This window comes from Helianthus annuus, chromosome 16 (genome assembly GCF_002127325.2).
Source record: "Helianthus annuus cultivar XRQ/B chromosome 16, HanXRQr2.0-SUNRISE, whole genome shotgun sequence".
NCBI classification, from domain to species: Eukaryota; Viridiplantae; Streptophyta; class Magnoliopsida; order Asterales; family Asteraceae; genus Helianthus; species Helianthus annuus.
Window position 1 is genome coordinate 152,932,157 of NC_035448.2, and position 72,089 is coordinate 153,004,245.

Consider the following 72,089-nt stretch of genomic DNA (forward strand, 5'->3'; position numbering starts at 1 on the left):
CTTGCTAACTTGCTATTGCGAATTTGATCAAAAACTATCCAAACTTAATTTGATCGACCCTCTGTACTTGTTTTTTTTCTTGCTTTGAACGAGAATGGTCGTTTCTTGCTAGATTGAATCGTGATGATTTAATGTGCTACTTGTTATTTTGAACCAACCGGTTCGGAACTTGCTATTTGAACCAAGAATCGGTTTGACTTGCTATGAACCTATACAGGTTCGATTTCTTGCTATACGTTTATGGTTTGATTTTGACTTGCTTTATTCTAAAACATTCTAGTATGATCCCCTTTCGAAGTATAAAACTTGATTTCTTTGTGACTCAAACGAAATCAGAATCTTAAAACGAGAACCTGGTTGTGATAATTCCTACTAACCGATGATTGCAAAGAAACAACACTCCTTGTTCCTGCAGATTTGATTTCGAACTTGTGGCCTTCTTCAAATCGATTAACCGTGCTCTGTTTCAATCGGCTTCTTCTTCCAGATTTGAAACACTGTGGTCTGATATCACTGTTGGTAATCGAAAATGTGAATCACAGGTTTTGAATATGAAGAATTGAGAATCAAAAGAACAATAAACTTGCTTTTATTAAATGAAAGTGATTGAATACAATTGACATACATGAACCCTATATATACCAAATGAATAGGTGCGATGAATGGTTGCGTCTCCTCAAGAATCGATGTGTCTGATGATGAAGTGTCGCGTCTTCTTGATGATTGCCGCCCTTTCTGAAGAGTCACGCCCGTAGGGGATGTCGATCCCTTCAGATGTAGGTTTCAATCTTTCACTTTGTCACATCCGGTCCTCGCACTTACTAACTAATCTAAATATAACATAAACTAACTATCTACTAATTACAGAACAACCCTCGTACTTTAGGATGTGAGGGATTAGAACTTCATTTTTTGGGGACAGTCCTTTTTGGTAAACTAGTACCTTGCTAGTTAATTTGCTTGGTTTTTATTACAAGTTTTTTTATTGGCAGTAAAAAAAATGTTTTTATAATCCGATGAGATATCCAAAAATGAACATCTTGCCTTGGAGGTAACAAGCAGTCATCAGCCTTCAAAGCAAAATCTGGATGTCAGAGGCAGGAACAATAAATAATAATAACCTCAAGAATGTCTACATTGTTTTCATCATGAGATACTTAACCTCATAAATTTTAACAGCTTTCTAAAAGAATGTTGGAGAAAGATTGATGAATATTGATCAACTAGAAAACACCCAATTTTATAGCGTAAATACACAGTAATGCGTCGCAACACTTCGTCTTTTCAACATCTTTGCACTGAAATGTGTACCATGTAGTTCATTGCTAAAGTTCAGCCAAATGCCTTATATCATATGGATAAGCGTCTGTCCGAGAGGAAGCATTATATGATCTTCTTGCAACCAGGATATTACAAATTTCTGTTTGGTGGATACCGTCAAAGAAAATAGACAAATTCCGAAGAGGGCAAGGAGCCGAGCTTGGAACGCATTGCCAATCTTTCCTTATACGGCAACAAGGAGCACTTAGCAAGGGTACATCTGAAAGTTTCCAAACGAATCATATAATAGTAAATGAACCTTGGTAGTATCATGCATTACTGCTAAATAATCATAAATGTTGATAACTGTATCATTCCTACACTTGATGCCTTGATTGTGTCACTAAGTACAATCAAAGATTTTTATCTTTAAAAAAAAAAAGAATTTTAGGCAGTCTAGCAAAACCATAAGCATTTCTACAAGATTTTTGAACTTATTTTGGTTTCTAAGGAGTCCGTTACATGATCCGACTTAACTGGATTTCGCTAGTCAAATGCGCTAACTTGAATATCTGGGAGTGCATGTCAACTTCTTTGAGAACTTTGCTCAGATTAATTTAGAGTTTGCTACGTACGTTAAGTAGCGAACTCCCTAAGAACCAAAACACTTACAAAATTCTTCCAATGGAGCATTCACAATGGAATCCTCATCCATATAATTTAACTAAAATACACGTTGATCCATAAAATCTGTTCACTTATTTTAAAAATCCCCCCCCCCCCAATCCGACCATATATATTCGTAAATGATACCCTTTTCCAATCATAACCGTATTAATGTATAGGATAGGGAATGAATAGTGAAGCCCCAAAATATGGGGGCTTTCGATCTATAGTTTTCCCTGTAATTTGGGGTGTGGGGATGGAGACTTCAATGTAGGAGTGAAAGTAAACAAAATCTCATAGTTTCCTTAAAATTTAGATATGGGAAAGGGGATAAGGATTCCATTGTGAGTGCTCTTAAACCGCTTGAAATTAAAATATTCTACAGCCAAGCAATGTCACATGGCCTAAACATCATTTCTTGTTCATTGTTTACCTCCTAGTGGTGATAAAATGCTTGCAAGGTTGATGAACGTGAATCTTGCATCTGAGTTCTTTTTGTTGAGCTCATCAACAAGAGACGTAAGCCGATCATTGAATAACCGTACGGCGTCATTGATTGACGCTACACATGGTTTCCCATTGGTGCCAAACTTGTACATCAAAGCTGGGGTGCACCCCATTTCAGCCAGACCAAACACAACAATCTTTCTACCTCCCAAACGGTATAAAGTCTGTCATTTATCTACGTTTTAGAAACTTACGGTTTTATATGGTCAATAAAAGGAAATTGACAGAATGTGTAACTTTTGACAAACGAAATGAGAATGAGTGAACCCATATCAATGAAATTCAGGTAATATTACAATTAGGGAGTGTGAACGAACTAGACCAAGCCGCTTAAGCTCGAATTCAGCTCGTTTTACTTATGACAACTCAGCTAGTTTCGAGTATTTTTCTAAAGCTTGGCTCATTATCTATTAATTAATTTAAAAAAATTTATAAGTTTGTATATATATAGTTATATTTTTGTATATAACATAATATATAAATATAAATTATAAAGCTATTTTTAATATAAATTTAACACCAAACTTTATATATAGTAATAATAAAGTATTATAAATATATTTTTAGTATGTTAAATAACAGTTATATGAATAATGGTGTACTTTAGGCTCGCGAGCCTACTTAAGTTCGATAAGTGAAGCTCAAGCTATTAGACAAGCTGAATTTTAGGCCTAGTTACATTTAAACTTAGCACGATTTGAGATTTTAGGCGAGTCGATTTCGAGTAATTCACGCGTTGCTTGGCTCGTTTACAACCCTAGTAATACAAACATAAAGAGAACACAAGTAACAAGATATGTACCCTTAGTTGTTTAGAGAATTGTCGCATAAGGACTTTTGCGTATTGATCCTTGGTATACTTGTTGCTTGTATTGTAAATATCATGCAGGAAGAAGTTGTTAAGGTAATCGTTGCTTCCAATATTTACAATGTAAACACATTTTTTTAGAAGTGATCTATTCTTTTTCGATTGAGTAAGTTTAGAAACTATTGATTTGTGGTGACGTAATTGCCTATTCATAAATATCCGATCACCCTGCAGCAAAATAAAATACAACAAAAGATACCAGCATTTTTATGTTAATCAAGGTGTTCAAATAAAATTTTTACCAAATGCCTTCCAGATTCTTTTCTAATGCCAGCACAACCACTACCATAGTTTACACCTCTTTTGAAGTCCTTATTACGTGCAGTAGCATATGAGGGAATGAACTTGTTGAAACCTAGGAGTTGACCTGAAAAGTGGTTTATCACAATTAGTATTATTATTGCAATAGTTTTTATAATTACTTTTTTCACTATATTTTTAGAACGACTAACTCACACACCCATTACTTAATCTACTTCTAAATCTGCACATTTGCTTACCATCAGAATAGAACATTAGAACTCTAAACCATAGAGACACTACTAGAAAAGGTACAATTTCCTACAGAAATTTCCTACACAATTTTTTCGTCACAGATTACAACACTTTTATGACGAATTTCCTACAAAAAAAAAAAAAAAATTCAAGATTTTATTACAAATTTTTGATGCATCGACGAGATTGAACACCTTTACTATACACCTTGCACCATTAGAGAGAGAGCGTGTGTATACATCGGAATACAATGTGTTTTTACTAGGAAACATGAAAAACAATCTGGTCACTTATCAGATATATTCAATCTTTAATATTACCGCGCTGCAAATTTGTAATTAACTGGAAGTTAGTAATGCTTAAAGTTAGTTGCAGAACTAGCCCAAAATTCCAGGGGCATCTCAATTTTTTTTTTTTTTTTTTTTTTGGAATCAGGGATATCCTTTATATAAAACTGGAATCTTTATTTTTTTACACTACGAAAACGGTACGGAGACGGGGTTAAAGGATAACCTATGCTACCTCTTCTAATACACTAGCTCTGCCCCTAGTTAAAGTGTTAGAAAGAGTAAATTTTGAGATTTTTCATTACGCCGTGCACACCGGTTGGTTAACAACGAGTAGGTCGGCGTGGGGCTTGAGGTGGTAAGTTTTCTACCGGCGTGGAGGCGACATGGCACATTTTGAGTGGGCATGGGTTATAGTTGTTGTGTGCCAACGGTAAAGTTTTTTTTAGAAAAAAATCACTTTTTAAAAATAATTAACATTAAAGAAACCCATTTCTTCCATTTTTTTTACAAATTCTCTCATCAACACATCTAATTTACTCTCACCTTTCTTTACAATTTCACTTCAAAATTTTCCAAGAAACTGGAGACGATTTCATGGACGGAAGAAGAATACATCGCATTGTGTGAATCGTGGGTCAAGACGTTAACCCACTACACACCTCATAATCGCTCGAGTGGTCTGTTTTGTTGGAGTATTTTCTAACAATTTCATATTCATAGGGGTGACACCACCCGAACCGTGGATGCAATTTCTTCTCGTTTTAAGACTATCCGTTTGGATGGTGAAAGATTCGATACGGTGCACAACGCGGTGGAAAATGAAGGTGATGACCTTGCGGAAGACAACATCATACAAGTCGCTCTCATCAACTACAGGCATGCCTACAACCGTGACTTCAAACACGTTTTGGCGTGGGAGATAATTAGAATTTTTTTAAGAGTAAATTGCCACAATCGTCCCTGAGTTTTAGGTCTGTTTGCTAGTTTCATCCAAAAAGACTTTTTTTGTACCAAATAGCCCTTCACCTTTGGCATTTTTTGTCATTTTCATCCAAACCACTAACTTAGTTTACTTTTTCTGTTAAGCTGAAGGATATTTGGATGAAACTGCCAAATATAAAACCTCAGGGACGATTTTGGCAATTTACTTAAATTCTTTTTAATTTCTTTTATTTAATTAATTAATTTTGTCACATATATAAAACAGAATATACATGCGGTTCTTATAAAAAAATTAATAGTTTTTTATCACATAATTTTTATAAATTTTCATCGAACCACTAACTCAGTTACTTTTTTCTATTAAGGTGAAGGATTTTTTAAATTTTTTAAATTTTATAAAGTAAGACAAAAAATCATTTCCAATTTTTTTTTTGTATACATCAGTTTTATAAAAATAAAATCTACTTCAAGTTATGAATTTTATAAAACTAAAATGCTAGTGACCTTATTGAAAAATGTCAAATAAATAAATTTTATCATCTATACCAAGTTTGTAACTCATCTTCTACTCTTTTAAATTCACTCCTAACAAAAAACAGAAGCCACTCCCCCCAATCAAACAATGTATTGTTACCAAACCATAGAATTACCCACCAAATAGTAAGTATAATGCCATGAACAAAAAGTTTCTTTACTCAAATAACTCGGAATAAATATTAGTTAGTTACCCTCACAATCTTAATTAGATAAATATTTTATTTCTGCCAACATATTTCTTAGGTATTCAACACATTTAAAAATATATAATGTTTTACAATTTTTTTCTATTCCTACACTTGATTAAATATTAAACGTTGTATCAATTGTTATGTGTTGCACACCATTGATATTTATTTTATATATCGTTTTCTCTTTATAAAACTGATCTATATAAAAAAACTGGATATTAATTTATGTCTTAATTTATAAAATTCAAAACATTCTTCACCTTAACAGAAAAAATAAACAGAATTAGTGGTTTGGATGAAAATTTATAAAAATTATGTGATAAAAACTATTACCTTTTTTTTTTATAAAAAGTGCATGTATATTCAGTTTTATATAAGTGTGACAAAACTAATTAAATAAAGGAAATTAAAAAGAGTTTGAGTAAATTGCCAAAATCGTCCCTCAGGTTTTATATTTGCTAGTTTCATCCAAATATCCTTCAACTTAACATAAATAAGTTAGTGGTTTAGATGAAAATGACAAAGATGAATGTTTGTTTGCCACAAAAAAGTCATTTTGGATGAAACTGGCAAACATCCTTAACGTTAGGGACGATTTTGGCAATTTACTCTCTATTTAATTATATTTAAGTTTAACGTTTTATTTTAATTATGTAATCTCTTTTAGTTTATTTCGTGTGTTTTTTAGTTTATTTTTTAGTGACGTAATGTTTTTATTTTTTTTTTAAGTTATGTAATGTTTTATTGTTAATGTTATTTGTTTAATTAGTATTGATGTATTTTTAAATTAAATAGATTTTATATATGTTTGAATGATAAAAAATAGGTGCCACATGTCGAATAACGTCACTCTTTCACGTCCAGTCCCATTTCTCTCGTTTTTGCACCACGTCACTTTTCTGACGCGTGCTAACGTGTCGTTCATATGTCGCATAACATAATATTTTGAAGCCCCACATTCTGTATAGTCTAAAAAAGCTTATATGTCTAAAGGCGTGATAAGCCACCATGGATCGCCATCCGTCCTAGTGGATATAGTAAAAGCATCCCTTTTTTTCAAATGGGTAGTATCGTTCACAAGTCGAATAACACAATATTTTGAAGCCCCATATTCCATATAGTCTAAAAAAGCTTATATGTCTAAAGGCTTGATAAGCACCATATCGCCATATGTCCCAATGGGTTAGTAAAAACATCTTTTTTTTTTCCAGATGGGTAGAGTAAACACATCCAATTTATTTTATTTTTTTAGATAAAAATATTCGGGTAGAAATTCATAAAACGGGTACCATTCACAAGTCGCATAACACAATATTTTGAAGCCACACATTCCGTATAGTCCAAAAAAGCTTATATGTCTAAGGTTGTAGGGTGTGGTATAAAGCCTCTAGGAGTTTTCTCACACCACATCAGCGCCACGTAGACGTCACCTCATATGAGGGGTTTTAAAGCCCTCTCCTTTAACACCCTTGCAATGATTTAAAGCCCTTTTTAAATAATATAAAAAAATAAAAAGAAAAAGGAAATCAAAAAAGAAGGAATGGGTCCCACATTCTCCCGCTATTTCGTCCTTTAGCACGCTGGCGAGATGGGCATAGCGCCCCCTGTATGGCAGGCATGGGGTGGGGGAGGGGCTATGGGACGCCAAAAATGTTGATGTGACGGGGTGTCGTTATGCCACACCCTATGGCCTAAAGGCGTGATAAGCACCATGGATCACCATATGTCCCAATGGGTATAGTAATAGCATCTTTTTTTCAAATGGGTAGAGTAAACGCATCCAATTTATTTTATTTTTTTAGATAAAAATATTCGGGCAGAAATTCACAAAACGGGATGAATCGCTATAAGACCATACGTAGTCGTTCCTTTTGGGGCGTTTTGAAGCCCGACAACGCCCAGAAAACGCCTGGAAACAGCCCTCATGGGCGTTTCTTTTTTATTTTTTTTTTTTGTGTTTGGCGTGGAATATACAACGCCTTGCTCCAATTTGCTGGTCCAATCACCCATCATCTTCATATTCTTTGTCCAGTAAGATTTTTTGATGGTTTTTGTTTTATTTCATTAAATAATTGTGTAATGATTGACGGGCATTATTAGGCATTATCACAAATACGCCCCTTTGTTGACTATGACGACACGTGGCGGACAACTTTTAAGGGTGGGGCATTATTCACCCCAACGACTATGCATGGTCTAAAAATATTTATGACACAACCGTGTAACAATATTCTTAGACCATGTGTAGTCGTTCCTTTTGGGGCGTTTTGAAGCCCGACAACGCCCAAAAAACGCCCGGAAATGGCCCCATGGGCTGTTTTTTGATTTTTTGTGTTTGGCGTGGAATATACAACGCCTTGCTCCAATTTGCTTGTCCAATCACCCATCATCTTCATATTCTTTGTCCAATAAGATTTTTTTGATGGTTTTTGTTTTATTTAATTAAATAATTTTGTAAAGATTGACGGGGCATTATTGGGCGTTACACCACTACGTCCCTTTGTGAATAACGCCCCATTGCTGACTATAACGACACGTGGCGGACGACGCCTAAGGGTGGGGCATTATTCACCCCAACGACTACGCATGGTCTTAGGCGTCATTATATGCACGGATTTTAAAGCACTTAAATTTTTTAACTATAGCAATACGATAATTTTCTTAAACGGTGTTTCTTTTAATAGAAAAACAATGACTCATAAATAGGCGTGTAAATGAACTGGACGACCACGAACATAGGCATATTTAACTTTAATCAAACACGAACATGAACACGAACATATGATCAAACACATTTTTTTGTTCGTGTTCGTTCATTAAAAATCAGGCAATTTCGTGTTCGCTTATGTTCATTCGTTTAAAGCCTAAATGAACAGTTCATGAACATAAACGAACATAAACATGAAAAATTTACCCAAACATATTTGAATAAACATAAACAAAAATAAATGAACACAAATGAACGTAAGTGATCAAATATAAACAAACACAATTTAACATTAGTGAACACAAACATATAAGTTTTATATATTATAGTTCATCCGAAAACATATCTAACTTAAAGTTCATATATACTAAAATTAAGTAGTTTTTTATATAAATATCAAGTAAATGATCAGTTACGATCTAAGAAAAATTTTAAAATTTCATTTTTATTACTAGAAAACTCAATTACTAATTAGTTATATTTATATAAGTAGTTAGAAAAACTAACATTTATATAAATATAACTATATTTATGTATTTACTAGATTAAACGAACATTCACGAATATAAATGAACAAACATAAACGAACGTTCACGAACATAAATAAACGAACACAAGGTGTGTTCAAGTTTGTTCATTTAATTAAAAGAACAAAATTTTTTTGTTCGTGTTCGTTCGTTTATTAAAAAAACGAATATAAACAAACTTCCTGCCAAACAAGTTCACGAACAGTTCATGAATGTTCGGTTCATTTACGTGCCTACTCATAAAAAAGTTAATTTATTAAAAAAAGGTCAAACAATAGGCGTTTATTGCACCTTTTCGATTCAGGCCATATTCACCGCCGCGTGTGCTTTATGCAGCTCCACCATCGAGACAACTGATCACTTGCGGCCTAGACCTGGCAAACGGGTCGGGTTGGGTCAGGTCGGATCATGGGTCAAAAAGGGTTCAGGATAGAACGGGTTAGTTAAAAAAAAGAGTTGTTTTGGTTCGGGTTAAAACGGGTTAAGGTCGAAACGGGTTTCGGGTTGGGTTGGGTTAGGTTGGGATAAACAACAGTTTTTAAAGAAAAAAAAAGCTTGTAGATCCATCTTCACTTCTTCGTATATATATATATAGACACACAAACACTTCATATGCATGTATACACGCAGAAACATATACATTTATACATAATGTGTGCTGATTTATAATAAGAAAAATATAAAATAAATTAATTACTCAAATAAGTAAACTGTATACCTATAATTAAAAGTAAACTGTATAGTGTGCGAGTGTATAGTCATCCAGCTAAGTAAATTAAGTATTTTGATAAATTATAGGCTAAATTGCATTTTTCGTCCTTTATGTTTCAGAGTTTTTGCAGGCGCTGTCCTTTAAGTTTAAAAATTACACTCTATGTCCTTTATGTTTGCAACCTATAACAGGCGGTGTCCTTTCTGGGTTTATGAGAAAGGACACCGCCTGTTATAGGTTGCAAACATAAAGGACATCGCCTGTTATAGGTTACAAACATAAAGGACACCGCCTGTTATAGGTTGCAAACATAAAGGACATAAAGTGTAATTTTTAAACTTAAAGGACAGCGCCTGCAAAAACCCTGAAACATAAAGGACGAAAAGTGCAATTTAGCCTAAATTATAAATAGAAAATCACAGGTTACTCGGTTACCTAAGCATTATATGAGTTTTTTCCCAAATGGGTGGAGGTAGGAAAATTATTTACTAAAATAGGTGATTTGAAAAATAATTACCAAAATGGGTGAAAGGAAATAATCTTTATTTTGTAAATAAAAATTAGGTTAAAACATACGATGCTTAGCAACGTTCAGTATTCTTGTTTCAGTGCAATTTCATTAGGGAGACTCCATCTAGTTCTTGTTCGATCCCTTCAGTTTTGCAATCAAGGATTTCATTAGGTTCTTTTTTTGTTTTTTTTTCTCTACCAATAATCTTAATTTTTTTAAGGATTCACGCATCCACATCCATCCATATCCATGTCCATGTTTTGTTTCTTGATTTTTTTAATGTTGTTTGCTTTTAGTTTTTTCTTCCACGATTCCCAGGTTTTATATTTTGAGTTATGTTACTTTGCCTTTTAGTTTCATCTCCATAGCAAAGTTAGTTTCTGTTGTTTTCTTTTTGCTTTTTTTTTAATCACTTTCATCATTTGCTTTTTGTTTCTTTTAAAACCTCATAGCTCATATTAACCAATTGTTATATATTTTTAATAAGAATGCAACAAGTTAATGCAGTAACCGAATTGATTCAAAACGAGAATTTTAACAAAATGTCTCAATTTGCGGTCGTGAACAATGATGATGTGAATGATGTGTTAGAAGAAGTTGGAGATGATATTGTTCACTTGCTTTTAAACATTCAGATGGTCAAATTTAAAAGGATTAATTTACTTGCATAAAAATAAAAGGATTACGAAGAAACGAATAATTACTGGATTGAAGAAAAATATGAAGAAAGGAAATTATAGTGAGTGGATTGCTAAAAAATGATAATTGGTTAACTAAATGATAAATAAAAAGAAAAGAGTTATAAATATATTATTCCATATATAAATTAGTAAGTTTTTGATGCATTAGCACTTGTAACTTGTGCTTGAGGAGTTTTTCAAAAAAAAAAACTTAATTATCCACTTTCAACCTAAAAGTTTTATCTTTTACATTTTAATCCCCCTTTTTTTTACTTTTAACTCTAAGTTTTTCATCTTTTATAATTTAACACAACACTTTGTTATATACAACTTTGGTCCCCCATACTTTTTATCTTTTGCAAATTTTTCGTTTTACGTTTCGTTCTAAATTTTGCGAGTTAACATGTCGTAGCGTGCATGTGAGGTTCAACGTTTTTGCTCTATTTTTTTCATATTTGACAGACCCGTCGCAACGCGTCCATTTTTCCCCTTTTGTAAAGTTCGTCGCAACGGGCGGGTCGTAGATAAACTAAGATATTATTTTCTACATTTTACGTTTCTGCTTAATTTCTTCGCATTAAGACACTGTAATGGGTGTGCATGGTTCAACGATTTTAGTCTACTTTTCGTTCTGTGTAATTTTTACCATTTTATCTATTTTATTTTTACGATGTTGAGAGTCGATGTCGTTGTGGCATTGGTACTACTTGGCACGGTTTTACGAACGTTTTTAACCTATTAAATTTTTTACTAATATTTTCTTTCGGTTTACTCCTATTCTTCCTTTACTTAAAAACTAATTTTTGTGTGCATATTTTATGTACCGGTATGTATAAATATGATTTGTTCTATATTCCGACGTAAACTTTTTTATAGACTAGTCAGGTAAAATATAATACGTTTTCGTTTAAAGAAACTATTTTTACGTGCATATTTTTACGTACGTTTTGGTATAAATTCAAGTTGTTCTACGTTTTGAGGTAAACTTTTTTGGGAAATGATATGTTTTCGTGTTTATTTTATGTATGTTTCGTAAAGTTTGTTTGGAACCGAGTGGAGTCAAATTATGGTTTTTTTTCTCCCTTTTTTTCGAAAGCTCTAATTAATCCCTTTCGATTACATGTGCATATTTTCCTTCATACCTGTTACGTTTTCTGTGTATGAGTTGGGTCACATATAATACGTTATGATTGTTCGATATGAGTTCCATTTACTTTACGTTTGATCCAAGCACAATGCTTATACAGGTTACACTGAGTTTAACTGGATACGTCGAAATATGTGTTTTCATATAGTTAATGCATCATATAACGTTTGGACTAATCCATTCAATATTTACGATGTACCCGCGCCGCAACGCGGGCGGGTCTTAACCCTAGTTAGTTAAAATAAGTAAATAAGGAAAACACCTATTTTTGTAATTACTTTTCAAATCACCTATTTTGGTAAATAATTTTTCCACCTCCGCCCATTTGGGAAAAAACTCAGCATTATATTATATTATATTATATTATATTATATTATATTATATTATATTATATTATATTATATTATATTATATTATATTATATTATATTATATTATATTATATTATATTATATTATATTATATTATATTATATTATATTATATTATATTATATTATATTATATTATATTATATTATATTATATTATATTATATTATATTATATTATATTATATTATATTATATTATATTATATTATATTATATTATATTATATTATATTATCTTATCTTATCTTATCTTATCTTATCTTATCTATTATTATATATATATAATAACATTTAGGGTAGCTTCTTGGCTACAGTAACCAAAGAAGCCCCCTTATTCAAGGTAATTACATAATTGCCATTCAACCATTTAAATCTTCCAATTGGGCCATGAGGCTTTCTATTATTGGATCATGTCATTATTGTAATATTCTTGTATGTTACTAGCTTGTAAGAGTGATGTATGCTTATGAGGGGTCTCACATTCGTTGGTGATTAATGTAAATTATCTTGACATAGTGTTATGTGGAGATATACTAACTTGAAGTAGTGTTGTGATTGGAAACCATCACGATAAATGTCCTGTTTTTCGAATTTGGCCATTACGATATACATGGTCGGGTTCACGTTTTCAAATTTTTTACATCCGTCAGAATTTGGCATACGTGGGCATCAGGTACAAAAAGAGGTAACTTAAAAGATAAATAGGTAATTGACGGTCGCTATAGCAGTGGTGGCGATGGTGAATCTTCCGACTGAAACCGCGACGGGGCCAGAGGCCGCAAATGAGATGGAGCCGCCGAGGTTATGGGCTTATGGCAGTCGAGAAGGAGTTGTGGTCAATTGGTTATGGGGGTGTGAAATCCGACCACCACACCACCACCATTGTTAACATCTTAGATGTTAGGTGGCGGTGAAAGAGAGAGAGCGCGAGAAACAAAGTGGTGGTTCATGGTGATCGTAACAAGCCATGGAAGCAGAGGTGGCGAACCGGAGGATGTCGTAACAAGCCGTGGTAGCAAAGGTGGCGAGAGAGAGAGAGAGAGAGAGAGAGAGTAGATAGAGATGATGGCGGTTTGGCGACGGTTGTTGCAGGTGGGGGTGATGACCGATGTTCCGGCCGATACATTATGTATTGAAGTTATTATCTTTAAAATAATTTCATGTGCATAAATAAATTCTCTAATTTAAACAATGATATAATTATAAAATTACTTATTGAAAATAAATACCACTGGATTTAAACTAATATATGACGATTATGACTCAGAAAACGTCGTATTTGTGTCAATATTATCGTAAGCGTTACCGATATTTTGTTTATGATTTTCGACTAATGTAAAACATGTGTTAACATCCTTATGGGCACAACTTTATTTATTGGGTCTTCTCTTTCGATTGCTATATCGTGTGCCTTTAGCGTATCAATATCGTGTGTCGGTACTCTATCTATACTGTGGTGAACCAAAGAGATAGCGACCGAACTCCCACGCAACGCGTGGGTATTTTACTAGTATTATAACATTTAGGGTAGATTATTTTACTAGTATTATAACATTTAGGATAGATTCTTATATACAGTAATAAATAAAGCCTTTATTTTAACCATATTTACAACTATGCCATTTATTCAATTTCCATCTTAAGTTTAACCACACAACAGAGGACAATTGGATGGTTTTTGTATTTGTCTTTTTCTTTATTTATTATTTTTTTGGTCTTATACTACAGTTCTATACAGCTAAAAGTTTAGTTTTTTTTTCCTTTTGGGTTTTTTATGTTAAATCTTTTCCTATAAATTTGAGGTTTTCTACATTTTAAGTCAGCTCACGGTATGAGTTCATGTTTGTCTTTGTATATGTTTTACGTTACGTGACAGTATAAATTTGCATTTGTTTTTTACCATTTTTTTTGTTTTGATCGTTGTTTGCTTACTAAGTATGGTTTTACAACCCCCGCACCCGCAACGCGGGGGTTAAACGCTAGTTCTTTTATGTTTCAATTACCTGCTTTCTCTCTCTACTCCTTTCGTTTTTCTCTCTCTACTCAAGCTCATCAAAAATAGTGAAGAACCAAAAAAAAAAAAAAAAAACTCAACGTCACACTCAGACACAAAAATGGTGAAGAACAAAAAAAAAACCTTTAGTAGTGTAAAATTTTCGGTTTTTCATTCGAATTTTAAAAAATATAGGTCCGCTCTCACCAATTATTTTGCCTAAAAATTCCTTGGCCCTCCTAGTTTATTGTCCAGAAAAATTATTTATATTTTGGTATTAAGTTAAAAAAACGTGAAAAACGAGGCTATTTTAGCTTAATTGAAAAATGCTTTTATATAAATGAAAATAGTTTTTATATATATATGAAACTTATGGGATCAATTTTGGCTTAATTAAAAGATGTTTTAAACTCAACCGAAAAGGGAGATGATTATCTCGCGAATAGCTTGGTGATTTACATAGAAAAAGACATAATTGATAAATTCAAAAATCTTAAGGTCGTCGGGCTAAGTTGTAATTCTTCCTCCAGGTAGTTAACATTTATCTCGCATTATTATAAATATTTTGGTCTTTTGTTTGCTAAACAATATTTAGTTTTTTATGTGTAAGAAACAAGGTTGGAGAACTTGCTAGTCGCTAGTCGGCCGGTGAGGTGGGGACTAGCGACTACTCAGGATTACTCGTGATTAATCGGATCAGGTTTTTTATATGTAGTTTTAAGTTTTATGTATGTATACACAATTTTAGAGGTAAATATTTTAAGTAGCTAGGTTTTAACTCTTACGCAACTCATTTTTTTAAGCGTACAAGATTAATTGTTGGAATTCACATGGTTTGGTCAGAAAACTGACCGGAATTTAGAGGTTTTGGCCGGAATATACAGGTTTTTTGCTTGAATTCCCTATTTTTGGCTGGCTGACTAGGTCCGACTATGCCCAGCTAGCGATTAATGGACTGATCAACGAAAAATTACTCAGTTACTGACCAACTAGTCTCTGCCTTGTCGCGATTTTTACAACACTGATAAGAAATGGTCATTTGAATGAATTTGAATGAATGAAGATTATGTAGTTTAACTAATAAGATTACCCGCGTGACGCTGCGGGGTTTTGGTCGATATCTATTTTAGTTCCGTATAAAAACCGAAAGAAATATGCTTAAAAGAATATAAAACAAGTATTACATCAACCGAAAACCATAAAAATAAATTTAAATTGGACAGCGAAATAAACTAATTTAATTTAATTGTCAATGAAACTGTAAACTCTATTTTAAATATAACTTTAATAAAAAAGAAATCTTAAACTAAAACACTAAATATAAAGAAAACTAAAAAAAATAATAATAAAGTAAAAAAAAATCAAGAAAGAAAAAATAAAGCAAATAGGATGAAAACTCTATTCACACAACTTGCTAATTGTAATTTACGTCAAAACGTAGACCAACTTGAATTTATACTAATACGTGCATAAAAATAAGCACATAAGAAAACATTTACGACGCGTTGCAGCGGTGTCGGAACGTAAAGTGACTCGAATTTATACCGTCTAGTGAAAACGTATTATATTTCACCAAATTCGTTTCCGAACAAAATTTACGTCAAAACGTAGAACAATTGAAAACATACATAAAAATAAGCAAGAAAATGTATTATATTTGACCCGACTCGTTTTAAGAAGAAAAACAATTGCATCAAAACGTAAACCAACCGAAAAACGTATATATTAATAAGTATAAAAGCATATTATGTTTGACATAACTCATTTCTGAGAAAAATTTACGTGTAAACGTAAATTAATTTGAATTTATACAACATATACATAAAATAAACACATAAAACTCGATTACAAAGTTCTTAAAAAGTTAACGGGTTATAAGTGTTACCACTGAAAATTGAAAGGTTTAAATATACAAAAACAAAAAAAAAGACAAAAAAAAATCAAAAAACAAAACAAAAAGACAAAACAAACATACAAAAAAATAATAATAAAAATCCGCCAAGAAAGCAAATTACTATACAACACCTTTGTAAATGTAAGGATATATAGAATATAGAATTTGGAGTTCTTATTTTTTGACGTGGCCCGAATGGAATAGTCGACTCGAAATATATAACTCGAAACATAGCGATAGGAAAAAATTTTGGGTCCCCTGACTTTCCGTCAACTTTTGGTCAAGCTCCGCCACTATCGTCTACTACACTGCGTGGCGTAGGCCTACTTTGGTGCCTAACTAGGAAATTTGGTTTGTAAACTTGAGTTCGTTACATGTTTTCAAATTTGTTGGTGTGTGATCTCACTTATCATTGCGGAAAGGTTGTTTGATGTGTACTTGCGGGTTAAATACCTCAAGAGGGTGTAAGGGTGATTAAGTATCTAGTCGATAATTTAAAAACACAAATCATTGTTTTAACTCATATTTTAATTGAAAATGGTCGTGTTTTGTAAATTTCGTTATGATGTAAATTAATACCCTATCTTTCAAGTTTGGACGACATATGCATATATAGTTCCAACCATTAGTTGTTAGTTTTTTACCAATTCTATTCTATAATCTATACTATAACAATTCTTGAATGATGTTAGGAATAGTGTAATGATTGGACAATAAAAGCATTATAATTACAGTTATACCATTTAAAACAAGAGTTAAGTTTACATACAAACACCGTTATTGTACAAAACGTACAAAAGACATGAAAAAAAAAACACGGTGACTTTTTCGTAATTATTTTCTTGTAGGGTAATTATCAAAATTACTTTACAAATGATTTTGTAGGGTAATTATGATCTTGTAGGGTAATTTTGAAAATGTTTTTGTAGGGTAATTTTAAAACTTGCAGAGTAATTTTAATACACTTGTAAAGTAATTATGATACTCTACAAAATTACCCTAGAAGATCAAAATTATCTTACAAGATTAAAATTAGCATACAAGATCATTTGTAAAGTAATTATATTACTCTACAAAATTACTTTACAAGATCAAAATTACCCTAAAAGAACATTTTACAAAATTACGCTACAAGAACATTTTACAAAATTACCCTGCAAGATCATTTGTAGGGTAATTTTGATAATTACTCGATGAGTAAATAATTACGAAAATGCCACTGTGTTTTTACCTTTTCACCCTATTCGTACGTTTTGTATGATAAAGATATTTATATTTGATCTTTTTGTCTTAAAACAATTGTATGCTACTATGCTCAGCTAAGTGGTAGTTCTCGCATTACTATTGGACAATAAAATCATTATAATTACGATTCTTCTATTGTATGCTCAGCTAAGTGGTAGTTTTGACATTAAAAAATGAAAGAGTTAATTGTCATTTTCGTCCTTGTGGTTTGTCGAATTATACCAGTCCAGGCCAAATTTCAAATTTGTGTCATTTCTTTTTGAAACATGCTAGTTTCGTCCAAATTGTGTCATTAAATCGAATAATTGGACAAACTACAGGGAAGAAAATGGTAGTTAACTCATATTTTTTTTGACGAAACTGCCATGTTTCAAGAATGTTAAGGACGAAAATGACACAAATTTGAAATATGACCTGGACCGGTAGTATAATCGATCAAAACACAAGGACGAAAATGACACTTTAACTCAAAATGAAACTTTAATTAAGTTAACATTAAAAAAGGAAATGACTTATGTGTCTCAAGCTTTGCCCTTAAATGTTTATTTAATTATTTTCTAAATTTTATTTTACTTTATTTGAAATATTTTCAAATACGTATGTTTAATACAAAAATTCCATTTTAAAAAGAATTTATTACTTTTTATACATGACATGTGTAATCAAATCATTGTAAGTAAACCTCTTTTGTTTTGTAATGTGAATGATCTTTTAATATCACAATGTAACGACCAAACATGCCGAGCCGAAACCAATCAAATTTCTGTTGCGAAGCGCGGAGAGATACCACTAGTTATTATTATTAGTTTTTACTTTCACGCCCCTTAACTACACGTAGGCGTCACATCACCTATTTAACCCTCTTTCACTTTACCTCCCGACAAGGAAATGGTTTAACCCCCATTAACGCCCCTTAAATTAATTAAAATACACACACACACATACACACACACACACACACATATATATATATATATATAGCATGTTGTGTGTGTGTAAAAAATTGCAATGCTTTATTCTCTCCCTCTCTCTCCTAGTCAACTTCTTAACACGTGAAGCTTTTAATGCCTCTTAACACCCTTTCAGGAGCGGTATAACAAGTGTTAACGGATGTCAACTAGGATTAACACATATAGATGTTAGAGTACAACTAGGATTAACACATATAGATGTTAGAGTATACCAAGTGGCCTAATCTGCAAGTGTTTTGTGTTTCTAGCTGTTCATTTACGTAGGCTCCAAATAACAATGGAAGGGATGAGTATAAATTTTACACATTGCAAACTGTCAAAACTAAACAAGAGAGAGAAAGAAGGAGACCGATGATATCTGCTGAAGTTCGGCCATTGCTAAACCTGCCTGTATCGCCTTCCGGAAAATCAATCCCGTAAGGTGGGTAGTTTACCTTACACTTCGTCTTGAGTTTATTGTTGTTGCCATTATCCACCCACGAGTCTCCGAATATGAAGTAACATGGGACTCGCGGTTTGGAAGAGACTATAGGTGTTCTCAAGTGCGATAACAATATAAAGATACAGACGGAAAGCAGTCGACCAAAGTCACAAGCCATGCGTTCTTTCCAGTTCAATGATAGACGATGTAGCAAATTGAAAGCCACTTAAAAGAACGAGAAAGGAGCTAGATGTAGACAATATAGGCTATAGCTATTGAAAACTAAAAACGTGGTAGTTTATTGTCACAATCAATTCCTTCTAAAAGAAAAACTAATTTTGGTGTATTTAAAGGCATAGTATTGTTATGCTCCGATACCTTAACTTGAAATCAACAACAATAACAATTCAAGTTAAAACATGTCATTTTGTATATACTTTAGCTACAATACATGCGCACCCACTTAGACCATCTAAAATAAAGTAATCCAATTTTATTTTTCAATTCGCGCTTTAATGCCTATATTAGTTTCCATTATACCTGACGTGTTGCAAGCTTCATATATGTGAGGGGTGTTAAAACCGGATATCAGAAAATTCGGATATCCGAATTTCGGATATCCGAAATTTTCGGATACCAGATTTCACTATCCGAATCCGTATCCGAAATTTCGGATATCCGAATTCGGATATCCGAAATTTCGGATACGGATTCGGATAGTGAATCGGATATCCGAAAATCCAGCTTTTTATTTAATTTTTATTTTTTATTATTTTTTTCATATTCAGAAACGGATATTTTAGATAGTTTCGGATATCCGAATATAAGTTTTCGGATATTTTTCGGATATTTCGGATATTTTTCGGATATTTTCGGATATTTTTCGGATATTTCGGATATTTCGGATATTTTTCGGATACTTCGGATATTTTCGGATATTCGGATATCCGAAAAAAATGAAAGTTAAATTTTCGGATATTTCGGATATCCAAAATGTCCGAAAATTTTGAAAATCACTATCCGAATCCGAATCCGAAAAATTCAGATATCCGAATTTCGGATATCCGAAATTTCGGATATCCAATTTTTCGGATATTTCAGATTCGGATATCGGATATTTCGGATCGGATTTTTGGATATGGATAGTTTTGAACACCCCTAATGTGCAATGCCGGATCTAAAATTTACACTACCACCAAAGCGTCAAGGGGTAGCCTTTAAGATATGTCTGCCCTGTATATGTGGATTGTTCATACTTCATAGGCCCTCTTAACTTACCAAATCATAAAAGATATAGCTATCCTTAAATAGTTTTTTTTCTCCCCTAAGTCTCGGACGTTTGGGGTTTTTATCATTTTAATCCAACCCATTAACTCTATCCAAAAAAGCCAGTTAACTCAAGGGCATTTCGGTTAGATTAGATTTATATTTTATTCTTTTGTCATTTTCATCCAAACCCTCTTTTTCATTTATTATTATTATTATTATTATTATTATTATTATTATTATTATTATTATTATTATTATTATTTCCTCTCTATTATTTATCAAATATAGTATGTGAGAATGTTTCGCTATTCAATTTGTAGGTGTTTTGATTGGTCGATGAAATTTGTAAGGCAATGGGGAGATGTCGTTTGGCATCCACTATTTTGTTTTTTTATGTTTTTATTTATATATATATGTTTTAAAGCTATGTGTACAAGGCTCTATTGCATATAAACATTTATGTTTTCTTCCCTTAAACTATTTCTAAAAGTAAAAAACTTTTCTTAGAGCATTGGTTTAAGTACCATATAATCCTTCTGGTTTACTTCTAATTTCTTCTATATTATTTAGCAAAATACTTTGCACACACAAATTTATTGTTCAATTTTTCTCTTATCTTATTTGTCTAGCTGTTCCATTTCTTTTCATACTATTTGTCCACTAAAGTTGAAGAAACACTAAATAAATGACCGGAATCAAATTATCTAGGGGGTTAGGTTCTGCATAAAAGGGTGGTTTTCTCTCGTTTGATTCTAAGAGACAGGTCTTCTTCTCCGGTGAACACTGCAAAACAGAACACCGTTAGCCTCGTCAAGGGGAGAAGGGGGGTTCCCTCCTTTACCAGACTCCGGCGTGAGAATAAGTATGTGTTTATGAAGAAAAAGAAGTATTGACGAAGTGTGTGTAACTTGGGGTTCATACCTGAATTATTCTCGTATTTATAGCCGGTAATTTGGGCGGGAAAATTCATTGTTGAAATATTAACGGAAGATGCTAACCCCGTAAGCGGTTATTTTCCTTCTGTTAATTCTTTAGATCGGATTGTGAAAGCACACGGATCGCGATCTTAATCAAAGGCTGGGGGTTGCCACGTGGAAAGTGGGCAAGTGGAGGTTTCTTTCCAATTCCATGCCATCATCGTGATTTCAGGATGGCCTGGGGTGATGACACGTGTCCCCACGGTTATAACCGTCTGGTGGTGCACGATTGAGTCTTCTAGAAGATTATTGTCATAATCCAGTGTGACTCCTTACTGTGTGGTATCGGCTAGGTAAATAATATCCAAGTCTGGGTATTATTTAAGCGGAAGTATTTGTTGGGATTTTTATCCCTTTGCTATGGAGAAGTGGCGCAAGGATTTATTTACTTCCTTTTGGCGCGCGGGTGCTGTCTGCTGTCTTTCTTTTTAACTCTTTGTAGGACCAGTGCGCGGCCGCGCAAGGCCTAAAGAGGGTTAAAAGACGAGGTTGTGGTATGGTCCCAAGTACTTGATATGAGGTTTTTGGGACCTTACCCCGCGGCAAGGCCTAAAGAGGGTTAAAAGACCAGATTGAGAAACTGAAGAAACAGGATACGGAGGTTTCATTGGCCTTGTTAAACCATATCATATGAGTTCCCACACTCATTTGGTTCACGAGACCTCATACTATCCAATCTCCCGATTTGGGTCCGGTTTATTTATGTAGTTATCAATACTAGGTGCCGTTCGATTTCGGGACTCCTCTAGCTTGCTTGGTAGTTGTTCAAGACTTCTAAGCACTCTCAAGTGAGTACATAGTCCCCTCTTTTACTGTTTTCAACTGTTTTGGGGTGAAGCATGTGTACCTATCTGTTATTTTCATGATTTCAAAGTATAATTGATTATACATGTTAGTACTTATCTTTTGACAAACTAAATGACTATCTATGGTTTAAACACTGCTTTTCAAAGATTATAAAATTAATTGTTGGAATAGTACTTATTTTTGTTCACCAGACCGGTTGGTAGTATGATATAGCGCTATAGGATTTGACACCCCATTCCTGTTGTCATGGAATGTCTGAAACCAATTTGTTGCTCCATCCAAATAGGGATTGCCTTTGTGGTATTTCTATAGTCTCAAAGGTGTATTTTGATGCACTAGGTCTAAATGAATTCTTAAATCACATTATTTTTTGTATATTAAGTTATACTCCCAAAAGTATAGTTTGATATGCTCTCATATGGGATATTGTACAAAACCAACATATATTTTGTTAATCATTAAAACATAGTTTGATATGTTATTCTCAAAATCCAAAGCATAGTTTAATATGTTATTTATAAATCCAAAGTATACTTTTGATATACTACTGAAAACTTATTTACGTTACCAACTAAAGTATGGTTAATATACTATTTACTTAATGACTGGTGTTTGGTTAGTGTTTAGATAACGGGACGGGTGTAATGTGATGAAAACATGGTAGATACGCCGCTGGTACTTCTTATATATAAGTGTTTTCATCGCATTACATACCGTGGCGTTATTTAGTACACTTGGGTTAATGGTTTTGGAACTAAAATATATTTTAATATATTACTTATTCAACTTTCTTAAAACCGAAGTATATTTTTATATATACTATAAATCTTTTTATTAAAATATTGTTTTTCAAACAATATATTTTATACAAACTCATTTTACTTAATTATTTAATTACCTATGTATTATTATTTTGTATCATCTGATTTCTTATAAATTTTAGTATGATTTATAAAAGAAAACTTTTTTTCAAGGATCATGACTACTTTTATTAAAACCTTTTCTTTAAACTTATAAGTCATGAATCCTAAATCAATAAAACCTATGTATCTCACATGCATTTTTATGCTGACGTACCTATTTTTACACATGTTTCAGGTACTGCTCTGTGATGATTGATGATATATGCTACACTTAGGATGGACTCGTGCCTTAGCAACTTTAAAACTTGAAAGATAATAGTTGTACTTATTTGATTGTATTAAAACAATGAGTTCATTTATTCAATAAAACAAAATTATTTATTCCATGGTTGTGAAACAATGATTCTGTTACAACACTCCCCGACGTTTCCGCCACGTTTTGTTGTTTTACGTGGTCGGAGTGTGACAACAAGAATAATAGAAACTTTGTTGTTTATTTCAGGATAAGGCGCAAAGGCTGTTACAAAGTCTATTAAAAATAATTACACGGTTCTTAACTTACACTCTATTTCCTGCTTAGATTTGATAACTGTAGAGTCTGCTTCGTACTGCAGGGAGATCATAGAGTCGCTGCTTAGTTTTTCGCTTTTTTGCTCGGGCCTTCTTCGCCTCGAGTGATTTGCTTTATTTCTTTGCGCACGTTTTGTAGTAAGTGAGTGAGCTCACCACTCTTAAGTGCTTTTTCAATTTCCGTGGGCAAAGAAATGCAGTTATTAGTAGTATGCCCATTGTCCTTGTGGTATTCACAATACTGACTCGGGTCTTGTCCGCATTTGTTTTTCATGGGTGGCGGAGGTTTAAACTGGTAATCCTCTGTGCTTAGAACTTCCGCAGGAGTTTTGGTTAAGGGAGTCCATTGTCTCTCCCTGTTCTCTTGCTTGGCTTCCCTTTGTGCGGTAAGTTTGTTGATTGTGGCTCGGGCATCCTCGGATGAATAGTTCCCTGAGCTTGAATCGCGCCATCCTTTCTTAAACTTCCTCCCGCCACTTGAGCCTAAATCTGAGGGCCGGTTATGTGGTGGTGGCGGCCTGTTGGTGGTGAGATTCTTTTCTGTTTGTGCGTAGACCTTAGCCGCCGCCATCACTTTTTCCCAACTCTTCGGGAGTCCTTCCGTCCCAGACAGGACTTTTATCATATCGTCGGATCTGACTGCATAATTAAATTGGGCGCGAATCAGCTGCTCATGAACGTCCCCGATCTCGAGTACCTCCTTGTTATAGCGAGTAATGAAGTCTTCCAGACTTTCATCATCATGACGCCAGATGTTCATCCCATCCGCAGTGTCGCGGATGGATCGTCTTTGCTGGCTGAAATGAACCAGAAACTTCTCGCGCAGATATATCCATGACGTGATTTTCCCAATGGGCAAGTTGTAAAACCATATTCTTGCAGCGCCAGTAAGGGTCTGAATGAAGAGGTGGCACCACATTGGTAGGGTCCAGCCTCCTACCAGCCCTACGCTTGTAAAGACTCGCAGATGATCATCAGGGTCTGTCATTCCGTTGAACTTCCCTACAGTAGACGGGAGCTTTTCTTTCTCTAGCGGAGCCAGAGCGATTTCACTTATAAATTTTGAATTCTCCGCCGCTTCAGCAGGACGATAGATCAGATCATAGTTGTGCTCAACCTCCAGATTGTAAACCGCGCGTGGTCTACACTTATTGTAATTTGGTTGTAACCGGGTAAATACACTGGCACTTTCTCCTTCACGGTAAGTTCAATCATATTCACTGGTGTGGGTATTTTGCTGAGAACCCAACCTGGTGTGAACTGATGGTCTCCTATAAGGGTGGGATTCATCTCGATATTCCCTTCGGCAATTCTCTGATTGAGTGTACTCGTATCTCGAAGGAGATCTAGAGTAAACCTCTGTGTCTTCTATCTGAACTCGGGATGGCCCAGCATGTTGAGAAACATGAGGTACCGACGGTGTCCTAGCATGGGATACAGGCCTCCGTGATTGTGTTTGGGGGGCAACTTGTGCACACAGCTGTGTATACACAACATTCAACGCCCCCTGTGATCTGACATACCAGGAGATTGGGGTTTCTCCTGGGGGCAAAATTGAGCTTATGGGGACCTCTGGCTGTACCCCTGGGGTGATAGGTTCATTTGGATGATTGTTAGCAAACTGTGCTTCATTGTCATCCGAGGCTTCTTCTACAATACCCTCAACTTGGGTATTGTTAACGAAGTTTGGCCGAGGGCCGTTTTGACGGTGAGTTGAAGTTTCCTCCATTTCTGAATGGAATCAACAGAATGAATCGAAAACGAGATAAAACAGATGAAACAGAAAGATCGGTGGGCGCCAATGAAGAAACACTAGATAAATGACCGGAATCAAATTATCTAGGGGGTTAGGTTCTGCATAAAAGGGTGGTTTTCTCTCATTTGATTCTAAGGGACAGGTCTTCTTCTCTGGTGAAACTGCAAAACAGAACACCGTTAGCCTCGTCGAGGGGAGAAGGGAGGTTCTCTCTTTGACCCGACTCTGGCGTGAGAATAAGTATGTGTTTATGAAGAAGAAGAAGTATTGACGAAGTGTGTGTAACTTGGGGTTCATACCTGAATTATTCTCGTATTTATAGTCGGTAATTTGGGCGGGAAAATTCGTTGTTGAAATATTAACGGAAGATGCTAACCCCGTAAGCGGCTATTTTCCTTCCGTTAATTCTTTAGATCGGATTGTGGAAGCACACGGATCGTGATCTTAATCAAAGGCTGGGGGGTTGCTACGTTGAAAGTGGGCAAGTGGAGGTTTCTTTCCAATTCCATGCTATCATCGTGATTTCAGGATGGCCTGGGGTGATGACACGTGTCCCAGACGGTTATAACCGTCTGGTGGTGCACGATTGAGTCTTCTAGAAGATTATTGCCATAATCCAGTGTGACTCCTTACTGTGTGGTATCGGCTAGGTAAATAATATCCAAGTCTGGGTATTATTTAAGCGGAAGTATTTGTTGGGATTTTTATCCCTTTGCTATGGAGAAGTGGCGCAAGGATTTATTTACTTCCTTTTGGCGCGCGGGTGCTGTCTGCTGTCTTTCTTCTTAACTCTTTGTAGGACCAGTGCCCGGCTGCACAAGGCCTAGAGAGGGTTAAAAGACGAGGTTGTGGTATGGTCCCAAGTACTTGATATGAGGTTTTTGGGACCTTACCCCTTCAAAAGTCCATCATTGATTGTATAACCTCACTGGAAAAACAAAAACCATCACCACCATGGTTGATTAGCTGCACGGGACAAAGGCGGTGGCTAGGGTTTCGACACTGAGAGCAACGGTGGTGTTGAAATCATACGACGTTTGCATTTTTTTTCAAACCAATCGCCAGAAATAGGGATAGATCTGGTAGCAGCTGGAAAGACAAGCGGCGTGGTGGTGGTGGACTAGTGAGAAGGTAAACATGGAAGGTTTAGTCGCTGATGGTGTAGTATCTGGTTGCCAGAAAGAAAGTTTCTAAATAGATTACCAACGGTTTATCTTCGACGGAAAAGCCTGAAAGAGGATCTAGGAGTTCATCTTCATGGGACGGTGCCGATGGAAGGTTCAAGCGATTGTGGTGATGGTCAGATCTGGTAGCAATCGTGTAAGACGGGTGATGATGCGGCAACGATCTGGCAGATCGGTGTCAAGTTTTCTCAGGATAATGGTGAATAAATATTGAGGTGTGTTTGGGTTAGATCAGTGGGTATGGGAGCAAGAGGATGGGCCGCCACGTCACCGCCACGTAGGAAAGGTTTGGAGAGGATGGACCTAGGGGGTGGAGGATGAATCCCTTTATATATGTATGTATGTATGTATGTATGTATGTATGTATGTATGTATGTATGTATGTATGTATGTATGTATGTATGTATGTATGTATGTATGTATGTATGTATGTATGTATGTATGTATGTATGTATGTATGTATGTATGTATGTATGTATGTATGTATGTATGTATGTATGTATGTATGTATGTATGTATGTATGTATGTATGTATGTATGTATGTATGTATGTATGTATGTATGTATGTATGTATGTATGTATGTATGTATGTATGTATGTATGTATGTATGTATGTATGTATGTATGTATGTATGTATGTATGTATGTATGTATGTATGTATGTGTGTGTGTGAGGAGAGAGGAGAGAGGCCCGTGAAAACCGGCTTGGGGAGGACGGTTTGGACGGGAGAAGGGGCGGCAACGGGTTAGGGGGTGGTCTTTTGGGGCGGCAACGGAAGGACGGGCCGGTTGCCGGAGCGCATAACCTCCGGTCTTAGAGAGAGAGAAAGAGTCTACTCTCTGTAATCACTTTTTATAAATACATAATGTTTCCTACTTTTGATTGCTAATGCCAAAAAACTAAATTTTGATTTATTTGGAGCTTCAAGTCCGGGTGATAAAATATAAAATATAAATGCGAGTGTATGTTAACGAACAAATAAATTTTCTTGTATGAAAAAGTATTTATCCATGGAGTGTTGATGTTGATGATTTGGTTTCTAATTTAAATAACTATCTCAACCTTTTCATTCATATTATTGCTAACAATTTCATTCTAACTTACTAGTTATTACTTATTCATACATACAAAACACAACAATGGTTTCATTAAAATACAATGTTAATCATTTACCTCATTTAATATTTTTATGTAGTTTATTGTAGTTTGTGTTTTGTTATGTATTACAATACATACATACATACATACATATATATATATATATATATTAACTTGTACGAGTCTAGACGTCGCATTGCACGTACATGATTCAATGAAACCCCGCGGCAAAGCACGGGTTCTAGATTCTAGTTCTTATTAATTTACAACTTTCTCTTCTCTTTCGTTATCACTATCCAATTTTGTATAAATTTGTATGCTTTTAGTACACATGTTTAATGCACAACTCTTTTATAATTTCAAGTGATGATTTCAATCTTTTTATGTTAGTACTTTAAATTCACAATTTATAAACCACCATTCTATTATATTATATATATATTGTTGATCATGGTTGATGAATAGTAACTTTATTTTTATAATATTATATAGCTTTTTATTATTTAATATATTATAATAGTTTTTATTATATTTACTTTTAATAACATATTTTTAATTTTTTTCTTTTTTTAAAAAATATATATTTCCTTTACCATTTTATAATAATTTTTTCCTGTTTTTAAAACATATATTAATTTATCGATTAATTTGATACTTTTTTAATAATTTACGTTATAACTTTTTTCTAAAAACCTAAGTACGTAATTGTGCTTAATTTTTTCCCTGACGTTTTGTTATAAGTTTTGTTAAAAACGAAGTTGTATTTAAAATAAAGTATTTATTTTGTATCATAAAACGGTACGATAATAAACTAAATCGTTCTAATGGTCTAGCTTTCTAAACAACATGCTTATTTTCAAATCATGTTTGTTTTACATTATCATTTACTGGGTTTCGCCGCAATGCGCGACATAAAAAAACTAGTATACATTAAAAGAAATAAATTAAATCCATAGGTACATTTTTTTTCAGCCGACGGCTATCTATTATCTATATTAAAACAAAACATTTTGGTGCCACTTGGCATTAATTTACTCCACTAATTGCCACCTGGCATTCTAATACTTCCTGATGAAAAAGAATGAGCGCTAAAACCACATATGTTATTCCTTTCTTCACAAGCTTCTCATTCATTCAAGCGTTATTTTCCTCTCTCACTTCTATCAAATCTGGGTTTCCTTTTCTTCCCTCTTCATCACCGTAATATCATTATCATTGGAGTTTCTTTTCTTCCTCCTTCGTCATCCTATGTAAACCCTAACACACCAGTTCTTCAAGGATTACTGATTCATTCTAAAGGAATGGCGGATCTTTCAAATGCCGTTTTTCTATGAGCAACAGAGTCCCAATCATGGTGAATGCAAAGATGCTGAAGATAGCCTCAGTCAGGTATAAAATTTACCGATTGTGTTTCAATCCGGTTGATTCGCGATTGTTGTTGTTGTTTCCACATGATTCTTATCTATCTCTGATCCATTCACAAACTCTAGATTTCAATCTAAAGCAACTGAGCAAAACATATGTTCTTTTCTCAATCTTTAATTTAGTTATCATTCATATATCTTCGTATTTTAGGGTTTTTAAACAACTGTTATTCCGTCGAAAATCTGAATCTTGAATTGTGTTTGATGTTTTTTATATATGCTCATCTTTTTATTGTTTGAAATCTTGACCCTGCGTCTGAAATCATGAATCGTGTTTGATTTGATGTTACTGATGGCATGTATTTGCTTCTTTAAACTTTCAAGATGGGCTTTTTGTTGCTTTCTTGAATCTTTTTCATCCATAGAAGAAAACCCAAGTTGCATTTTTTATTACAGTTTTTGGGTTCTATAGTTTTTCAGTTTATTAGTTTCTTGACATAGGATATGTTATATAGGTTATATAACAAGAATTGGGTTTTGATATGTGATGGGAGTGTCTGATAATATTTTTGTAATCATATATCACACACCAATAGTTTATATCATCTAAACTATTGGACAAAAAAAACTTTTGGGTCAATCCTACCTGTTTCGATCCACACCAATGGACAAAAACTTTTGGGTCACTTCCATAGAGCACAAAGGTATATGATGCTTGATGAACATGTTCTCTTGCACACTAGGTGTTCGACAAAATGACAACAAGAGATTTAGTATCATGGAAGGTAATAAATTTGAGTATATATTATTTTGATAGTTGACACTTTATAGTGAAACTGGTTTTGTTATTTAATTCTTTTGTTAAACCGCGTGATTTTATTACAAGTTATTATTACTATGTTTAAAGTTGAGCCTTTCAAGTTTCTATCAATATGATTGGTCATGTTCTTTAAAAAGAATAAACAAATCCTCCAAGATGACCCATTTTGCTTTGGAATAAATATGAACGTGTATGGTAATCTCAACGTAAATGAATTCTATTACAAGTCTCGGCCTTTTAAATAGATCTTGAATAGAGTCTGTAGAGGTATGGCTAGATTTAGGCATGTGGAGGAATGTTCAACCACCAAAAATCTCCACTTTGTATGGTCTAAAATTCTTATTTTGGTATAATATATCTGATACAATAAGATTAAAGTAAAAGAAGTTATAGATAGTTTATTAATGTATACATAACTAGATAGACTTCTAAGTTTTGATATTATTCTATTGGACGATTTGGTGGTTGGAAACTTGAACTGTAGCGAGGCTAGGTATCAAGCTTGATGCGAACAGGGGAGGATTCATTTGATGTTTTCCGATTCGTGTGATATTTAATGTGTTTTTGTGTTTCTGTATATAAGGTTGGTGACCAAGACGAAAAGCTGGCAGAAGGTATCAAGCTTTAGCTGGGGTGTTCGAGAGATTTACCGAGAGACCAATCAAAGCTGTGATGTTGTTGATAGTTCGGGTTCGGCTACGGATGTGGCGTTTTCGAATAGTACGGAAAGGGTGTTTGAAGTTGCGGTTGAGTATTTAAGAACTATGGGGTATAAGTTTATTGCTCCTAAACATATTGTTATTGGTTTGTTGACTGTTGATGATGGTAGTGCTGGTCGTGTTCTTCAAAAGTGAGTTGATCATCTTTAGATTATAGAGAATGAGATGCATCAGAGTTTTATTTGAAATATTTGATAATATAGTTCGAATTCGGTTTTCGCAGGTTAGGAGCAAATTTGAACGAGTTAGCTTATGTTGCAGTGTCTTCGATCGTGGGGTTCGGGTTTAGGTATATGCATTTAGCATCTCTGATCAGGTGCTGGCGAAGAGAGTAACCAGGCACGTGAGCTTTCTTTCTAAGAGGTATATGTTTTCTTCTTTATGTCTCTACTTTCAGAGATTTATATCTATAACAAGTAAACAAGTTGTTCAAAGATTCATATCTAGAGATTGGTGTTCTGTATATTACTTTAATATCATTAGCATGAAGTATAAAGCTATATGTTTTATTCAAGTTATCCAAACCTTGGTCACCAATGTGTCTTTTATTTTTGTTTTGTTCACTAAACCAATAACAAGACAAACAAGAGGCTTTATATGTTTTTATATTATACTCTTGAACGATTGTTAAAATAAAATTGAGAGAACCTGTTAAGGTCAAGCCTCAACCCTTTGGCCTTTAACCCAACTACTGACCTAAAGATGAATACCATTGAGGCAATGTGGAAGCCTAGCACAAGAATGAGGAAGCCAGGCCCAGGCTAGCAAATGGGGTGACTTTATTGGATTTGGTTTTTTAGTTGATTTTATTTTCTTTTTATATTGTTGATGTTAATGTAGCATGATAGATCCAATCACTTAATGGTCCATTAACAACTAATGACCAACCTTGCTGCATTACCTTTAGAAGTTTTGAACTAAATATGGCAGTCCCTTTGCTGTATTTTTATTTTTTTTAGTATGGTTGTCCTTTGATTTAAAGGGTTTATATATATATATATATATATATATATATATATATTCATTTTCTTTAGCGGTTCTTAAAGTCAGTGTGCTGTTTATTTAATTAAGTAATTGAATCTCACTAAAGGATTTGTAGCCTAGCGGTTCAAGATGTGTAGTAATAGCGTTTCTTTAAAGGACTGCTCTGACAGTTGTGGGATTTAAAGTACGGGAATGCTATTACATGGTTTGAAGTTCAAGAAGGCCAGTTCCAACACATAGATTTTCATCCAAGTGAGTGAGTTCTTGATGGCTACAGGTTGGAACCTTTTGATCAATATATTAATAATATTAATGTTTGTATTGATAATTAACACATAAATTGAGGATCATGACATCTACTTCACTAAAACGTCACAAAAATCACAGGCCTAATAGTAATTTTTTTTTGCAGCCACGCCCCAAAGGAGTGTTGTGGCGTTACTTACACTAAAAAGCGCAAGGTATTATTTGTTATGCTTTTATTCTTAGTATATACTACATAACCTTGGATCTATACATTGACCGAGTAATGCGATTCTTGAAGTATATTTTTTTGTTACAGGCTGGTCAAGTTTATGGAGTCTCTCTAACTGGTAATTTATTGAGTAAGTCCGGTGTTTTTGCAGAACAGAACAAGTAGTTAAAAAAATATGTTTGCCGATTTAAGGAATCTTGCAAAATATACCACTCATGTTGCTGGTATGACCCCCTCCCTATTTGTCTCTTATTGTTGGTAATTGATTTATTTTGCAAGATAAACAGCCAACATATTTCCAGTATAAACAACCACCTTTTAAGTAAGACACCAATATTATTAGAAAATCTCATCTTATTTCCTATGTAAGCCATTATCACATGTCCACCACAAAAAAAAATATGTTTATTGAAAAATCACCAATTTTATCTTCCTTTAACTATTGTTAACTGATATGTCAATATAATAGCTTCATTACTTGAAAATTAATTTTTTTGGAACAATATGTTTTCACTAATAGTCGGTTGTATGTGTCGCTTTATCAAGAGTAAAAACCAGAAATGGAGTCAAAAAACTACTGATATTAGACAAGGATGACAAACCGACAGATGAAACAACAAATGTCGCGTATAAAGAAGTCTTTAAAAGTTGTGATTTTTTTTTCATTTATTTCATTTATTAAGTGTAAATTATATTTACGTTAGTATCGAAACTATTCTAATTTGTTTCTTAAAAAGACATTTTTGGGTTTACACATATGTAAGCAAAGTTTTATATGAACTAATATGAATTTAAATAAGAATTTAGATATTGAAGTTTATATAAACTTGATGTCAATCAAAAGATGAAAACCATGACCTTTCGTTGATCTATTAAAGGTTCGCTGGTATGTAACAGGTTTTTGGAGAGGGAAGTGATCACTCTGTTCGGTTATGGGTTTGTACCGGTTAGGGTCGTGTATTGTCTGTTTGGGACCTGTTTCAACCCTTAGACGTGAAGCCTAAGTTTGGAAAGGCCGAAAAAAAGTGATGACCTACATGAGCTTCAATACCAATAGATATTATATATTTATGTTTAACCACCCGCGAAACTCGCGGGATCTTAGGCTAGTTTTTATTTTATATAGAGAAACGGGGCCAACCAAATAGGAGTCCCAACAACAAAACACATTACAATATGAGATCTTGCACATTAAAATCATACTATCTCTCCTCATCTAGGCTTTATATTTTATATATAGAAACGGGGCCAACCAAATAGGAGTCCCAACAACAAAACACATTACAATATGAGATCTTGCACATTAAAATCATACCATCTCTCCTAATCTAGGCTAACAAATGAAGATCTATTTTATAGTCACCAAAAAAAAATCTTCTTTGATAGCCTCCACCACTTTCTTTAACGAAAAGGGAACATTATCAAAAGATAGCCTTTTTCGAGTCTTCCATATTCTCCAAAAAAAAGTCGAGTTGAAAATAACGTACAACACCTTTTTCCTGTTTAATGATTCTTTAAGCTTGTCAATGCATGCTCTCTAGAAGATCTTGGACAGAAGCAACATTCATCATACAAGGAGCTTCAACCACATGCAAATATGCCACCAAATGGCTTTAATAGTTAAACAAGAGGCTGCCAAGTGGTCCATAGTTATTTTTTTAAATAGCAATTGAAACTAACTCCAATATTCGAGTAAGACTTTTTAAGACGGGATGTTAACCGTTCATATTGATTTTGACACTCTATGCCTTATTGTTGGATCTGAGTTTGATTTTGATTGTATTTTGTGTTTGAATTAAGATGAAAGTGGATGAGTGTGCAGCGGAATTAAGATGAAAACAAACTTTGCATACAATCAAAAGAGAGTAATACTTTGATCAAACATCTTTACACAATGAACCGAAAGATTGAATTTATTTCAACAACGATTACAATGATTGATGAATGAATGCAAACTCCCCCTCAGCCAGAGCTCAGTTGTTTGTTCGTGCAAAGAAGACGAATGATGCAAAAGAGCTAATAGAACAGTACAAAGTACTGAACTATTTATAGGCACTTGCAAACTACTGAGCATCTTAGCTGACGTCACCATGAAAGTGACATCTAACCTCCTAATAAACTCTAACCTCTGATCTATACAGACACTGCTTGTGTTAACTACTGCTAATACATTCTATTACAAAACAGACTTTAGAACAACTGCTGCAACCTTCTACTGTTGTGAACCCAGCAGCACTTGTCCGGATTAGCAGTGCTTGACTCAAAGCAGTAGATTGAATCAGCAGGACTTTAGTCTTCCATCAGATCTTTTACTTGAGCAGCAGTTGTAGGTCAGCACTTTGCAAGATCAGCAGATAGGAGGTCATCAGTTGTTGTAATCACTTTCAAGGGTAGAGACTTGTATGTAAACATCTGCTTATTCTGGATCCACTGCTCTGATCCAGTTTTGGCTTTAATTATCTGTTCCTCTGATAGGGTTCAATCCCAACAATCTCCCCCTGGAACAGATAATGCCAAAACTCTTCATTATTGTGGACATTTTATTGCCTCATTAACAGTTCCCTTATCTGACCTTTAAATTGTAATTCAAAGTCAAGGGCATCTGTGTCTTCATCATCCCTGCTAAGTGGAAGATCAAGGAGATCCTGCAAATCTTCAAGACTCAGGCCAAGAGCTTGTTCCCTTGATATTTTCTTCACTTCTCCACCAGACCTGAGCAAAGTCAACACGCAGGTCTGTTTGTCAGTTTCCCACTTTTGTATTTTTGAGCCTAGTGGGTTTCTTGGGAGATGTTTATTAGCAGAAGTATTTGGTGAGGCTGGCCTATTTATCACTGGCTGAGCAGTGTTAGCAGAGTTTTCAAGTTCAAATTCTTCTTTAAACTTTCTCAACAAGCCTTCTTTCACAATGGCATTTCCAGTAAGAATTTCTTGAACTGTTTCAGCACCTAACTGGCTTTGTCTCCTTCTTTTGTAGATGGCAGTACCAGTTGGAGCAGTGGCTCTCCTGATTTGCAGCTTTGATGGTCTTTTTGAAACCGCTGCTTCAGGATAGTCAGGTTTTTGAGGAACTTTTGGATCTTTCTTTCTTAATTCCTCCAACCTTTTGTAGGTTATCCTGACCACATCTTCTTTCCATCTTGCAACTTGTCTTTTGTTACCATATTCAGCAGCAACCAGTTCTTCTCTCATTCTTTTCAGTTCTACCTGTTTGTCAGGTACATTCTTTCTAAACTTTGCCCAATCAGGAGGAGTGTGAGTGACTTTCCTTTTTATCATGTCTTGAATTCTTGCTGCTTCAATTTCAAGCTCAGGAACAGTCCACTCTTTGTACATGTGTCTCTCTCTCTTTTGTATCTTTTGTGAATCATAATGCTTTCAATGTAGTCTTTCTTCAAAGTTTCAGCTGCTCTTTCTGAAATTTGTTGACTGACATTCTTTGCAAAACGTTCTAGGGAACTGACTTGTGTGAGCAGATATTGGTAGTATCTAGAAATTTCTTTGTCAGATTTCCCTTGTGTGTTTCTTTTCGAGATATCCTCTGCTTGCTTGGCCTTTATCTTCAAATATTCATCAACATTTTTGGGCCAGGGATATCCTTTGATTGATGGCAAACTCCTTTTGGCAGGGTCATCCTCATAATAAAAGGATTTTATTTCTTCTCTAACAGCTTCCAGTTCAAGAGGAAATTGAACACCTGCAGGAGGTAAGGGCTTGTGCATTGGAACTGAAGAAAGAGGAACTGGTTTTGGTATTGTGACAAGAGCTAAAGATTTTGAAGAAGTTTGGGATGATGAAGTGACATCATCTTTAAGAATTAGCCTTCTCCTCTTTATTTGAGGAGGGACTGATGATGTTTTGGATGGAATGGTGGTTGTAGTGGCAGTGGTTTGTGATAGACTAACAGTTGTTGAAACAACTGGTGTTCCAACCACTGTTGTCTTTACAGCAGATGTTATAACAACTGCTGTCTTCTGCCTTTTGGCAGGAGGTGATTTTGTTTTTGGTGGTGATGGTGGTAAAGCAGTGGATGTAGTGTATGTTGAAGTGGTGTGTGTTGAAGTGGGAGCAGATGTTGAAACCACTGAAGTACCAACAGTAGTGGATACAGCAGAAGTTAAAACAGCTGTTTTAGGTGGTGGTTTTGGAGCAGACTTTGAACGTCTGGTTGGAATGGATTTGGGTAGTCTGATTCTTCTTGTAGGCTTCTTCTTTTCATCAATAAGATTTTCATCATCTCTTGACCCTGAAGTACCCTGATCCGGATAATCAACCCTGGCTTTCTTTTTGGCCTCTCTATCCCTTTTTACACATGCAACTGCTTCTGCAAGTGCATTTGTAGTCACATCAATTTTCTTGCTCCCATCTGGCAAAGGGATCTTTTTGGTCATGTTTGAATTTTCTGGTGCAAGGTAAAGACCATCCGCTATTCCCTTCCTTCTCCACTCCTGAATTTTCTCCCCCTTTTTGGCATTATCTTCGGGAAGTTGATCAATGAAGAAAACTGGTGGAGGAGCAGTGCCAGTGGTGTGCAAGATCTGAGATTTGAGAGCCTTTAGATCTGCCTGGGTGTTTTTGAATCTTGACTCCATTGCATTTCGCAGCTGTTGAACATGTTTTTCATGTTGCTGATCTGCTATTTTTGCTTGTTGATGGAGAAAAGGTTGAAATAGATTACAGAGCTCTTTGGTAGCAGATGCCTGTTGTGGAGCAGGTGCTGGAGATGGAACAGCAGTGGATTGTACCTTTTGTACTTGTAACAACTGTTGTAGCATATCTTTGAGTTCTGCAACAGAGTTATCAAGTTTTTCAACACGAGCCGTCAATTTCTGGTACTTTAAACCATCACCCAATTTAATGGGATCATCTGATTTCCCACTAACAGTGGTTTTATCAGTGGTAGGGATAGGGAGTTTACTCCAAACATTAACCACTGATGCCCCTTTTTCTTGGTACTGGGGTCTTCTTCCTTCAACACTTGACAACCTTTTGATGTTGCCAGTAGGATAAATAAATCCACTGGTGGTTGGCAGAGGTGCTATAAAAGGAATTGCCTCCAAGGAAGACTTATTGATGTAACCACTGTCCAACTGTAAATCAGTGGGTTCAACAGTTGTAGTGGCTGCTTCACTTGGATTACCACAAAGAGTTACTTGTAACTCAATGGGTGTAACCTCCTCAGGTTGTGTTGGTGGGTTAGCAAAGAATGATACATCAGGCTCAGTCAATTGTTGAGGCATATTCTCATTAACAGGTGATTGAGAAGGACTGGGTAATGCCTGGTTCAAATCGATTGCATCCAACAGTAGTTGTGTTTTTGGTGGAATTGTGGATGTGATGGTGGGTGTAGAAGGCGGATTTGCCCCGGGCATTGAGCTGTGGATGATGGAAACGAGTGTATCCAGAGCATCATAATGTGGTGGCCCTTTGTGTACAACCTGTTCTTTTTGTGAAGAAGCAGGAGGAGTTATGGTTATGGGTTGAGATATTTGTACCAACTGCTGTGAGGAAGAAGCAGCAGTGGTTTCTTGTGACATTTGTGTTGTCACAGGCATTAACTCTGATATCTCATCCTCCAGAGTTGTCGTTTTGATTGGTTTAGTGGGTTTTGGATTTTTCTTTTTGTTTTGCTTTTTGGGATTGGTAGGTGTGGGTTTCAAAACAGTTGGTCTGCTGCTTTGATCACCTAGAGCAGTAGGCTCAGCAGCAGATACCTGAGGAGCAGTGGTAGCTGCTAAATTCTGCTCAGGCACCCCTGCTTGTGTTTTGCAAGGTGCTAACATTCGTGAAAAAGTTTCAGATGTTAGGCAGTTTATTACAGTTATTTCACCTTGGTTTATTAAAGCTAAATCATCCTTACTGAATTTCTTTGCAAAATAGTAACTTAAAAACCTTGGAAACAGTAAAAATGATTTGGTTTCAACATTATTAACCAAATCTTTAAAGATTTCCCGAGAATAGTTAAAATTTTCTTCTTGAAGAATTGCATATCCCAGATTTTGAATCTTTATAGGGATCTCATTAAAGGAAGTGGTTTTGTTTGAAACACATAGTAGGAGGGTATGAAATAGGAATCTGGTTGCAGGAGGAAAATAACCTTTTTCTAAGGTAAGTTTCTTCATCATTGTGGCTTCATACCCTCGTTCAATGAAGTCAATGTGCAACTCGTTTTTAGTAAAGGAAGTTTTACCTGCCTGATTATCGAGTTGGAAGACTTCGGAAATGGATTGTAGCGTGATTTGGACCTTTTTACCCTTTATAGAAGAGTGTATGGTGGTTGCAATGTCTCCTTGTTTTTCAAGGGTTGCATTCTTCCAAAGCTCCCTTTGGGTCGCCAAATAGATTGGTGCATCGGCGGTGAACAAAGTTTTGTACTTTGATTTTGCCATGATGTTGATGATGGAATCGAAAACATCGGTGGTTCCTGGTTTTGTTAGAAGACCCAGGAGATTGTGAGATGATTTGTATGGAATTTCAGTGGAAGTTGCCTTTTGAGAGGCTGTTTTCGATGATGATTTGGATGAGGGTTTTGCAGATGGCTTCGATTTTGTCATTTTTGAAACGAATGATCAAAGAAATTTGTGAGAAATGAGAAGAAAAACTGCTTTGAGAAGAGAATTTTTAAGAATTCAATTCGACAGTAAAACCCTGTTTTGATGGTGAGTGGGGGATTTTATGGGGAAGAAAAGTGAATGCTGACGTGGCAGCCGTTACAAAAGGTCTGACTGCTATGTACTGCCCACGTGACAACCCCTGGTGAAAAATGAAGGACAGTACTTTGATGAAAGCAACTGATGAAGGCAGTGGTAAGGAAGCAGTGGATGATTTTCACTATCAGTGGATAGCATATCAGTGGATAAGACACTGCTTTTGAACAACAGAGGTTATCAAGAAATGAGAAAACAGAGGTTGCCTTTCAGCAGTGGGCAGGCTTTTTGAAGTAGAGCAGACTTTTGAACAATCAGTGGTTATGGCAGACTTTTAAGGATTTTAATGAAATTTTCATTTTTAGCTATTTTTAAGGATGGATTTTTGATTTTCTGAAAACATTTTGTTGCTTTTATTCATAGAAAAACAAGATGTTGCTTGTTATTCCATGTTTAGCATCCCAATCCTAGAGACCAGACTTTCAAAAGTGGCTGTATCAAGTGCTTTTGTGAGCACATCTGCCAGCTGGTCTTTAGTTGGGACATGATGCAGAAAAATCAAACCTTTTTCATAGCAATCCCTCACAAAGTGATGTCTGATGTCGATGTGCTTGGTGGTAGAGTGGGAAACTGGATTTTTTATGATATTTTCTGCTGCCTGGCTGTCCAACATGAGTGGTTTCTTTAAGGCAGTGATACCAAAATCCAGTAACTGATTTTGAAGCCACAGGAGTTGGGCTGTACAGCTTGCAGCAGCAATGTATTCAGCCTCAGCAGTGGATGTTGAAACTGCTGCTTGCTTTTTGCTTTGCCAAGAAACTAAGCAATCACCTAGAAATTGGCACCCTCCTGAAGTGGACTTCCTTGTTGTGTGACATCCAGCAAAGTCACTGTCTGAAAAACCTGAAAGCTTGATATTCCCATTTGCTGGATACCAGATACCAAGTGTGGGACCACCTTTTATGTATCTGAGAATCCTTTTTACAGCAATGAGTTTTGATTTTCTGGGAGCTGACTGACTTCTTGCACAGACACATGTTGCAAACATGATGTCTGGTCTAGATGCAGTTAGGTACAATAAAGACACAATCATGCTTCTATAAAGTGCTTGGTCAATCAGCTCATCCTTTTCATCAAACATGACCAGCTTATTTGTTGCCATGGGTGTGCTGCATGGTTTACAATCATTCATATCAAATTTGGTTAAAAGTTCTTTAGCATATTTGCTTTGATGAATGAAAGTTCCATTTTGCAATTGTTGTACTTGGAGACCAAGAAAGCATTGCAACTCACCCATTGCACTCATTTCAAACTCAGCTGTCATGAGTTCTCTAAACTCTTCACACATTTTGGTACATGTGCTTCCAAAAATAATGTCATCCACATAAATTTGGACAGTCATTAAATCTTTCCCTCTCCATTTAAGAAACAGTGTTTTATCAATGGTACCTCTTTTGAAACCATTTGAGAGTAGAAAGTTGGAAAGAGTTTCATACCAGGCCCTTGGTGCTTGTTTCAGGCCATACAAGGCTTTGTTTAGCCTGTAGACATGATCAGGATAAAATGGATCCTCAAAACCTGGAGGTTGACATACATATACCTCTTCATGCAATGTACCATAGAGGAACGCACTTTTGATATCCATCTGAAACACCTTCATGTTGTGGTTGACAGCAAAGGCCAGGAACAGTCTAATAGCTTCCAATCTTGCAACAGGGGCGAATGTTTCATCATAATCAATCCCTTCTTCCTGTCTGTAACCTTGAACCACAAGCCTGGCTTTGTTCTTGACGACAATGCCCCTATCATCTGTTTTGTTCTTGAAGACCCACTTTGTGCCAATGGGACTAGCCTCTTCTGGCAGTGGTACAAGCTCCCATACTTGTTGTCTTTTAAACTGTTGGAGCTCCTCTTGCATGGCTTCTACCCAGCTGTTGTCTTTTAGTGCCTCTTGGTACTTGACTGGCTGATGGAGTGATAGAAAACCAGCAAAAAGACAAATGCTTTGGGTTTGGCTTCTTGTGAGCACCCCTTCATTGATGTTGCCAATGATTTGATCAGGTGGATGAGATCTCAAGAAGATTAAATCTCCTTGGTATGGTATGATGGCATTTGTTGGTGAAGGCTGCAAATGTGTATCATCTGAGCTAACCACTGCTGGTGACTTTGATGCCCCAGCAGTGGCTTCAAAAGGTGGTGGAATAGGAGGTAATGAAGTGGACAACTGCTGACTTTTATCCACTGTTTGAGGACTTTTGTCAGCAGTGTTTGAGGATGTGGAAGCAGTGGTGAATGGGCTACTTTGGTCAACAACTGTTGATGTAGCAGTGGTTGAGCTTTGACAGATGTTTTGAACAACTGATGCTTTTCCCTTTGTGGCAGACCTTTGAGGGATGATGATTTCATACCCATAGTCTGTTGTTGTATCCTCTGTTGGACCTGCACTGTTAGTCTTGACAACAGTATTTTCAAAAGTAAACTTTTCAAGATCAAACAGATCAGCAGGATTTGCTGGGATTTTCATTGATGAAAGTTCATTAAACTTTACATTCAAAGTCTCTTCCACTGCCTTGGTCCGTGTATTGAACACTTTGTAGGCCTTGGCAGTGGCTGAGTATCCCAGATGATAACCACAATCAATTTTGGCTGCAAATTTTGAAATGGAATCTTTTAAGTTCAAAATAAAGCATGGGCAGCCAAACACCTTGAAGTATGAGATCAGTGGTTTGATTTTATAAAGAATTTCATAGGCAGTCTTTTTGTGCCTGGGGTTTATTAAAACTCTGTTCTGGACATAGCAAGCAGTGTTTACTGCCTCTGCCCAGAAAGTTAATGGCAAACCTGAATCTGCAAGCATAGTTCTGGCAGCCTCAATCAAAGTTCTGTTCTTTCTTTCCACAACCCCATTTTGCTCTGGTGTTCTAGGGATGTTGTACTGCCTTACAATCCCTTTCTTCACACAGAAGGCATCCAACTCCTTATTTTTAAATTCTGTGCCATTGTCACTCCTGAAGCTTTTCACTGGAAGGTCAAATTGCTTTTCAACCTGTGTCACAAAGTCTTGCAAAATGCCTGCAGTCTCATCTTTTGAGTGTAAAAAGAAAGTCCATGTAAACCTAGAAAAGTCATCCACAATAACCAAACAATATCTTTTCTTTTTGAGGCTCATGACTTGAACTGGGCCAAACAAATCCATGTGCAGCATTTGCAAACACTGGGTTGTTTTGGACTCTTCAATGGACTTATAAGAACTTTTATGCTGTTTTCCTTTTAAACAGGAAATGCAATGTTCAGAACAAGAAAATAATTTTTGTGGTAGGCCTCTCACCAAACCATTTTTTGAAATTTTTGTGATTGTCTTAAGATTTGTGTGCCCCAGCCTTCTGTGCCAAAGTTCTGTCTCTTTGTTAGAGGCAGCTGAGAACAGACAGGCATCAGCTCTGGGACACTCTTTTGACATATCAACAACATAAACATTGCCACTTCTTTGAGCAACAAGTTTAGTTTGACCAGTTTTGATTATTACTTCAATCTTTTTGACCATGTCTGGTCCAACAATCCTACAACAATCTTTTGTGAAGAATGACCCAAACCCTTTGTCACTCATTTGAGATACACTCAGAAGGTTGAATTTCAGATTGTCTATTAGATTGACATTTTCAAATTTTACATTTCCAGATTGCACTGTACCAGACCCCAGAACTTTCCCTTTACTATTATTCCCAAAGGATATATCACCCCCTCCATGGATTTTAAAGTCTTTGAGGAGGGCTTTACATCCTGTTATGTGCCTGGAGCCTCCACTATCTACATACCAAAGACTATCAAAGCATGCAGAAGCTCCCTGCACATGAAGTAAAAGGATTAGTTCATTAAGGACTCCAAAGCCAACAAGGCTTTGGATGGAGTTTCAACAGTGTCTGGTATGGATGCAGTGTGATGGACAGTGGTTAAGTCAGGGGTTTGAACAGTTTTAGTACTGTTTCTAGCTAACCACTGTTGGGGGTCTTGACCAATCACCTGCTGATAACCAAAAGGATGCCTGTTCACTCTGGGTTTAGAGGGCTTTTTGTAGACCTCATAAACGTGTGGAATCCTTTGGTAAGACTGTTTTTCCTTGCCTTTTCTGAACTGATTGGCAGGAGGTGCATCAGTAACCTGAACATCTCTTTTGACAGATGTTTGGTTCAGCTGTTTTGTGACAACTGTTTGAACTGGCACAAACAGTGGTTGTTTCTTGGTGAATTTGACAGATGGTGATGATGCTGATGAACTCAAGGATGTTTTAGCAATGTACTCTTTCTTTTTCTCATCAAAGTTTTTGAGATACACACATGCTTGAGTTTTATGGTTTGTTTTACCACAAACACTGCAACTTTCAGCAGAAGTAATGACACTTGTTTTGGTTAAATCATAAGCTTTTAAGTGGAAGCAGTCTTTTGTTAGATGATTCCTTTTCTCACAGAATTCACAAAACAAGTTATCAATTTTTTCTTTCTTCTTTCTCTTTTTAGACTCCTTTGCAGCAGAGGTTTTAACCACTGCTGGGATGTCCTTGAGAGGAATGACTTTAGCTTTTGGAGCTTTAACACCATCAGTTGATGTAAAGTCCATTGGCTTGAAATTCTCAAGAATATCACACTCATCAGACCATTTTGGTTTAAATTGATGATTTTCAATCTCCTCAAAAACAGAGGGACCCATTGGTCTGTCAAGTGTGATTTTGTTACCAAGTTTGTCAGTGATCTTCACTTCTTGGCCATTCTTGTTTGTGGGAATGAACTCAGCAGTCCCATCAGTGGTTGAGACAGATTTTCCAAAAGCAATGTTTTCATCATCATGTTTTCTATAGCCAACCCCAAATTTCACATTGCTTTTTATCTGTTTCTCAAGCATAACCTCATACCCTTTGCATGATTCCACCCATCTCTCACATGTGAACTGGGTGGATTCTAACTCCTTTTTGCAACCTTGGTATTTTTCTACCAAGGTTTGGAGTTGGGTTTTGGTTATGCTTTGCTCTTCTTTCATGCTGCTAATCTCTTTCTCTTTTTCAGCCAATTTGTTTTTACGTTCTTTTAGAGATCTTTCAAATTTGACTTCATCAGATAAGATTTTATCAGGAAGGTTTTCATTCACCTCTTTGATGTTAGCAAAAGCAATAATGCAATTGTCATAACACAGTTTTTCAAGAACTTGAGGTGATACTGATGCGTGTTAGTGTGTATATATTTTTGATGTATATTTAAGCCCTTTTTACACTTTTAGCCAAGTTTTAAATTTATAAAACACGATATTCACTAACACTAAACACACATATGGGCAAGTGCACCCATCGTGGACGTAGTATAGTGTTGGTAAGATACCGAGGTCGTCCAAGGACACAAGAGCTTTTAGTACCGGTTTATCCTCAACGTCTAATCAAATCAAAAAGTTAGAAAAATGTTTTAAACTAAGAAAAATAAAAACTAACTAAATGCTGAAAAATAAAAATAAAATAAAAACAGATAGACAAGATGAATCACTTGGATCCGACACGTGTATTAGTATAACCTTTGATTATTTTCGCACTTTTGCACTTGTTTAAGAGATTATCTTAGTTATTGTAGTAGGCCCCTCTTTTGAAGGCGACGTTACCCTCAACCCAGTAGTTTGAGTCAGCAAGGATACAATCCTAAAGGGTCGGATTATTGAAAGATAATGAATTAAGTTATTAATGCAAATTGTGGTAGGCCTCGCTTCTGGCGGTGACGTTACCCTCGGCTAAGTAGTCTGAGTCAGCAGGGATACAGTCCTAAATAGCCGGGTTATAGTATTAATAGTAGTTAACTTATGAGGGGGTCAAAGAGTTTGGATCCCCGCCATCCAATACCTATGGGCATTGAAGGAGATCCTACTAAATTTGACCCAGGTCCCAAGCAGGACCTCTAAACGCTGAACAAGGGCAAGACCCTTACCAAACCGTTCCCTTAACCCCCGACCAGGTAGCCAACATACCTCCATATAGACCGTGGAGATATGAATGGTGAAAATCTTTTATTTTATATAGACAGTAAAATAACGCCAAGACACCACGGACAAACGATAAGGAAAGATCACCTTCAACATAAGTAACTAGTTATTAAAGTCATTAATACAAAACCAAATAAAAAGTGCAAAAGATTAAAAATAAAAAGTATTATACTAAACACTTGTCTTCACCAAGTGATGTAAGAGACTTAGTCAAACATGGCCTTGATTGTCAAGAACTCTTACGATCAATCTTGGATCCCGAGACGACTCACACACTCTATGATGGACAATGGATGATGGTGGTGGATGATGGTGTTATGGTGGTGGTGGGTGGTGGATGAAGTGTGAGAGAGGTGGTGTGCCAAGGGATGAGAGAGAATGAAGCCAAGCTCCTCTATTTATAGGCTGAACAGAAGGCTGGACACGGCCCCGTGTCCGCTGGACACGGCCCCGTGCCCGCCTGACACTCTCTCTCTTCATTAATTGTAATTGCGAATTACAATTAATGCGCCTGCTGTACTTTCACCACGCCCCCGTGCTCGCTGGACACGGCCCCGTGGTGGGCAATGGAAGCTTCTACTGGTTTGTCTTTTCTGCTGCTTCCTGGGCACGCCCCCGTGTTCGCTGGACACGGGGCGTGTTCAGACTCTGTTTCTTCCTTTTTGCTTTGGGAGGTACCGTTGAGGGTCCGGGCAGTCTACTTTTGTTCCTTCTCTTGTATTTATGGTAGAATTAGTGGTCTTTTTGCTTCTTTTGTGATTTTGAGCTCATTTCATCCTGAAAATACAAAAGGAAGACAAAAACACTCTTTTTCCAACATTAGTACTAAAAAAGGGTTAGTTTTATGCCTTAATTGATGTGTTTTATATGTTGCATTTTACACACATCAAATACCCCCACACTTGAACTTTTGCTTGTCCTCAAGCAAAACTCTTTAAATGTGACTTACACTCCCAAATGGAATAGGTAGAAGAGAAGTTTTTTTAGCTTGTCCTAGAGTGTCGGGAATCCAAGGTTTTTATAGGCTTTATTTTTATTTATTTACAATCCTATTCGTTATGATTTATTTTGAACTTTTCATAAGATAAATTACTTATTTGGGCATAGCATGCCTTATTAAAATTCCATTTATATACAAGTTCACATACCTCACGGGAGATCACTCAACACTCGGCCGAAGGTGTATATTTTAGTGAATCACTCGAGAGCGGCACGGAACTTACGTCTTTCCATAGGCTTGCCAAGCAATCAATCCTCCTCCTTTTTAACTTTTTACCTTTGTAAATATCAAGAGGACTTTTTGGGTGAAGGCTTGGGTTTAAAGGTGGGTGGTTGGTTAGTGGTTAGTAAAAAGGGCGAAAATCGTAACAAGCGTCGGTTTTCGTGAAGTACCTTATTTTTAGTGACTTTTTATTTTTTGAAGTATTTCCCCAAACAAGCTTTTTATAGCTTTTGTTTGTTTTTGACTTCATCATCATTTTTTTTTTAATCGTCACATAAAAAGGTGAGTTTTACGAAAAAGCGAACTTGTTACTAAAAAAAAAATAAATAAAAAGGTTTTTGGTGGGTAAAAAGGGTTTTGGGGTAATGAAATGAAAGGTTTAGGCTCAAAGGGGCTATCTAGGGGGATTTTGGGTAGGTAAAAAATGAAAAATAATGGTTTTGAAAGAAAAATGGTTAGTCCTAATGCCTCCATCATTTACTTACTTGGGTTTAAGTTGGTAAGGACCGGGAATGTATCGTCGTGGCAAGTTCTAGATTTGTAAGGACCGACCGGCTATTCACACAAGAAACGAAAAATGAGCATTTGATCTAAATATGTGTATTTTTATGCTCAATAAAGGCTCAAAACTCACTTTTGTGGGAATGGGTTTTTAATGTGACCAAGCATATATAATCGAATTTTAAACTAGACTTGTTATGCCGTTTCATAATTTTCTTATGTTGGTTCCTTTTTATCACGACGCTATCGGTTGTAAACTTGTAAAAATATGACCTTTTTAGAACTTGTTATTCCCAACTTAAACTAAGACAAGTAAATAAAAAAAATGAAAAATTTTTTGAAAAAAAAAAAAATTTGGGGTGTTTAGCGGTTCCAATAGAGTTTTGTGTAAGGCTTGTGTTTAGGATTTTGCAAAATTTCAAGGTTTTAGCATCCCCCCCACACTTAAATTACACATTGTCCTCAATGTGTCCAAAAATAATATTTTTGGTTGATTAGAATGTATAAAAGTGTGTTAAAAAGCAAAGATTTTTGTTACTGGCATCCTGGACACGGCCCCGTGTTCACCGGGCACGGCCCCGTGGTCAAGTGCCAGTAACAAAATTTTCAGAATTGAAACAAAAGCCTGGACACGGGGGCGTGTCCGCTGAACACGGCCCGTGTCCAGTTACCTGAACTGGGTGATTTTTCTGCAGGGGCTCAGCACGGGGCCGTGTTGGTTGGGCACGGCCCGTGTTGAGCCTTCTGTAATGGAGATTTTTGTCGGGTTGCTCTGTTCTTCGTGCATGGTTCCATTTTTTCTCGTTCCCTTTTTCATCCATTACCACCATGAGTGTGTTTTATTCTGCAAAAAATTAAAAGATTAAACTAAACTAAACTAAGGATAGATCCGCGGAATGCCTCCGTGGTGCGCCACGTTTATAAGGGTCCTTGGCTAGACCCGATTTCTGGTTATATATCTTCTGAGTGGAGTGCCTTGCTTCCCAAGTTACACCGTCGGAGAGCGGCATCCAAGCTTGAATCAATAACCTTCATGTAATTGACTGGGTCGTCGTCCTCTATTTTCTTCCCAACTCCGAACTTCACCTCATCGTCCCCATACCTCAAAGTCAGTGTCCCTTCATTCATGTCTACCACTGCTTGTGCTGTGGCAAGGAAGGGTCTCCCTAGGATAAGGGGGACCTCGGTGTCTTCCTCCATGTCGAGTATGACAAAGTCAACGGGATAAACGAATTTGCTTACCCTTACCAAGACATTCTCGATGACACCTTGTGGGAACTTGACTGATCGATCAGCGAGTTGTATGCTTATTTTTGTAGGGCTCGTGGTTCCCAAGCCAAGCCTTTTGAACATTGATGAGGGCATGAGGTTAATGCTAGCCCCTAAGTCGGCCAAGGCATTGCGAACGGGTGATTCCCCTATTGAACATGGAATCGTGAAACTTCCGGGATCGATTTTCTTTTGGGGTAGTTTATTGAGTACGAGGGCAGAGCATTCTTCGCCTAAATTAACTAATTGCAAATTTTCAATTTTCTTTTTATGTGTAAGGAAGTCCCTCATAAATTTAGAGTATTTGGGCATTTGGGTTAGGACTTCGATAAAAGGAATATTGACATGCAATTGTTTTAACAAACTTTCAAATTTTGCGAATTGCTCATTGGTTTTTTGACGAATTAACCTACCGGGGTATGGAACTCGAGGAGCCTTGGTAGGTTCTGGTGATGGGGGAGAGTTCTTTTCCTGCAGATGTGTTGGCATTGTTTCTTCCGTTGGTGGAGGTACTTCTGCAGGCCCTACGGTGCGGTTTCGTAGTGTGATGAGGTGAACTTGCGCCTTTGGGTTTGTTTCGGTATTGCTAGGTAATGCGCCTTGCGGTCTCTCGGAAAAATTTTGTGCTAGTTGATTTATTTGTTTTTCTATGTTTTGAATGCTAGCTTGTTGATTCCTAAAATTAGATTCTAATTGTAGAAATCTTTCCGAGTTTTTCTTATCAGTGTCGGAGACGAGGCGAGATATAGTATCTTCGAGCCTTTCTCGTCCACCTTGTTGTTGAGTGAAATTTTGTGACTCATTTCTTGATTACTGAAAGTTTGTTCGTTGGGTTTGTTGGTTACTACTATTGCCGGTTTCCCTCCAACCAAGGTTTGGGTGGTTTCGCCATCCTTGGTTGTAAGTTCCCGTTGGAGGACCCGACGGCCTAGGTCTATTATCAATGTAGTTTACCATTTCTTGTTGATCGTCCGTTTCTTTCATGCAACTCCAATTTTCATGTGACCCACCACACCCTTCACAAGCCATAACCGAGACTGTTTTTGTCATTTCTAATTTTTTTATTTTTGAATAAAGGGCCTCGATTTGGGCTTGTAAAGAGGTGCTTTCGTCGACCTTATGGGCGCCCGGGGCGATAGACTTATTTCCCCGGGGAGTGTGCCATTGAAAATTGGTTTGAGCAATTTCCTCAATTTGATTATATATTTCGTGTGGGCGTCGATTACCTAAAAGTCCCCCGGAGCTAGAATCAAGTGTCTGCCTAGTGTGTGGCAACAATCCATTGTAGAAAGTGGATACTTGTTGCCATATTGCGAGGCCATGATGGGGACACTTGCGTAATAGCTCCTTGAACCTTTCCCATGTTTCATATAAGGATTCCCCGTCCTCTTGTGAGTATGTGTTAATTTCAGCCATTAATTTAGCAGTTTTAGAAGGAGGTAAATACTTATATAGAAACTTTTGGGCTAGTTCATCCCAGGTGTTTACCGATCCAGCTGGGAGGGTGTTGAGCCAAGCTTTCGCTCGGTCTTTTAGTGAGAACGGAAACATACGGAGGCGTATGGCGTCGTTTGATGCTCCATTGATCCGAAAGGTATCACATATTTCTAAGAAATTAGTTATATGTAGATGAGGATCCTCGTCCGCAAGCCCGTGGAAGGTTGCGGAGTTTTGGAGCATTTGTATCAAATGCGGTCGAAGTTCGAAGTTATTGGCTTCGACATTCGGAGCATTGATAGCGACGCCTAGATTACCTACGGTGGGCCGTAGATAATCCATAAGGGTACGTTGGTCCGCCATTGGGGGTGGATCACCCGAAACCTTCTCTTGGTTTTTGGCTTTTAACCTTTTTCTGAGAAAGCGTTCGGGTTCTTCTAGCGGTTCTTATATGTCTTTATTGGAACTGGAGCTCATACACTACGTGAGGATGGTGTCGGGTTCCAAGTCCTGCAATAAAACAAAAAAGAATGTCGGTCAGAAGGTTCACCACGGCCCCGTGTTGAGCGAACACGGCCCCGTGGTCGGAAATACAGTGATTGTTTTCCAGATCCCAGTTACTGGAAGTTGGACACGGCCCCGTGTTGCACCGGCACGGCCCCGTGGTCAGCCTTCTGTAACTTGAAAAACAAAAACTGCCAGTAACTTTGCTGAGCACGGCCCGTGTCCGACCAGGCACGGCCCCGTGCTGAGCTCTGCAGAAGCTGAAAATCTAAAAAAAAATCCTAAAAAATTAAAGAAAAATAAAAATATGATTAGGCCGTTGATTCCTAACTTTCTTAAAATCCTTGTGTCCCCGGCAGCGGCGCCAAAAACTTGATGCGTGTTAATGTGTATATATTTTTGATGTATATTTAAGCCCTTTTTACACTTTTAGCCAAGTTTTAAATTTATAAAACACGATATTCACTAACACTAAACACACATATGGGCAAGTGCACCCATCGTGGACGTAGTATAGTGTTGGTAAGATACCGAGGTCGTCCAAGGACACAAGAGCTTTTAGTACCGGTTTATCCTCAACGTCTAATCAAATCAAAAAGTTAGAAAAATGTTTTAAACTAAGAAAAATAAAAACTAACTAAATGCTGAAAAATAAAAATAAAATAAAAACAGATAGACAAGATGAATCACTTGGATCCGACACGTGTATTAGTATAACCTTTGATTATTTTCGCACTTTTGCACTTGTTTAAGAGATTATCTTAGTTATTGTAGTAGGCCCCTCTTTTGAAGGCGACGTTACCCTCAACCCAGTAGTTTGAGTCAGCAAGGATACAATCCTAAAGGGTCGGATTATTGAAAGATAATGAATTAAGTTATTAATGCAAATTGTGGTAGGCCCCGCTTCTGGCGGTGACGTTACCCTCGGCTAAGTAGTCTGAGTCAGCAGGGATACAGTCCTAAATAGCCGGGTTATAGTATTAATAGTAGTTAACTTATGAGGGGGTCAAAGAGTTTGGATCCCCGCCATCCAATACCTATGGGCATTGAAGGAGATCCTACTAAATTTGACCCAGGTCCCAAGCAGGACCTCTAAACGCTGAACAAGGGCAAGACCCTTACCAAACCGTTCCCTTAACCCCCGACCAGGTAGCCAACATACCTCCATATAGACCGTGGAGATATGAATGGTGAAAATCTTTTATTTTATATAGACAGTAAAATAACGCCAAGACACCACGGACAAACGATAAGGAAAGATCACCTTCAACATAAGTAACTAGTTATTAAAGTCATTAATACAAAACCAAATAAAAAGTGCAAAAGATTAAAAATAAAAAGTATTATACTAAACACTTGTCTTCACCAAGTGATGTAAGAGACTTAGGCAAACATGGCCTTGATTGTCAAGAACTCTTACGATCAATCTTGGATCCCGAGACGACTCACACACTCTATGATGGACAATGGATGATGGTGGTGGATGATGGTGTTATGGTGGTGGTGGGTGGTGGATGAAGTGTGAGAGAGGTGGTGTGCCAAGGGATGAGAGAGAATGAAGCCAAGCTCCTCTATTTATAGGCTGAACAGAAGGCTGGACATGGCCCCGTGTCCGCTGGACACGGCCCCGTGCCCGCCTGACACTCTCTCTGTTCATTAATTGTAATTGCGAATTACAATTAATGCGCCTGCTGTACTTTCACCACGCCCCCGTGCTCGCTGGACACGGCCCCGTGGTGGGCAATGGAAGCTTCTACTGGTTTGTCTTTTCTGCTGCTTCCTGGGCACGCCCCCGTGTTCGCTGGACACGGGGCGTGTTCAGACTCTGTTTCTTCCTTATTGCTTTGGGAGGTACCGTTGAGGGTCCGGGCAGTCTACTTTTGTTCCTTCTCTTGTATTTATGGTAGAATTAGTGGTCTTTTTGCTTCTTTTGTGATTTTGAGCTCATTTCATCCTGAAAATACAAAAGGAAGACAAAAACACTCTTTTTCCAACATTAGTACTAAAAAAGGGTTAGTTTTATGCCTTAATTGATGTGTTTTATATGTTGCATTTTACACACATCAATACCTTGGCAGCAGCCATCATTGCACAATCACATTGAGGATTTTCCTCATCTTCGGCTCTTTCTTCTTTCTCACCTGCCTTTTCTTCTTCTGACCATGGATCTGTCAGTGGTTCAATCAGGGTGCCTGAACTTTCTCCCAACAGTACTTCATCAGCCACAACAGTAACCACTGCTTCAATCACCTCATCCACTGTTTCAGAAACCAGCTGTTCCTCTTCAGATTCAACACCCTCCTGTATTGACTCTAATGCCATTAAACAAAATTCCTCATGAGACGAAACATTGGAAGCATAGAGTGCAAAATTTTCATCACTAAGGTCTTCAAGTATACTGCTCCAGTCAACAAACCCTTGAGTGAAAAAGCTTTGTTGATCTGGTTGTACTGCTGCTGGAGTAGTGGTTTGAGGTGCAGGTTGCACTTGTGCCTGAGGGACAGGGGTTTGAACATATTGGATCTGTGGAGTAGCTGTTTGGACATAATGTACTGGCACAGGGGCAACAGCATAGTGAGCAGTGTTCACTTGAGCTGCTGGGGCATATTGGGCATAGTGCATAGTGTTTTAATTTTGAGGTCTAGGGTTTGAACTAGGATGAGTGATTATGGGGCCAGCAGTTTGACTCCTACATTCCCTAGCAAAGTGTCCTAACCTATTAAACTTGTAGCACTTGATTTTCGATTTATCCAACCCAACCCCTAGATTCCCATGCAACCCTGGGAATTTTCGCCCTGTTCTTTTATAAAATTTGCTAGTTCTAACACTTAGCAAGGTCAGTTGATGCAGGATGTCCATTTCCTCTAAATCAGTGGGGTCAAAATGCTGTAGATCATTGAGTTCAAAGCTTAGATTGTCTGACATCTGGTTTTCGTTTGCAGTGAATGCATAACTTGTAGAGTGAGGATCAGGGTTGTTAAAATTTGCACCAGCAGTTATGTCAATGAAGTGATCATAACCCTGATCCTTACCACTACTCCCAGATTCTTCTTGACCCAAAAGAGCAGTGTTACCGAATGTATAATCATCAACGGTTTTTCCTGACTCTTGTAACTTCCTTTTCTGGTTCAACTCCCTTTCGTAGGTCAGGAGTCGACCATGGAGTTGGGTCAAGGTCAGATCCTTGAACTCAGGTGAATTTCGGGTGACAAAAGCTATTGGTGTCCCATTTTTCTGGCAGTGACCTGAGGAACCTGCTAGTTTGAGTTGAGTTTGTAAAAGTGGTTTTAACAAGCCTCAGTTCACTGATGAGACAACTGAAACGCTCAAATTGTTGCGTCAGTGATTCACCTTTAACATGACAAAATGTTTCATACTGTTGGTTCAGGATTTCCCTATTGTTTTCTATGACTTCTTCGGTACCCCCAAACTGTTCCTTAAGCGCGTCCCACAATTCTTTGGCATTGTTACAATGTAACAGTCCAGCATATATTTCATTGGGCAGCGCTGATGCTATGATGCTAAATGCTTTAGCATCTAGTTCAATCCTTTGAAAATCGGTTTCGGTATAATTTTCAATAGGTTTTGGAACAGATGCTTTAGCATCTTCAGCGCTTGGCACTGTAGGAACATGGGGACCAAAGACGACAGACCTCCAACAACCTGTGCTTTATTGAGCGAGGATGTGACCCATCCTCCTCTGCCAGATGTTGTACTCATTTCTTTTTAGCATAGGTGGTTTAAAAAGCGAGCCGATGTTGTTTTTATCGTCCTGAGATTGTGACGTCATTCTTGTTGTTTTACAGATACTGAGAAATCAACTTTAATGGTGATTAATCCTTACTCTGTTTTTCAACGACGAACAAACGATCAGTATCAACTGTTTTGAGCTGAACTATTTACGTCAAAATGATTGTTAAATCAAATTTGACTGTTCTAGCTCTGATACCAATTGTTGGATCTGAGTTTGATTTTGATTGTATTTTGTGTTTGAAATTAAGATGAAAGTGGATGAGTGTGCAGCGGAATTAAGATGAAAACAAACTTTGCATACAATCAAACGAGAGTAATACTTTGATCAAACATCTTTACACAATGAACCGAAAGATTGAATTTATTTCAACAACGATTACAATGATTGATGAATGAATGCAAACTCCCCCTCAGCCAGAGCTCAGTTGTTTATTCGTGCAAAGAAGACGAATGATGCAAAAGAGCTAATAGAACAGTACAAAGTACTGAACTATTTATAGGCACTTGCAAACTGCTGAGCATCTTAGCTGACGTCACCATAAAAGTGACATCTAACCTCCTAACAAACTCTAACCTCTGATCTATACAGACATTGCTTGTGTTAACTACTGCTAATACATTCTATTACAAAACAGACTTTAGAACAACTGCTGCAACCTTCTACTGTTGTGAACCCAGCAGCACTTGTCCGGATTAGCAGTGCTTGACTCAAAGCAGTAGATTGAATCAGCAGGACTTTAGTCTTCCATCAGATCTTTTACTTGAGCAGCAGTTGTAGGTCAGCACTTTGCAAGATCAGCAGATAGGAGGTCATCAGTTGTTGTAATCACTTTCAAGGGGAGAGACTTGTATGTAAACATCTGCTTATTCTGGATCCACTGCTCTGATCCATTTTTGGCTTTAATTATCTGTTCCTCTGATAGGGTTCAATCCCAACACTTATCCACCAAAGGAACATCGTCAAGGAGGAAACCCACTACTATGGGAAAACCATCTTGAGTCAGGTTTCGAACTTGAGACCTTTAGAGATCCCAAACCTTAACCATCACCCCTATGCCATTGGACCAGAAGGCCCTTGGCTATAGTTATTGAATTCGCTATTTCAAGTGACGATTTCAACCTTTTTATGTCAGCAAACACTTTAAATTCGCTATTTAATAAACGACTTCTCTGTATTTATCAGAGAACTCAATATTATTGAACACAAACGAAGAAACCAAATTATATTATCAGAAATTCTTCACAAATACAAGGGATTCGGTCATCACAGATTGATTTACTGATGAGACTGTAATGACAAAACTGATAAACAAAAGGACAGCAGAACTTTCAATGTTCTCGCGCAGAACTTGCGAGAAGGTGATGATGCTATGCTTTTTTAATGTGTAATAATGAAGAACGAGGACAGCAGCCTTTATATAACGACTCCAACGAACACAAAAGGAAAGGATCTTGACAGCTCTTGATATGCTTTCAATATGCCAGCCATGAGACAACCAAGCAGGGGCCAAGGAAGCCGTAAACCCTAAGAGAGTCTTCTTAGACACACACCAAAGATAAGTGGACTGGACTTATGCAAGAAAAGAGGCAGCCCAGCTACAAGCGGCCCAACAGGGGAGACCAAAGGATAGCAGTGACCCTTGCAACAAAAAAAAGGAAAAGGTTAAAGACATAACAAGATAACATGATATTAAAACTAAGACATGTTAATGTCTTTAACACCCCCCCCCCCCTCAAATTTAATACCAAACAGATTAAAAAGACCTAAAGCCTTACACATTTTGAGATGATCAGCTGGTTGTAAACCTTTGGTAAAGAGATCCGCATATTGATTTATTGAAGAGACGCCGACCATTCTTACCATTCCAGATGCAATTTTTTCTCGAAGGAAAAACAAATCAATTTCAAAGTGCTTAGTTTTGTCATGAAAAACGGGATTCGCTGCTATGGACAATGCGGCAGTGTTATCACATCTTAATTCAACCGGCAAAGTAACTTTGACCTGTAACTCATGTAAGATGTTAACCAGCCACATTATCTCACATAAGGCAGCACCCATAGATCTGTATTCTGCTTCAGCAGAAGATCTAGATACAACGCTTTGTTTTTTACTTTTCCAAGAAATCAAAGACTTTCCCAAAAATATACAAAAACCTGTAACTGACCTTCTGCTATCAACACACTTAGCCCAATCAGAGTCGGCGTAAGCAGATAACTCAAATTTATCACCTTTTTTGAACATTAAACCAGTACCAGGAGCACCTTTCAAATACCTCAACAACTTGAATGCAATTTGAGAATGAGCCATAGTTGGCTTGTGCATATATTGAGAAAGAAAATGAACAGTATAGGCTATGTCAGGTCTGGTATAAGACAGGTAAATTAGTTTCCCAACCAGCCTTTGATAATCATTAACATTAACAAAATTATTTTCTTCCTTTTTACACAAATTTGTAATAACATAGTTTGCTTCAATAGGACATGAAACAGGTTTACACCCACTCATACCAAACTCATTCAATAAATCCATACAATACTTTCTTTGAGTCAAGAATGTTCCTTCTTGTGTTTTAATAACTTCAATTCCTAGAAAGAACTTTAGGAAACCTAAATCTTTAATTTTAAATTCAGACTGCAATAGATTTTTCACATTGTCAATTTCTTGTTTGCTATTACCAGTTAGAATGATATCATCTACGTATACTAGCATAACGACAAATATGGTTTCATCAGATTTTATGAACATAGAATGATCACATTTTGACTGATAGAAACCCATTTTCAAGAGCACGTGTACAAGTTTTTCATTCCACATTCGAGGTGCTTGTTTTAGACCATACAATGATCGATTTAGTTTGCACACTTTGTTAAAGTGGTTGACATTCAGTCCTTCAGGCATAGACATGTAAACTTCCTCCTTTAAATTTCCATAGAGAAAGGCATTATTAACGTCTAGTTGATAAAGTGGCCAATCATTTTGAACAGATAAGCTAACAATACATCTAATGGTTACCATTTTTACCACAGGAGAGAAAGTTTCATCAAAGTCTATTCCTTCCCTCTGGTTGAACCCTTTAGCTACTAGCTTAGCTTTGTACCTTTCGACTTCTCCATTTGACTTATATTTGACCCTAAAAACCCATTTGCAACCTATAGGTTTTCTCCCCTTAGGAAGATCAACAATAGACCAAGTATTATTCTCATGAAGAGCACTGAGTTCTTCATTCATGGCATTTACCCAATTACTATCCTTGATAGCTTCTTGATATGAGCTGGGTTCAAGAATTTTATTGACATTTGAGGCAAAGCAAATATTATCAGGAGGTAAGTTAGCATAATTAACAACTCTCTCGTAACCAAATTTAACCTTGCCTTCAACCACATAATCACCAAATTTCTTAGGAATAGACACAGACCTAGTGGACTTTCTAGTGGTGGTATGAGTACCCTCAGGAAGGTTTGATTCTTCATTACTATCACTAGACTCAACCCTCACAGTATTAGGTTCAGGTTCATACACTTGTTGATTGCCAGCCATGCCATCACCAGAGGATGGTTGCTGAGTGTCAACAGGATGTGTTGATTCACTTGAACTACTGTGTTGCTGAGTCACAGTAGCTGAATCAGTTTCCGCCTTCTCATCATCATCGGGATTTATGTCACTTGAAGAATCATAAAGATCAAAAATGTTTGAATTATTTAAAAATTCGGTGTTGTCTAGATCCGATTTTGAAAATTGCTTAGTTTTATAGGGGAGAACATTTTCATGAAAGCTGACATCCCTAGAGAAGGTAAATTTCTTTTGATCTAGACTCCAAACTTTGTAACCCTTTTTTAAATTTGAATACCCCATAAAAACACATTTTTCAGCTCTTTCATCAAGTTTATCAGGATTATTCAAAACACTAAAGAAGCATAGGCAACCAAAGATCTTCAAGTGACTAAGAGAAGGTTCAAATCCAAACAGTAACTCATAAGGTGTTTTACCATTTAACACAGAAGAGGGTGTCCTGTTAATTAAGTATGAAGCAGTAAGAACACATTCAGACCAGAATTTTAAAGGCACGCCTGACTGAAACAATAGAGCTCTAGCAACATTGAGTAAGTGTCTGTGCTTTCTCTCAACAATACCATTTTGTTGAGGAGTGTAAGCACAGGATGTTTGGTGAATGATCCCATGTGACTTAACAAAGTTGGACATTTGAGAGTTGACAAATTCAGTTCCGTTGTCACTCCTAAAAACCTTAATATTTGCTTCAAATTGAGTTTTCACAAGGTTATAAAAACTTTGAATATTTTCAAAAACTTCAGTTTTAGATTTCATCAGATATACCCAAACGGACCTAGAATAATCATCCACAACAGTTAGAAAGTACTTGAATCCTTCTATGCTTGAGACCTTATAGGGACCCCAAACATCTAAGTGAATTAAGTCACCTACTTTAGAAGTTTTGTGTTCACTTAAAGGAAAAGGGACTCTGTGTTGTTTAGCTTTATGACAAACTTCACAAGGTTCAGTATTAGTTTTATCATCTTTAAGGTTTAAAACATTTAAGGCTTGATCAGCAGGATGACCAAGTCTTGAGTGCCAGAGCTTTATAGTTTCAGCTTTATTAAAACAGGCAATCACAGAATTGAAGGAATTACCACAGAAATAAAGACCGTCAGTTTGTCTACCAGTCACCAGGGTTTTCTTTAAGTACGAATCCTGAATATAACAAGTATCTTCATCAAACACAACCCTAAGTTTATTATCCTTGGCTAATTTATGCACAGAGATTAAGTTGACACAATATTCAGGAACCACAAAGACATCTTTTAAGATAACAGAGTTGGATAGTTTGTAACAACCTATTATAGTGACTTTGGCATCAGTACCATTGGGGTGTTTGACTGTTATGTTATAATCAGAAACATCAACTTTATTAAACATATTTTCACTAGACATGATCATGTGCTGATTGGCACCAGAATCAATAATCCAACTCATATTATTTTGAGACCAAGATTTACTGTTAAAACAATAAGACTTCTTGTAACAGTCTAAAGATGAGATCACATTATGACATTTACCTCCAACATTTGTCTTAGGCCCATCATCAGACTTTTTCTCATTGAGCAGGTCAAGAAGTTTAGTGAACTGATCTGAAGTAAGAGAATTCAAAGAATTGCTAGCAGATTTGTCACTAACAGAGGGATTGCCAGTACTATTTATAGAGGAATTAGCAGAAATATTAGGCTTGGACCATCGATTGTTATTCTGATTAGGTCGAGGTCTAAAGTTAGATGGGTAACCATGAAGCTCAAAGCATTTATCCACTACATGACCTATTTTATTACAGTGAGTGCACTTCAAGTTGGGATTAGAACCTTTGGTAAAGCGTTTTTTGTTTTCATTGAATTGATTAGTTTTAGCAGCAAATCCAACATTAGGAACCTTAGAGGAACTATTTGAGTCCCTGTGAGATTCCTCTCTAGATATTATAGAAAAAGCAGTTTTGACAGTTGGAAGAGGATCTCTTGTTAAAAGATTTGTTCTAACCGGTTGATAAACGTCATCTAATCCCATCAAGAATTGCATGAGTTTGATTAAATGATTAAATTCATTGAACTTGGTAGAAGCATGGCAAGTACAAGAGGGCAATTGAAGCATAGCATCAAATTGTTTCCACATAGTATTAATTTTGTGATAATATTCAGAAACACTAGTTCCATTTTGACTGACAGAGTTAATTTTTTGAAATAAGCCAAAAACAACCGACCCATCTATTTTATTATAAGTCTCCTTAAGATCATCCCACACCTCAGATGCAAGTTTGGAATAAACTTGACCAACATACAGTTCATCAGCAACAGAGTTTAAAATCCAAGTTAAAACAATTGAATTACACCTATCCCACTGACTGGCTAAGACATCATCTGTAGTTGACCTTTTACAAGATCCATCAATAAACCCTAATTTATTCTTAGCCATTAAAGCAAGTTGCATAGCATTTGACCAAACCACATAATTTTCTGTTCCTTTCAACTTGATATTAACCACAGTAAGACCACTAGAATCACTGGCATGCAAATAAAGCGGGTCACTAGCATCAAGTTTACTAATCAAAGTGACAGATGACTCGGACTTTTCTGTTTTATCCCCCATAGCAAATCAACACAATAAGCAAAATAGGATAGTATGAAGCACAAGACCAGCAAGTAAAAGTAAAATTGCAGACAGATAATCAACAATACCAGCAAGTGGAAAATCAATAAGACACCAAGAACAAACCACTAATAAATAACAGAGAAAACAGAACTCAAGGGCCGGCGAAACTGCACCAGTGTTCCCGATCGCTGGTTCGCAGGTCTTAGTGCAGGAGCCACTTACCTACAACTTAACACTTGCGAGTAAATAGAAAAGGAATGATCTCACCGAGAGGTTTTCCCAAGTTAGGGTTCGCCAATATTACTCACAGTTGTAACCTTCACTTAGGGTTACAGACTGTGAGGCGAAGAGGACAATATCTGCACCGTGAATAGCCGAACAATTCAGGTCCGACGAACAGCCGATCCACCCAGATCCAATAAAGATCAGAAACCCTAATTCCAGAGCTTAGGGTAAACGATGACAGAGACAGGTTTGACAGTAATGAACAGCAGCGGAAATGACACCAAGAAATCGAAATTCACCCTTTGAGCTCTGATACCATATCAGAGAACTCAATATTATTGAACACAAACGAAGAAACCAAATTATATTATCAGAAATTCTTCACAAATACAAGGGATTCGGTCATCACAGATTGATTTACTGATGAGACTGTAATGACAAAACTGATAAACAAAAGGACAGCAGAACTTTCAATGTTCTCGCGCAGAACTTGCGAGAAGGAGATGATGCTATGCTTTTTTAATGTGTAATAATGAAGAATGAGGACAACAACCTTTATATAACGACTCCAAGGATCTTGACAGCTCTTGATATGCTTTCAATATGCCAGCCATGAGACAACCAAGCAGGGGCCAAGGAAGCCGTAAACCCTAAGAGAGTCTTCTTAGATACACACCAAAGATAAGTGGACTGGACTTATGCAAGAAAAGAGGCAGCCCAGCTACAAGCGGCCCAACAGGGGAGACCAAAGGATAGCAGTGACCCTTGCAACAAAAAGAAAGGAAAAGGTTAAAGACATAACAAGATAACATGATATTAAAACTGAGACATGTTAATGTCTTTAACAGTATTCATAAGACCTATTTCTAAGAAAAAAATGAATCTTTCTTTCTTTAACGAGAAGGGAACATTATCAAAGATAGGCATGTTCCAAGTCTTCCATATTCTTCAAAGTCGAAAAGAAAATAACGTACAAAACCTTTTTTTTCCATTTTGATGATTCTTTAAGCTTGTTAATGCTCTCTAGAAGATCTTGAAGAGAAGCAACATTCATCATACCAAGGAAGTTTCAACAACATGCGAATATGCCACTAAATGGCTTTAATAGCTAAACAAGAGGCGGCCAAATGGTCCGCTGTTATTTTGTTTTCAACAGTGTTTAGAACTAACTTCAATATCCGAGTGAGACTTTCTAAGACAAGATGTTAACCGTGCATATTCATTTTACGCTCCAGCCTGACTTACCAAGGAACACCATCAAGGAGAAAACCCACCACTGTGGAAAAACTGCATTGAGTCAGGTTTCGAACTTGAGACCTCTAGAGATCCCAAACCTTAACCATCACCCCCATGCAATTGGACCAGAAGGCCCTTGTCAATGGTCCACAATTATTGAATTTGCTATTTCAAGTGACGATTTCAACCTTTTTATATTAGTACCTTAGATTCGCAATTTATTAAACGACCACTATGTATTCATAGAAAGAAAAAAATTAAACCTAGAGGTGCAATTTTTTTTCGAACAGCGTCTATTTTATAAATAAAGTAGAGAAACGGAGCCGTTAGAAACTGAGAGTCCCAAAAACAAAACACATTACAACATGATATCTCGCACATTTAAATCACACCATCTCTTTCAATCTTGGCTAACAAACGGAGACTTATTTTTAATCCAAAAAATCTTTGATAACCTCCACCATTTTCTTTAACGACAAGCTTCCATATTCTCCAAAAAGACGAGGAGAAAATAACGCACAAACACCTTTTTCCCTTTTGATGATTCTTTAAGCTTGTCAGTACTCTCTAGAAGATCTTGGGACAGAAGCAACATTTATCATACAAGGAAATTTCAACCACATGCAAATATGTCTTCAAATGGCTTTAACAAGTTAAACAAGAGGCACCCAAATGGTCGGCAGATTCGTCTCCATAAATTGGTTTGAAAAAAAATTATATAACACCTATTATTTACATAAAAAAAAGTCTACTTGTGATAAGTAATTAAGTTCTAAATTGAAAATGTATAACAATTTTAATTTGTTTATAATACTAGTGGATTGTTCGTGTGATGTGGTGGTTGTCACTAAGCTTTCTTTGGAGATCACAATCTAAGCTGACTTACTTTAAACACTAATTATATTATTATTATTATTATGTAAATATTCAGTCAATAAATACTTAATTATTTAAATAAGATATCAATAAAAGAAAATGAAATATAATGAGTTTAGTTAATTAAAAAAATGAAATATAATGAGTCTGTAAGAAAATAAAACAAAGATAAAAAAACAGTACAATGCGTTGATGGAAAAAATAAATAAATATATAATTAATTGAATTAAATTATTTTGAACCAACTAAATGAAAGGGAATGTGTCTTTTTCTTAATTTATTAATCCAATAAATAAATAAGACAATGAATAAGTTAATTAAAAATAATGAATACACTATTTTGATAAATAATTAATAGAAAACACTAAAATAATAAATATTTTTTTCTTCAACACCATTTTCAAAAAAACTCAGCCTTTCACATTTGCATCTGCCATTTATTACTACTCTTTTCACTGAAATGATTTTAACAAATTCATAAACTAAATATATGAGAAAATGTATATTATTTTAAGACGTATTAATTAGTTTGGTTAAGATGCAGTTACAATTTTCTTAGGTCATGCGTAATGATTATTATAGGGGCGTGAAAGGGTTTGATAACGTCCCCACACCATCCCATATGGGCATTATATGAGCATGAATAGGGGATATATTTCTAGAAAATGTCCAATGAATATGAAAACATGAAAAGTAATAAATTAAAGGGTAATATAAGGGCATTAATCATCACAAGACTAAGAAGACTAACGTAGTTAACACAATCTTAAAATACACAACTGCAAAAGCCACAATCTACAAATTAATCCGCGTAATTAAAAAAAAACAAGAACGCTTACAACCACCCGCGCATGATCACAAGAGATTAGCCGCGCATCGCGTTCAAATCCAGCCAACACTACAAGAAATTCTAGCAATAGTGGCGACACCTTTAGCAATATATATTTTATTTTGTAGGATTATTTTGACGATTCGTTTGAAGACCCGAGATTCATGGAACGACTCTACCGAGCTGTGGATAAGAAGGGATAAAAAAAGCAACGAAAATGACAAGGACTAGGTAGATTAATGATGTATTTGCTTAGAATTTAAGGGTTTCAAAACTTTAACTTAACCAAACAAAATACTTTTGTTATAGTTTTATGTTTAAAATTTGGTGTCTTATGTTTACAACTCGGTGTTTTATTTTTGAAGTATTGTTTGACTGCGGAAAACGGAAAGAATAGCAAGTTATTGTATTCGGTAAAACTGAGAATTGCTGGGTAATTTTTTTTTCCCAGGTTTTGACTTTTAGCGACAACAATTGTCGTTGCTAGAACATGCATTGTTGCCGCTAATAGTGTACTACCTTTAGCGGCGATAAAGATCTTTAGCGGCGACATACAGCCTTTTAGCGACGGAGCAATAGCGGCGACTCATTAGTGGCGACATGTCGCCGCTAAAACCTTTAGCGACGACATTTGAGGGCATTAGCGGCGACTTTTGTCGTCGCTATTGCGCAGATTCCTTGTAGTGCAACTCAAGTTGCGTATCAAGCAGCCAAGAAGGCTGCCCTTTCATAACGTGCCTTCCAATGGTTCCGTGTTGTGATCCACCCTCTTCAAAAGCTGCTTTCCCAATTGTTGTTTTAGTTTAGGCCCGTCAACTTTTATTTTTCTAACTTCACATGAGCATCTCACAAAACCCATTAATCTTTAAGAAATGCCTAGCCCATTTATAAAATCATTTATTGCATTCACTAAAATGATGTAGTCCACGTATGAGCTGCATAAATGTCAAATTCAAATATCAAATATCATGAAATAGGAATTCAAGATCCATTATTGTGTTATGTGAAATAAAAAGTCAACTATTATGAAGCCATGATCGTCATTACTAATAAATTATAATAACTAACATGTAACATTAACTGTTTCTGACCATTTTCTTCTTGAACCATTAAAATATAAAAACAAGTTAAATCAATATATTTTACAAATAATCAATGCATTTTACAAAATAATTCATATCGAATAAGGTGTATCTAATCGTAGCAAACAAAGTATAAGCCGTGAACTACTGTTATATTAATCAAAGAAGGTGCTTCTAATTTAATCCCAAACCCTGATCCATCCATTAGAAGCACCTAAGAGTTTTCCTAAAGCAAATGGTTAAAGATGGCTAGAACTTTTCCTTAAAATCAAGATCACACCATTCCAGCTGTCAAACATTTTTCAAACATAAAGATAAAATTGTTCAAGAACCATCACCACCACAAAGATAAGAACATAAAAAGTAAATTGTTTTTCAAACTGCATCAATGGCCTTCCTCCTCATACCACCAGAATAAGATTTGTAGAGTAAATAAAACAAGTTGCAATGGAATCACTAGAGCAGTTGTCTCCTTACTGACCTCGGTATCCTAGGAGATCAATTTGGGGATTCCTAGAGGAGTTCAGAAAGGATTAGAATTAGGCATATTGGGCAGAAAAGTATAAACTTGTTTACTAGTAAAGATGTTGGATTTTGAGAACTGTGTGTCCAGGCGAAATCTTCTTTCGGCAGCGAAAACTTCTAACAAGGATTTTATCTTCTTAATTGTTTCACTTTTTGTAGATGCTAGCTCTGAAAACTTGGATAACTTCTAACAAGGAGTTTATCTTCTTAATTGTGTCACTTTTTGATTGATTAGGCACTCATCACGACACCACTCTCTCATTTCGATAATTGCTAACACTTTCACTCACACTTGCATTCGTTGTAACACTTGGTATCAATCAGATTAGTTCTCGAGTTATAAGTTTTATACATCCAATATTAGTAACTGCGGCAGACGACTTTCCAGTCGCCGATTTATTGCCATCGATCAGGATAAGATCAAGGGGTTTCCTAGTAATATCGTGTGTTCTTTATTGCTTTATCGTTTATTTTCATCCTGATATCCTAAGCAATATCCTGATATCTTGAGTAATACTCCAATATCCTGACCTTTTTTTCCAACCTTAATGTTTTACATTACGTTCTTTCAACGGCATATTCTAAATGTAAAAATTAGCACATTACCTCACAAACTAATTTGTTCACTAAGTTGCTTAGATATTTTTTTATTAAAACCCTTATAATGTTATATTACCTTATTTAACATGATCATGTTAACTTGTATGTATATAGCAGTACAATTAATGACAACTTTAAGTTCATTGAAAGTTAGTTTTATCCCAAAAGACGCCTAATGTCGTATCACGTATAGAAGTACTTTGTTGGAAATCATCCATTGAAATTTGATAGTTGAAAATTAGCAACCAACAAAATATTATGATTTATAACTTAGAAGTTGAAACCACCATGTTAATTAATACCAATCAAGACAACAATTACTATATGATAATACGTGTGTTCACGGCTTGGTTCCATATCATAAAACCGTCCAAACCGGTCATTAGTTTGGTTTCATAGTTACTTTTTTACTTAACTTTTGGTTAGTCTTGGTCGGTTTCAACCTAAAGGCCATGATAACAACCTAGCTTCTTCAATTCCCCATCATGCGAAGACTCAAAGAACACGATAACAACCTAAAGGCCTAACGAGCCCAAACCTTAAAACCAAATTGAACCAAATCGCTCCTAACTGTTTGGTTCGGTTCAGTTTCAGAGTTCTACGGTTCGATTTTGGTTTACAAAAAAAAAAAAAAAAAAAAAAAAAAAAAAAAACTGCTACTAACGTTTCGATTCAGGGTTTGACATAAAACCACGAAAACCGGACCGTGAACACCCTTATATGATTACATGGAGTTTTCTCTCTAGATGTTAATAGCAATCAAGATAGCAATTGTTATATGATATCGGTATGGTATGGTACTTGAAGGTAAAATTTCGGTAAAATAGCATATCAGTACTTATGTACTTATTCTGAAAAAATGTCAAATATCGGTATCGAATTAATACCAAAATTTGATCGATACCAGTATTTTTCAATACTTATACCGAATTGTTCATCCATAAACGCTATACATATGATGTTGCATCAAGCATGGCCGGTTCCATACTTCCATGTTCAACAAATTTGGTAAGATATGTAATTACGTTAATTGCTTGTAATTTATTATCGTTTAGTTATGAACTTTTTTTTTTACTTTTAGAAAATCGTAGAAAACTGAAACAAATGAGGTGTTTCATTTTTTTCTATTTTTTTTTTTTTTTAGAATCGCTGCTATGTATGAATTTTTAGAATATACCCTGTATTTACACATAGATAAAATGCAACTTTTATATGTAAAATATAGACATACAGGTGTTATATGTAAATATAGACATATAGGTGTACCTAATATAGTTTTTTTTTTAAGGGTGGCTTTCTATGTACAGGACCTAGGTCACCGGGTTCTTGTCGAAGACAATCTCCCGTCCGCCCTGCCTCTCGGACGCGATGTTCTATCGGGCCCCGGCCGCCACACAGACTGACCTTCACCCGGAAACCATACTGCCCCACACGAGAACCTCGCTGGAGTAACAGCTGGGTAAAACCGGGTTGCCCTCCGGATCGAACCTTGCCTCGGTAAGAGACGATCCATCATTGGGACCCCCCCCCCCCTCCAAATGCCGCAGCCGGGAGTCGAACCGGTGACGTCTAAGGAGGAACCGGCCCAACAAACACATGGGGAACCAACTGGGCTGGGTAGGGGGATCAGGTGTACGTAATATAGTTAATCCCTTCTAAACATTTAGTGTTCGTGGGCCAACTATTGCACCGCCCATTGGGCCCAAGTTCGTTCGTGAGATTATGTGGGTTTAAAAGGAGTTGTTAAAGAGGTTCTTAAAGAGATTCTCAGGATTGGTTGCTGGAGTATTTGGAAGGACAGGAATGTGGCTTGATTTGATAACAAAGAGGTAAAGGTCGAAGAAATTATTAGCGAAATAAAGACAGTGGGTTACTTTTGATTTAAGAATAGGTCGAAATTCAAAAAGATCTCGTGGCATAGTTGGTGTAAATTTGTAATTATGTAAGTTGTGTTTGGTCGGCACCTCGGTTTGAGGTTGCTTTTTTCTAATGAAATTTACCTTTCAAAAAAAAGTTTGTTCATGAGAGGCTTTGACTTTCATGATAGTTTTTTTAACGGCTAATTTATTTTAATTTCTTTTGACTTTCATGATAATATTAAGACAAAATTGCACAAAGCAACATTTATGTTATATCTTAACTACAGTTCATACCTTTCACTATGAAATCCGCCAAACCCAACATTTATGTTCATGTTTTGCTACAGAGTATAACCTTTAACACAAACGACGTTTTCGTTGGTCAAATGTTTTTGCTCATTTTGTAACACAAGATTCTAGAAATTGAAAAGTTTGTTACCTGAATATGGTTTTGGTAACTTCTTTTATCGATGTCTTACATGTAAACAACAAATAAAACATACTAAAATTTTATTGATATTCTCATTATTATTATTTCATACGTATGTTCCATATGAAGTCATATAACTGTGATCTCTCTCCATATGTTAAAGTCGAGCCAAGTGACTAATATCATAAGGATACGCATCTGTAGGCAAGAGCGCATTGTATGATCTTTTTGCGAGGATTATGTTTGAACTTTCTGAAGGATGAAAACCGTCATACCAAGCTGTTAAAGCCCTAACAAGACAAGGGTTTGAATTTGGAATGCATAGTCCTTCCGGCCCAGCTATTCGACAACAAGCGATATTTGGCACAGCTGCAAAAGAGAAGAAAAAAAAAATATTTTAGTAAACTAGCACCATGGATAATCTATAATGTGTATCATATGAAATTACGTTTTTTACATGAAAAAAAGAAAAAGAAAAAGAAAAATGAAAACACTAAACATACAAATTTGTTACACTTTACCATTTAGAGGTGCAGCAATCCCCGAAAAATTGATGAAAGTGAAGTTTGCATCAGATAAACCATTGTTAAGATCATCAACAAGAGGCTTGAGTCTGTCATTAAATAGCTTAACCAAATTATTAAGCGACTCAACACATGGTTTCCCGTTTGTGCCATACTTTGCTATCGCAGCGGGGGTGCACCCTATCGGACCCAAACCGAACAAAACAACTTTCCTAGCTCCCAAGTTGTACAAAGTCTGTCATATAATGAAAACAAAATTTCTGCCACTTTAATTGACTAAAAAAGTTCAAGATTACAAGTATACCAAAATTTCTTCAACACAAAATGTACCGTTAGTTGTTGCGAGTATCGCTGAATGAGGACTGCTGCATACTGATCGGGGGTGAATATGTTGCTTGTTGGGTAATTGTTGGGCATCAAGTAGTTGTTGACGTAATCGTCGCTTCCTATGTTTACCAAGTAAATGCACTTTTGTATGTATTCAATTGTAAATGTTTTGTTGTTTTGCAAGGCTGAAATCCGTGAAACTATTGCTTCATGATTAAGTAGTTGCTCATCGAATATGATTCGTTCACCCTGAGATAAAATTGAACAAGACCAAATAGTATAAGCATTATACTTATAAGATAGGCTTTTTTTTTTTAATGAGTGGTTTAGAGATATTAAGAATGTTTGTAGGTGGGTGAACGGATCTTTGTTGATGTATTTGTGTCTTTACTTGTAGTTTTACCGAACATGTATAAACGGTCTTTATTTTGTCTATGTATTTTTGTTTAGTTGTAAGTTGACCAAGTCAAACATCCTTCTGTTTAACTTGGCAACAATTTGAGCAGTACTGTGTCTGTTGTAAAACGCGAAGTCAACCTTCGTGTCACTCATATGACACAAAGGAGCATTAACTGAAAGGAACATGAAGCACATAAAGGAACACGAAGGACACGGTTTCGTGTGTGAGCCTTCGTGTCTACATGACACGAAGGAGGACCTTCGTTTGCCTTGCTTCTGTTTCGTGTGAACATTAAATGCCTTTGTGTGTCCTCCTGCTGTATTGCCTATAAATACTGCAGGATGCGATTTTTAATGCAAGAGTGCATTTCGAGAGAGTCTGGAACTTATTTTGGATAACTTGTATATTGTTACTCTCAAAATCAATTGAGAAACTTTTGAGTGATTTGTTCATCTTGACTGATTGTGCACGGTCCTCCCAACCGCCGGAGAGATCTCACTCCGGGAGCCGCTACCCGACCAAGCTAGCTCCGTGGTGAATTCCCCATGCCGAGTTCTTACCCTGGGCGACATATGTCACTCCCAAGACTCGAACCCAGTACCTCTGGGAAGAGGTGGATGTCGGTGGCCAACTGGGCTACCCAGTTGGTTAGTAGTCTATTAATTGTGATCGTAGACTTTGGGACTTTAAGACTATTGGGTGTAGAGGTGGTCCATCACTTGGTGATAGGCCTCCACTAAGCGGCTACGTCACTGGAGGGCATCATCGAACCCAAGTGATGGGCCTGGGATGTGGGTGATAAACCCCCTTTAAATTGACCATTCACAAACTCTCATGCAACAAGATCCAACAAACAAGAGGCTCATCACATGCGGCAAGGAGCCGACGGGGGGTGGTGTGGACGACCCCCCACGAGCCACGAGCCACGACCCATCTACCAACACATCTAAAATATCTAAACCACCCATTTCTATAAAAAACCAATGACACGATTGGCCATAGTTTACCTACCACGTTCATTCCTGTTTCATTTCTAATACCAGCACCAGCACTAGCGTAGTTTACACCCCTGATGATCTCTTCGTTACTTACGGTAGCATACGGTGGAGTGAAATCACGAAAACCTAGAAGTTGACCTGAAATCAAACAAACGATTTTGTTAGTCTCATTAATATCACTTTCATTTGTTACGTATAAAAATGTTTAAATGTATGATATGCCCTGAAAAATTCATGTTTGTGATATAATAATGTGGCTTAATTTTATAGATTTTATATCTTTCAATATCAAACTTACTAATTTAAAAATCTCACATGAATATTAAACTTACTGATTTGAAGTAATAATTTCCAATGTAAAATTATAAAATTATAAAAAGTTTTCTTCTTCTGTTCAACTAAAAATGTTTTTTTTTTTTTTTTTTCTTTGAATATGGTAGATAATACAAGTAATATTGATAGTGAAATGTAAATTTTTCCATTTAGCGTTTTCTTGTGGTTTTATTATTTACTGAAATAAATGAACTAATTGTTGTGGAGAGACATTAGTGAAATTATATATAAGTATATAATTGCAAGACGTAGTTCAAATTATTTATTATCTAAGGAAGAGACAGGTAGAGAGACCAATGATGTCGGGAGTGGTAAGACCATTGGTGAATCTACCAGTGACGCCTTGTGGAAAATCGATCCCATAAGGCGGGTAATTGGCTTTTTCGGCTTTCACGAATCTATTGTTATTGCCACTATCGACTAGAGAGTCACCAAACAGAAAGTAACATGGGACTTGTGGTTCACCAATGACAACAAACGTTCGAAATTGCATCAAAGCTGCAATTAAGAGAACACGAACCAATAGGCCATACTTAGAAGCCATATTTGTTATAGACGACAAAATAGAGGTGGGGGATGTGGATTTTGAATGCAACAAGCAAGTTATTTATAGAAAGTGAGAAGCATGGGAATATGATTAAAAAAACAAATATATAGCCTATTAACTAATTAATTAACTATACTTTAAAAACCAACAATGATAAACAATAAAAACTCCAAATATATATATTCTATTAATTAACTTTACTATTATACCAACAATGATAAACAACAAAAACTACAAATATATATTCTATTAATTAACTTTACTATTATATATATTGTTGTTGTAGGATATATTAAAAACCAACAATGATAAACAATAAAAAATCCTAATATATATTCTATTAATTTACTTTACTATTATATTTATTGTTGTTGTAGGATGATCAATAGTAATTTTATTTTTAAAATAATATTATATATATTGTTGTTGTAGGATGACGAATAGTAATTTTATTTTTAAAATAATATATAGTTTTTTAATATTTTATTATTTTAATATTATAATACCATATTATTAAATTTATCTTTAACATATTTCCGTTATTCACCTTTTGTCATTTACTTTTTGTTTTCCATTATTCTTTTCTTTTTTAAATGATATTACCTTTGTCCATTAATTTAATAATTTTTTAATAACTTTCGTTCGTTAATTAAAAAAAATACTTAAGTACGCAGTTGTGTTTATTCCCACCCCACCCCCCACCTCGAGATCCTAATATAGGTATCGTTAAAAATGAAGTTGTATTCAAACTAGAGTATTTATTTGGTATCGTTTGATTGCTGACGTGATGCCTATTAGGCGACCCCTTAGTGCCACATAAACATGAGGGCTATCTATACTCATTTTATTAAAGAGGTGTAATGAGATATTATGACCGTGGAAATAAAATGAGTTAATTAAAATGGTGTATTTTAATTGATTGAAAAGAAACATTTAAAGTTAACGCCCCTTTCTCTATGGACAAACTCACGCCGGCTCGTCACGCCCTTGGGGGCGGTATCCCATGCCCATAGGGCTGAAATAGCAACGTCTGTCATGCTGGTAACGAGTGGTCTTACAAATAGCAAAATACAAGCATTTTGATACATTGGTTTGGTACAACCCTTTAAGCAGCATCCTTCAAACTTTTATTTTCAAATAGTTTGTTTTTTCGAAGTTAATTTTTTATTATTATTGTATTATTCAAATTAGTTTAGTAGAAAATTAAATATATTTTTTTTTTGTGTCGCAAGCGTAACACGTGGTACTTTCCATCAATCTATATTCTTGACAGGACTCCTAAACTTGATTTCGAATTAACTTGTTTATAAATATTTCAGTGCATTGCTTTAAATTATTACTATTATTGTTGATGCACTTTTGTGTGGATGTGACACGATTAGGTTCGTCTCATGTTATCACTGCATATTTGACATCTTTCTGTCAAATATGTGAGTGAAAACAATAGGGTGCTACTTTCTACACCCCCTAATTACTTTTTTCACCCCCTTCTCTCACATACTTACAGGTGGGGTCCGCATGGGACCGACAGTTTTCCTCTCACAAAGGGGGGCATAATCAAGAGGGGAGGGGGTATGTTTAGAATCAGCCAAACAATATACTGAAACAAGATATTATCGAAATGGAAGTTATATGAACTGATCGAAATAGATATGTGTTGCTTTGATTAGAAGTCATCGAAATAGACTCTATGTCTATTTCGATATACATGAGTTCCTCTATTTCGAAATGTATAAAGAAAGAATACATCGAAATAGGCCTTGTTTAGTATTGTTTATATATCGAAATAGAGCTAAAATCTATTTCGATAGATTATCAAACTGTTTCGATGTCACCTTAGTGTTTCGTCCTATTTCGATAATGTGGGACTTGTATTTCGTTGTAAGATCTCGGGTATGGACTATAAATACCAGAGATAGTCCCCTGTTTCAATAAGAGAGAACACTTTTAGAGAGTTTGTGAACATTGTATAATGTTACTCTGC

The 72,089-nt window shown here is 36.2% G+C and overlaps 4 protein-coding genes and 1 non-coding gene across 26 annotated transcripts; 2 read left to right on the plus strand and 3 right to left on the minus strand.

The window, feature by feature from the left end:
- Positions 1-1,103: 1,103 nt before the first annotated feature.
- On the minus strand, positions 1,104-19,143 carry LOC110905934 (GDSL esterase/lipase At5g45670). Its single transcript, XM_022151338.2, has 5 exons — positions 18,860-19,143; positions 3,544-3,668; positions 3,236-3,469; positions 2,360-2,597; positions 1,104-1,540 (listed from the first exon to the last, which is right to left on the minus strand). Exons 1-5 carry the CDS (start codon positions 19,107-19,109, stop codon positions 1,326-1,328), a joined length of 1,062 nt encoding a protein of 353 aa, XP_022007030.1. The 5' UTR covers positions 19,110-19,143; the 3' UTR covers positions 1,104-1,325.
- Positions 19,144-23,481: 4,338 nt separating this feature from the next.
- On the minus strand, positions 23,482-25,146 carry LOC110907435. The gene is made up of 2 exons (XM_022152419.1): positions 24,668-25,146; positions 23,482-24,559 (listed from the first exon to the last, which is right to left on the minus strand). Exons 1-2 carry the CDS (start codon positions 25,144-25,146, stop codon positions 23,482-23,484), a joined length of 1,557 nt encoding a protein of 518 aa, XP_022008111.1.
- A 3,424-nt stretch (positions 25,147-28,570) lies between these two features.
- Positions 28,571-33,542, plus strand: LOC118488149 (chaperone protein ClpD, chloroplastic-like). Of its 22 annotated transcripts, none has more exons than XR_004884017.1 (7): positions 28,571-28,846; positions 30,225-30,491; positions 30,584-30,723; positions 31,460-31,600; positions 31,757-31,805; positions 31,907-31,949; positions 32,717-33,542. XR_004884017.1 is itself a non-coding variant. In XM_035985344.1 (5 exons), the coding sequence occupies exons 1-3, from the start codon at positions 28,788-28,790 to the stop codon at positions 30,693-30,695; spliced, it is 438 nt and encodes a 145-aa protein (XP_035841237.1). In that variant the 5' UTR covers positions 28,573-28,787; the 3' UTR covers positions 30,696-30,723; positions 31,460-31,600; positions 31,757-31,805. The 22 variants fall into 22 exon arrangements, 1 of the variants encoding a protein (XP_035841237.1); XR_004884018.1 differs by having other exon boundaries at positions 31,907-31,937; XR_004884010.1 differs by having other exon boundaries at positions 28,572-28,846; positions 31,460-31,621; positions 31,907-31,937.
- Positions 33,543-48,784: 15,242 nt separating this feature from the next.
- On the plus strand, positions 48,785-48,891 carry LOC118488577. Its single transcript, XR_004885121.1, has one exon. It is a non-coding gene; the product is annotated as a small nucleolar RNA R71 (small nucleolar RNA).
- Positions 48,892-67,036: 18,145 nt separating this feature from the next.
- LOC110917441 (GDSL esterase/lipase At1g29660) lies at positions 67,037-70,135 on the minus strand. The gene is made up of 5 exons (XM_022161994.2): positions 69,853-70,135; positions 69,239-69,363; positions 67,831-68,076; positions 67,498-67,735; positions 67,037-67,345 (listed from the first exon to the last, which is right to left on the minus strand). The coding sequence occupies exons 1-5, from the start codon at positions 70,100-70,102 to the stop codon at positions 67,134-67,136; spliced, it is 1,071 nt and encodes a 356-aa protein (XP_022017686.1). The 5' UTR covers positions 70,103-70,135; the 3' UTR covers positions 67,037-67,133.
- Positions 70,136-72,089: the final 1,954 nt, after the last annotated feature.

Excerpts from the sequence above, each read along its gene's own strand:
- LOC110917441 (XM_022161994.2), bottom strand. The coding sequence starts at position 70,102 with ATGGCTTCTAAGTATGGCCTATTGGTTCGTGTTCTCTTAATTGCAGCT. Across the intron at positions 67,736-67,830 it reads GATACTCGCAACAACTAACG|ACTTTGTACAACTTGGGAGC; the intron begins GTACATTTTGTG and ends ATTATATGACAG. Across the intron at positions 67,346-67,497 it reads GATTGCTGCACCTCTAAATG|CTGTGCCAAATATCGCTTGT; the intron begins GTAAAGTGTAAC and ends TCTCTTTTGCAG.
- LOC110907435 (XM_022152419.1), bottom strand. The coding sequence starts at position 25,146 with ATGGAGGAAACTTCAACTCACCGTCAAAACGGCCCTCGGCCAAACTTC. Across the intron at positions 24,560-24,667 it reads AGACCATCAGTTCACACCAG|ACCACGCGCGGTTTACAATC; the intron begins GTTGGGTTCTCA and ends CAATAAGTGTAG.
- LOC110905934 (XM_022151338.2), bottom strand. The coding sequence starts at position 19,109 with ATGGCTTGTGACTTTGGTCGACTGCTTTCCGTCTGTATCTTTATATTG. Across the intron at positions 3,470-3,543 it reads AAGAATCTGGAAGGCATTTG|GGTGATCGGATATTTATGAA; the intron begins GTAAAAATTTTA and ends ATTTTGCTGCAG. Across the intron at positions 2,598-3,235 it reads AATTCTCTAAACAACTAAGG|ACTTTATACCGTTTGGGAGG; the intron begins GTACATATCTTG and ends GATAAATGACAG.
- LOC118488149 (XM_035985344.1), top strand. The coding sequence starts at position 28,788 with ATGAGCAACAGAGTCCCAATCATGGTGAATGCAAAGATGCTGAAGATA. Across the intron at positions 28,847-30,224 it reads CTGAAGATAGCCTCAGTCAG|GTTGGTGACCAAGACGAAAA; the intron begins GTATAAAATTTA and ends TCTGTATATAAG. Across the intron at positions 30,492-30,583 it reads GCTGGTCGTGTTCTTCAAAA|GTTAGGAGCAAATTTGAACG; the intron begins GTGAGTTGATCA and ends CGGTTTTCGCAG.